This window comes from Erpetoichthys calabaricus, chromosome 12, assembly GCF_900747795.2.
Source record: "Erpetoichthys calabaricus chromosome 12, fErpCal1.3, whole genome shotgun sequence".
NCBI lineage: Eukaryota > Metazoa > Chordata > Cladistia > Polypteriformes > Polypteridae > Erpetoichthys > Erpetoichthys calabaricus.
The window spans coordinates 87,953,819-88,025,907 of NC_041405.2; positions in this window are offsets into that span (position 1 = coordinate 87,953,819).

A 72,089-nucleotide genomic window follows, 5' to 3' on the forward strand; every position below is an offset into this window, starting at 1 on the left:
ATGTTGTAGTTGAGTCCATTTTCAGCTGAATTAGCAAGTATTTCTCTTCTTATATAGAAATTTCTGGTTTTGATGCCTCAGTTACTAAAGAAATAACAAAAAAGTAGTAGCAGGAAGAAAGAAAATAGGGAACAGAAGCAACGGCTTGTTAGTGTCAACTCTTACAAATTAATTTGGGAGTGCAAAACTGAAAGTAAACCAAATCATTAGTAAGAATTGGGAAATGTACAGCATGAATACAATGGAATGTCATTTTTTTTGGGAATGTCTACTTGAATGATACAATATCTTTTAAATTCTTCCAGTTTTGTTTGATGTTGTGGTTGAAAAATCAACAAAGAACTCAATTTCTGTGTCATAGAACAATGCCTTCCATATTTCTTGTGTTTAATAGTCGGCATACTTTTTTGCACCAAGTGCTCTTCGTCAAGGACTTGACGCACAATGCTGGTGGGAGCACATTATTAAGGCCCCAGAATCCTTCCAGACATACCATAGGTGTTGTTGCCTTATTGTGTTCTGCAGTTTTGTTCTTAACATTGGACATCTTTCTTTAAAGAAGGTTTCTAACGAACCCTCCAACTCGGGTGGCCCTGACCTTGATGGGAGAGGAAAGGTTGTGCCACTGCTTGGCTTCGCAGCACTGATGCTAGCGGAAAGCTAGCCTGAATAGATGCGTCCAGGGGGAAGGCACAATAGCGGGGGCTCACTTGCTAAGCCTGAAAGGACTGTTTCAGCGGCTGCCCAGCAGGAAAGATCTGGTTTTGGAAGGCCTCTTTCAGGGCGCTCTGTTTGCCTGAAAGCTGTCACAGCAGACAAGTACTCTGCAAACAGCATGAACAAGGATTTGAACCAGAAAACCAACAGAGCCTTGACAATATTGTGATGGAGACTTGTCTTCTGCAAGCACTCTGAATAGTGAATAGGGCCTTGAAACAAGTGCAGATTCATAAAGGTCCAGATAGGGGGGTACAGAGGTGTCTCCAAAGAAACAGAGAGATGAGTGTGATAATTAAAGGGCCATATTGTGATTCTCATTATCTCTCTCTCTTTGTCATAGTCAGAATTGGCTGTACAAGGAAACTAGGAATTTTATGTGAAATAAATATATAAATAGTTTTAGGGACATATGGGCAAGACATAGAGTCAGTTCATAGGGAATAAAGTTATCATATATATTTTCCAATATCGTAGTTCCAGTCAGGTCCCAGTCACCTGTTGGTATAACTATTGTGGGAAAAAAGACACTTGTGCTTTCTTCACCATTCTCTGTGTTTTAGTCAAGCTGGACCCACACCTGCTCTGATTTAAGGCTAAAGTATACTCTGAATTGCAACCTATGATGCAATGCTGTCTGAATCAGTACCAGTAGACAAAGCCACTATCTTAGCATTGGACGGTAATAAAATTGTTCCCCGGTCAGCTCTATGGCAAAGGCCAACAGCTTGACCTCCAGGTGGCACTCAATAGGCTCAACATGCCACTATGATGCTGAATGCAGATGGCGGCTCCTTATAAAGAGGACATTGCTCACAGAAAACTTTGAAAAAAAAAAACGCTGAACAAGCTTAAGATTTAGTTTTCTACTGATGCTTTCCAGCCACAGATTCCTTTACACTCAAAGCAAAGGAAAGCTACTCTAGAACTGCAGCTAATCAGGGAAATCCTGAAATCTCCCTTTAACCCTGAAACACCTCATTTTCACCTGCAGTATAAATCGCATCTTGCTCGTTTCAATGTCCTGAGTTTTTGACTTTGCTTTTTTGGCTGTTGACTCCATTCTAGTAATTTTCAAGGCAATAGATGGTTCATTGGTGACATAGTGCAACAGTGGTTTGCACTTCATCCTCAAACTGGCCTCAAATCACTGCCTGAGCAGTGTCCATGAGGAATTTACATGTATGCCCATGTGAGTTTTCTCTTATACTGGAAAGATTGTGTAAATAGGCCTTATTAGAGACTTGTGCAAAAGTAGGAAAGTACCCAAAGAAAAAATTAATCGAGGGAGAACTTGCAAATTTAATTAAGCAAGTGATTGAGAGGGTAATTTAACTAACGTCTTTGGACTTGTGACATAAAAGCACTAACCTTTCTTTTTTATTCTCAAGTCTCATGAATGCCACATTAAATTCTCTGTGATTCAATTTTGAGATGATTTTTGTGCTCTTTTGAATTGCAATATTGTATGTTGTTTGGTGGTATTATAATAAGTGGGGTTGTTCTCATCCTCCAGAACTATCCCAAGAAGAATAAGAGGTACAAAAATGTTCTTTTATTGCTGAAGTAAACATGAGATGGAGAAACATGGCGAGAACAAAAATCAAAGTAAATGAGACAAACCCTGTAGCTATTTAGGATTTAACTAACAGGGGACTGTGCCTCTGTTTAATTACAGAGATGTCTTGTGCATTGGTTCACCTAACTAAAGAATTACTAAAGCATGCCCTTCTCTAACATATGAATTCTATCTTTCTCTTTTTAAACTCATATTCCTCATCTCTCTTCCTTCAAGCACTGTCTCCCTGTCTTACAAATTGGGGCTACCTAGCCCCATTTTTTCCAGTTAAGTGAAGTAACCATGCGATGCCACCTAATGGCCTAAAGGTCTTGCAGCTTCTTTCCAGTTTATTTGACAACTCTCTCTTAATTTCTTTTTCTTTCTAAGAAGTAATATGTATCCTGTGATAAGCTGCCCGGACACAGACAGACGGACACCATTGTACAGTCCACCACACGTTTATTATACATAATTTGTACAATTACTGTGCACAAACCCAGTGCCTCCAGCACCAATCTCCCCCAAAGTCCAGGCTCTCACTCTCTCTGCCTGCTCGTCAGGTCGCCTCCTCTCTCCTGCCTCCAAAACCTTGTCCACTCCTCACCCGACTCCAGTCCTTCTTTGCAGGGAGGCGGCCCCTTTTATAAGTGCCCGGATGGGCTCCAGGTGATCCCCGACACTTCCTAGACACTCCCCTGTGTGGCAGAAGTGCCGGCTGTGTTCCTGGAAGCACTCCGGGTGTTCCCAGTCTTCTTCCCCCCAGCACTTCCTGGTGTGGCGGAAGTGTTGGGGTTCCGGGTTCTTCAGGTATGGGGGTGTCCCCTGGCGGAGACCACAGGCCCCTACAGGGTGGGGCTTCCAAGCCCTGCACCCGTGGCCCCTAATGGAACCAGGGCGGTCGCCCTCTCGTGTTCTGGAGGAGGCATGAACCCTCCTCCTGTCTTCCTGGGCGTCCCGGCTGGGGGTGGCACCCAGCCGTCTGCCACAATCCTTACTGTGATGTCAGTTCTGGGGAATTTAGGATCCTCTGTTTTAAGATGCCTAATACATTGATATAGCTTAATACCCTCTAGTAGTGCCCTTTCTTTCACACTGGTAAGACAAAATGTCTTGCCAGTGCCAGTGTGTGTTTTCATTCCTTTCTAAGGACCTTTCAGGTCTGTCCCTTGTTTAATCCTTCCTACATTGCCCACCATCACACAACACATCCAGTCACTTTTGGGACCTGTTTTTTCTATTGACATTTTATGTTGTGCTGTAGCTATCATTTAGCTCTGAACATTATACCAGTTCAATACACACCATCACCCAGACAAAACCAAATCACAGTACCTAGTGAAAAATCACATGAAAAAGCGGGAATGTGCAAACGCCAAAGAAACAGCAGTCCTATGATAATATAATAGTATTGTAAAGGTTTGAGACAATGCTTTTAACGAATGGCTCCATTATAATAAAACTCATTTGAAGGTTGCAAATCTGCTGGTCAGCAATCACAAGGAGCTGCATTCGAACATTGTGTTTCACCTTCAAATAATTCTCTTGTTTGTTTCTATCTTTATTTTTACCTAAGGCTCACACTTGTAATGACTTCCAAACTTTAGTTTGGAGATGTCAAGCTATATGAATACACATACCTAAATGAACAGATGTAGTATGTCATTGTAGTATGACATCATATCCATTCTGTAGGTCAAGACCATGTCGGTTGAAGATCATGCAAAATGTCTCCAATGAAAGGAAGGTCATCAAAGAGTGGGTGGACCAAATGTTAGAAGAAGGTGGCCTAGTGCATTCTACCTTGATCTGAGTGTCACCCAATGTGTTAATCTCTAAAGCTGAGGAATATGATCAACAGGGTCGATATTTGTAAATTACAATGGAGAGCAGGGGTGGGAGGCCCTTGAAGGTATGAGCAGAAAGTGCCAGTATGCAACCATTTACTACCGAAAAGTAGAATAAAGGAGCTCTGATAATGTTGGAGGTAGCTGGTCCTTCAGAGCATTGAACCCACTATCTCCTTCTTCACCCTCTTTGCAGTGCCACTCTGATATTCTGCCATTCCATACACTGCTTGCTACATTTTTCCAACTAACAAAGAAGACTGCATGTTGGCCTTTACCCCTGCAGTTTAATTAAGCATATACAGTGGAACCTCGGTTCACTACCATAATTCGTTCCAAAACTCTGGTCGTAACCCGATTTGGTCATGAATCGAAGTAATTTCCCCCATAGGATTATATGTAAATACAATTAATCCGTTCCAGACCATACGAACTGTATATAAATATATGTATATATTTTTAAGTTTTTAAGCACAAATATAGTTAATAAAACCATAGAATGCACAGCCTAATAGTAAACTAAATGTAAAAACATTGAATAACACTGAGAAAACCTTGAACAACAGAGAAAACTAACACTGCAATAGTTCGCGCTACCAACCGCTGGCTAAAAACACTTTTTTTGAATGAGTTTTAAGCACAGGGAAAAAAAGAACATTTGAAAAAATCCGTAATTTAACAAACCACCAAGAAAAGTAACATTGCAACAATGCACGTTACGAACCGATCGCTGTAAACAGAAGTGAAAACAAAAACAAGCCCAGTGCATTCTTTAACTGCCTTCCTACCTTATGCGTCCAGCTCTCTCTCTCGCGCTGCCTGTGTGTGTGTGTCTTTCTCTCTCTCGCGCTGCCTGTGTGTGTGTGTGTCTCTCTCTCTCGCGCTGCCTGTGTGTGTGTGTGTGTCTCTCTCTCGCGCTGCCTGTGTGTGTGTCTCTCTCTCTCGCGCTGCCTGTGTGTGTGTCTCTCTCTCTCTCGCATGCCTGTGTGTGTGTGTGTCTCTCTCTCATGTGTGTGTCGCGCTCTCTCGCTCTCTGCACAGGAAATGCACAGGGAGAGACTGAACACGTACAAACCGAAAGGGAAACTGGCTTGTTTGTATACCGAGTGTGTGGTTGTGAACAGATGCAAAAGTTTGGCAAACTTTTTGGTCGTAAACCGATTTGTACGTGTTCCGAGACGTTCGTGAACCGAGGTTGTACATAGATTATTCATTATATCTTTTGTCATTTTGCTTATTTAATATTATTTTAATCTGCATTTTTATAACCTGCTTTTTGCAAATCATAAATGATTGAAAGTGTTAAATATTGACCTTAACATCCTTGATGTTTAAAGCGTCATTCATTTTCTTTTTCCTATCATTCAATTTTAGAGGAAAAGGAATATGTGACTTGGAATGATAATTGATAGGTGCATATCTCCTTTCTAATGGTTGGCCAGTAGTGAAAAATTTAGTTGGTTAACTGCCATCATTGTAAAAATGATGAAGCCACTTTTACAGGCAGCATATCAAATAGACACTCTTGAATCGCATGTGACTCTGCAAGTGTTTCACTTGTTGTCTGTTGAATGAGTAAAAGATGAAAATATATATAATATACAAGCTGAAGCAACCTCTCTAAAGATAAATTTAGTCAGACAGTCATTGTCTAATCCACTTTGTCCTGAATGGGGTTACGGGGGCGTGCTGGAGCCTATCAAAGCCAGCAAAGGGTGCAAGGCAGGAGCAAATTCTGGACAATGTACAAGTCCATTGCAGGGTGAACACACACACACCCACACCCCCCCCCCACACACAAACATACACACACCCTACACTCAGAAACAATTTAGTATCGCTAATTCACCTAACTTGCATGTCTTTGGACTGTGGGAGGATACCGGAACACCCAGAGGAAACCCATGCAGACACAAGGAAAACATTCAAACTCCAGGCCTGGGACACGAACCCTGGTCTCTTTACTGAGAGGCAACAGTGCTACCACTGAGTCAAGATAAATTTGATACAGTAAACTAATCTGTAATTTGAAGTCACACAAAATATTTTTTTGTTTAAAGACAGATGAATTTGAAAATTCACCAATGCTTTTGATTAGGAGTTTTTGAAATTTTGAAATTTTTCACAATGTGCTCTATTCAAGATATCACAATGAAAACTGACCTTTCTTAACCAAGTTTCTAAGTTTCAAAAGAACCAATTCCTTGGGAGCTGAGTTGGGACTGTTAGGAACCTTCAGTGCTGCATAGATTTTCTGTAGTCTTCCTTACATCTGTGCCTCGACTCAACTGTGTCTCTAAACTCTGCAAGCAATTTCTTTAACCTCATGGCTTGGTTTTTGCTCTCATACACATTGTCAAATGTGAAATCTACTTCAACTGTGTTTGCCTTTCAAAATCCATTTTGATTCAATCAGTTGAATTGACCATAGGTGGACTTGAATAACTGCATCAATGTGATAGTTTAGTTTTTTACTTAAAATAAATTTGTAAGAATTTCTAAAATTCTGTTTTTGATTTGCTATTCTGAGGTATTAGGCATGGTTTGATTATAAAATGAAGGAATTTAAACAATTTTGGCATAAGGCTTTAACCTAACAAAATGTGTAAAAATTAAAAGTGTCTATGTGGTAAAGCATGTTATAGGTCCGTGGCAGTGGAGAGATTTAAAATAAAAACACTGTGACTGAGGCTCTTGGTTGTGGGTGAGTGATGCTGAATGTGGTCATGGGGTGTTCAATGGGGAAACTAGTTGATTGCTTGTTAGCGTGCAGGTGTGATTGGCTCAGCTGTTTCTCGTCGACATTATGCAGGTTGTTAAGCAAAGTACCTGCACAAAGTATAAAGAGCCTAATTACGACAAAGAAGGGGGAGAATTGAAACTGGAAGAAAAGAAATGAATGAAGAATTAGAAATGAATAAGAGGTTGATAGGGTCTGTGTAGTTAAGTGTGATGACTTACCGGGAGAATAGAAAGGGTAGTTTTGGTCCTGCTGACTGTTGCAGGACCAACGGCTGGGATTGGGTTGCTGTAGGAACAAGGAAGTCACGTCTGCTACAAGCAGAACAAGATGAGGTGTAAGAAGGAGTGTGAAAGCCAGAAAGAGAGGGAAGTTGCTAGGATTTTTCCCTTGGAATGGCATTGTGGCAACGGGCCCCTGGCTGAGAAAGGTTGCTGAAAACCTTGCTGGCTTTCCCAATTGTGGTTCTTGTGTGGGTTTGTGTCAAGTTGTTTGCACAATTTTTGGATGGAGGATTGCTTTTAGATGATTTTTAAACCTATTTTATTTTTTGATATATATATATTTTTTGACTTGCATGAAGAGCACTTGTTTTCATGGCTTACTTCTTTAATTGAAGAACTGCACTGCACTGTTTATTTGGACACTACCTGTTTGGATAAAAGGCACAATGCACTTTTATTGCATTAATCTTGTTGTTTTATGCATCCTCATTGTAATAGTCTGTCTTGCTCATGACTCTCTAACCCAGATTCAAGAAGATGCCAAATCTGCAAGTCTGGATACTTTTTGAAGGCACTGTACAAATAGCTAAAACATTAACTTGGACAGTATGTCATTCATAAGCGTAAATTAAAATGACATACTAATTACTACTTTTATTAAACTACAGATATTGGGTAATATTTTATATCCTACTAAATACAGGTGTAGTTCAAAAACAAAAAATAATTCATTTGTGAATACAGAGAAGCTTAAGGAAAAATGTATGGCAATAGGAAAACCAGATAAACTGGCAAGGAGAAAGAGATTTGGAGAGTTAAATGAGCTTCATTAGGTGAGGGTGTCTTCAGTTGTTCCTTCAGAGCTTACTCGAATAATAAATGCTTTGTGCTTAAGTGCATGTGAGTCTAGAGCTGAGTTTTCAGTGCGCTCTTTGCACTTTTTGTGAGGCTAAAATGGTTTAATAGCTCAAATAATTATCATTCTAACAGCAGGCTCCTGTTTCAATCTAAAAGCTAGAAGCTAAGCAGGCTATTGGTAAAACTTTTCTGCATGTGAGCATGTTATAAATAAGGAGCTGTAATATAGTGGGTATAGTTATCCAGCAAAGTCACTTACTAAAGTACTTTACTAAAATAACATCTAGTGTCAGTCAGGTGATGCAAATTAACAAGATATATGAAAAAACACATATGAGTATATGGAGACAATGAAGTTTCAAACAAATGGAACAGAAAGGTATAGTAACTCTAGTTGCCTCACTCTTCCTGACTCTGTAAGGTCTGATTTCTGACAAACTGATGGGACTAACTCACTTTCTCGCTGTCCAAAACACCCAGGTGCCAAAATATTAATCTACTCACCCTTTCAATCTCTCTTCTTCTACTTTTTCCTTTTCCCCAACTCGCATGCCATTTCTGAGCTTTAAACCATACTCAAAGAGCAATGCATTAAACCACTTTTGAGTTCAATAGCACCCTTGTTAAGCCATTTCACCATCCAATTGCCAGTCCCGAGAATACAAAGGTTTCTGAATCCCTGTTTGTAACTAAAAAGCCAGGTATTCTTGATAGCTCTTAAAAAAAATGCAGCCTGATTTAAAAAAAATGCAGCATGTTCTAGCTCATACCATATACGCAGATATCTTTGCTGTCAGCTTTTGTTCTAAAGGAGTTTTCTGGCCTTCCTTCAGTCCCATGTGACCACTCTTATAATTTCCTGTGTAAGCAATAGCAACTTGTAGCAGCTTCTCTGTAGATAGTGGCACTATGGGGGTTTCTCCACTAAACAATGTGGGTTTCTGTTTAAATTCTGAACTTTTTAGGACTGTCATATATAGCTCATTAGAATTATTCTCCTTTGGTTCCTTGAAACCCTTTGTCTACCTAGTAAACCTATTAAAATATATTTAAATAATATGAAGAATTAGTGCAAAATTGGATAAAATGCACATTAAAACTATAATTAGATTTCACCAGACCTAATTGTTAATAGCCAAACAGTCTTTCATACTTGATCACCCATCTATTTGTCTTCCATAGTGACTTATACCATTGCTGAGGGGTGATGAGCCTAAGCAGATTTTGGTAGCAATGAGTGCAAGACAGATCTCTGTCCTGTACTGGGCACACACACATAGACACAAACAGGGTAGCTATTGTAAATGCTTTACCTTTGGAGCATCTGAAGAAAAGTCATATGAACACAGGGAAAACTTGTCAATTAAGCACAGGTATTGACTGGGCTAGAAATTTATTCCAGGTCCATGGAACTGGGTGGCAGTCCTTTTGGCTTCATCATACTGTGATCTCAGTAAACACCCAAACAGTTTCATTGCTGAGTGTAATGTGGCTGGGATGTGAAGCAGCACCTCCAAACCTGAGCTAATGATTAATTCCTAGAAAAGAATTGCTTGTTCTTTTCAGGTAAAAGTTGAGCAGTTTAACCAAGTGGCAGAGATTTAGTGTCTTAGTACATTGCTCACATGAATAAGGGAAGAGGTGGCCATGAGATTGACTAAAGAATGTGTGCAACTACAGCAGTTTTTCATATTTTGTACTGGGCTGTGGTTAAAGTTATGGATGAAGCTTTCAATTTATCAGTCAGTATACATCTCCATCCTCACCTATGGTCACTACCAATGAAAGAACAAAATAAGTACAAGCTGTTTCAGCACAGAGTTGCTGGGCTCACTATCCATGATAGCGTGAGAAGCTCCATAATGTGGGAGGACTTTTGAAAAGAAATGCTCTCTGGACTGAGAGGAGTTAAGATGGGGCGATGTTTACATGTATTTAGAACACATCTTTCCCAGCTTCTAAGAGAAGTGTACAAAGCTCAGCCCAATAGGAGAAAACCCAGGGGAATACCATGGATAGGCTAGAGGGATTATATCTCAGAGCTGGTGTGGGAGCATTGTAAAAATTCCTCAGGAGATGCTGGAAGAAGTTGCCGAGGATAGGGCATTCTGTTCAGCCCAGCTCAGCATGATGCTTTTGTGAACCTCATCAGATCCCAATCCGATGGCCCATGAGCACTGGTTGCCAGGCACCTCAAAGTCACAGAGAATGACATGACACCTCCACATGGAAGGCTCTACAGTAAAGTACTGAACTGAGGTCTGAGCACACTGAGGTCACAAATTCGACTCTGTTACCATCTGGAATGATGTTTCTTACAGAAAAAAGACTTAACACATTTTATGCAAATATATTTAGAAGTGTATCAGCATGGACAGCAGAGTTTAGAAGTTCAAAGTAAAAAGAAAATGTCTGCAAAATTAGATATGTGAATAAAGAAGTGACCCTGAAATCGTTTAAATAAAGCACAAAATGTTACTTAAAAGATGTTCACAAACTTGGCCAATTTACATATACAATTGAATGTGAATTTATATGGTTACCTCATTTAGTTTGCATTTACTTTTTTGGCTTATGTCTTTATCCAAGGAGATTTACAACATTTATGATACAATCGGTTACACTTTTTTGTTTTTCCAATTGGAGCACAGGCACATCAAGTGACTCGCTCATGGTCACACAGTGTCAGTAGTGTGATTTGAACCCACAACCAAAGGTTGTGAAGAGCGAGGCCTTAACCACTACACCACATTGGCTGAAGTTTAGTTTTTTCTAGTCTTGGAAAATACTTTGATTAATAATCTTGTATATGTACTTTTAAAAAGATATTTACTAAAGAAATGCAATATACTGGTCTCTAAAAGAACCTGTTCACTGTTGTTTTTGTTTGGAATGATCAGCCATATTATTATGAATATATACCTGGGAAAGATGAATACATACATATGCTAAAAGTTGGTAAGCCTTTATGCCCCCTGGTTTGGGAACAAGAAGAGGGTATTGGCTCCAAGTAAAGCAGGATGGTTAACCTTTAATGGTGAAGAAAGAAAGAAAGAAAGAAAGAAAGAAAGAAAGAAAGAAAGAAAGAAAGAAAAGTTTTGTCAGCCCACCAAGGGCTGCCCAGCTTTACGCATCAGGCACACTGTAAACAACACCTTCAAGGCAATCTGAGGGTGATAAAATTAATCCTTCATATTGTTTACAACTGACATTAGAATTGGGGCAAAACAGCATAATGTTTCTGAGCTGAGAAAGAATACAGATAGAAGCTGTACTCAGTGTGTGTGTGTGTGAAAGTGCAAAGGGCAAAGCATGTCTTTTCATGCATTAGGTAAATGAGTTATCTGTTACACATAGGGGAGACAATTCACTCTTTTGCTTTAAACTGGACTCTTGTTAATTTGATTTTTTGATGTTAGGCTTTAACAATGATTAAATCCTGATGTCAGCATTCTTCTGAAAGCATGATAAGAAGATGGCAGCTAATGTATATTAATTTTAGCTTAAATATATCAACTATACGCAATTTTAGTTCCTTTAACTGGACAATGTACCTTCATATTTATCCATTCAGGTCAGGAACAATGGGTCTTGGAGGCTTTTCCTACAAGAACATTAGCAGGACATTTCATAATACTTTGTCAATGCTGCAATCAACATCATAATTGTCAAAGTAACTCACATATACAGTTCTCTGTTGGTGATGAATAAGAAGATTATATTAGCAAACAGAAGTCGTGCATCAAACAATCAGAAGTAAGTAAGACAAGATCCTTCACAGTGTGCCATGGCTAGTTGACTTTCAGATAAAGCACATGAAATGATTTCTATCAATTGCGCTAATGGTATGTTTGATCAAAATGACAAACTTCTTGTCAGGCAGAAAGGTACTTTTTGATCCCTTTGATATTATTAAATTGGATGACATCCCATTTATATTAATGAATCTCCTAGATTTTCACTGTATCTTGCACATATATATGGTAGTGAATTATTGTATCTCTTATAGCACTCATTTTAGAGATATTTACCCATAAAGCATTGAGACACTCCAATGGGCTTTAAACCTGACTGCCAGAATACTTTCATCTAGTCCACTTAAAGACAAAGGTAGCATGTGCCAATTCTGAAAAGAATAATCTCTGGATGAAATGCCAGTTATTTGTCATGAAGATCATACATTTACATTTATATACTTGGTAGATGCTTTTATCGAAAGTGACTTACAACAGAGGTAAACATAATCGAGTAACATTAGGCGAGGGCCTGTTTGTTTATCAAGTGTAATTGGACAGGTAACAAAAGTTGATTGCCACAAATGAGAAGGTGTAATAACTAATAATTTACAATCTTATATTATAATAGATAAAGCAATTAAGATTAACAAATTAACCAACAACATAAAAGATCACATAGCATAGCTTATTTTTCTTATATCAATTAGACAGATATTCACAGAACAGATGGGTCTTCAATTGATTCTTAAATACACTGAGGGAGTCAGTAGTATGAATGGAGGTGGGTAGCCAGATCCACCAAATAGGACCTACAGAGGAAAAGAGTCAAGTAGTGGCTTGATAGCACATGCAGGTACTCCTGCCAGAAGCTAGTTGCAGAAGTCAAGATGTGACAAGACCAAAGCCTGGACCAGAAGTTGTGCAGCATACTCTGTCAGATAAGGTCTAATATTGCAGATGTTGCATGTTAAAGAAAGTAATAAACTGAGAGAAAGGAACTAGAGAAGTTGTCCTCTGCAGTTAAGCAAACGGCAAGAAAAGCTACTTTAATAAATTCAGACTTTTTAATTTTTTCCTTCAATTAAAAAGGATAATATTTGAGTTTTGACAGTAAAAAAAGCTATAGTGCAATTAATGATTAAAAATTATTAAAACCTATAAGTGCAATTACATGTATATTTAAGATGTATTTAATTGCCAATACAGTAATACCTTACTGTACATCAGTAATTGGTTCCAAAAGGCACAAGTCGAAAAAACCCCTAATAAATTATTTAGAGCCCTTATAAACACCTGATAAGCATTTCCCCTAAATGTATAAACTGTATTAATGCTAAATTAAAGAAAAAACAAAAAAAAAATTTATATGAGTGATGTCGATGTTGCTTGCAGGGGATGATGTTGAAGATGGAGGAGAAGGAGGTTACATTGAAGATGCTGAGGGTGCTGGAGATGTTGACGGCTGATTCTCATCAGTAGCAGATGACTGAGGTTGAATGTCAACGTACTGCAAACACGGATTACCAGCCACACAACTACTTCAAACTGTTTTTTCCAAAAAGTGCCTTTCAGCTTCTGAGTGATGAAACAAACAGATATGTAGAGGCTCATGGAACATAAAACAGAGTGACATTTATTATAAATACATATTTTATGTTGGTTTATATGTGAAATCGCTACTTTGTGTGCTTTTCAGAAAACTAAGTTTTTTTGGAAAAAATATTCAGTCTTGAGCCAAAACAGAAAAAAAAATTAGTCCTCAAAGAGTTAAAAACACATACCTACTAATTGTTGTGATTTGGATGGCGACTTAACTTTTTTCTGACTGTTCCTTAGCCTTTTAAATTTTTTCAAAAATTGTTTCCAGAGTTTTGAAGACCAAAATATCTTTTGATTACATTTAATTTTTATTGTTTTAATGGTGAATTATATTCCCGCAGGATGCCGTGTTTTCTTATGGATGATACCGTTTCTTTTGACAGTTCATATGCTGTTACTAGGCAAGATGAACTGGGAGCATTGGACATGTGAAATTATCAATGTGACTGTATAAAAGACTGCATTGTGCATTTTCTAATAATCTAATTCCTAATTCCTTCAAAGAAAAAACTTTAGGTATCATTCTTGCTAATATTTTCGGGTTATGAATATTTGTTTTGTCCCTTAACTACGATTAACATCTTTTCATTTTGCTCTAGTTAGGTGTTTCATTTTGGCTATGAAATTTGGAACTGTTTCCAAATTCAATTCTTGGTTCAAATCTTCAGCTTTATTTATTTAATGTCTTCACATTTATGACCTTTGGTTGGTTATTTTGACTTCACAACCTCTCTTGATTCACTTCTATTTAAAACTGCTGTTACCCAGTGCAGTCACTACCCTATAAACAAGATTCTCCCATGACTCCACTGATACAAACTAATTAAAACAGTGAAGCTAATGCTTATAGTTATATATGAATTCTATTAATTTTCTGTAATCTTTTCCTGGCTGGGGTCACTAGGATCTGGTATAAATCTCTGAGAAAGCAGACATAAAGTAGGAACCAGCACTGATGTGAATGCCAGTCCAAAACATGATGAAGTCATGCCAAATCAACTTAAAGTAACCATTTATTCTAACAACAAAAATATGGACTGTGGGAAAAACTACAGTGTGTGCTAAAGCTGGACTCACTCCCTGTACTCAAGCTGGGTCTCACTGCCTGTAAAAGTATTTATACCAATAGGCTGCTTGATGTGCACCATAGCATTAATCTAAAAGATAGTCTTATAGGTTAAAAGTCCATATTGTGGTGCAAATAGCATTAAACCCATTTGTTTCATAAATTGAACTGCTGTAAACATCTTCCCTTGTGTTGGTGATTTTCATAATTCTGTGAATTATTTTCTTTTTTTCGGCATGTAGCATTCAAATACTTTAAAATCCATTCATTCACATTTTTAAGAAATATGCATGCAGATATTCCATCACTTTCCAAGGCCACTCACTTTGGTCACAATAAAATGCCCATGTGTAAAGTAAGAGCATGGACATGCACAGGAGAAGAATATATAGTTAATAAAAATAAGTTTATGGTAAGAAATAAATGAACAGTTCAGTTCTCTAAGTTATCTATAGTGAGCAGAAAAAAATGGGGTAATTGAATGAATTTCTTTATCTTACTTTCTTATATGGCTTTTGGAATTTGATTGGATAATTCATTCTATTTTTTTGTTTCACTTAAGAGGATTTTTCATTGTTTTTCTTCTATAAATTTTGATTTCTAAATACCAAGCAAGTGGCTGACAATAAGAATATTGTTTCGTAAAAGTGTTCATCTAACTTTGAAGATTTTTAAATGCGGAGAATGTGATGGAATGGGCCGGGAAGCTCTGTGACTTTTCTATTGAAAGCGCAGGGGTATGCTGAATTAGGTTGATTTGCCTGTGAATGGAAGGTTTCCATTATTCATGTCGCAGAGCTGTCACATCGAATTGAGAAAGTGAAAACCTCCTTTTATCAACCTTTTCCAACTGAAGCAAGCCAGGCAATCAATAACTGAATTCAAAGTGAGGGAAAGTCAAGCAGAAGGAAACGGGGTGTAAAAAAAAAAGAGTGTGTGTGTGTGTGTGGGGGGGGGGGGAGTTGTCAAATTGTTGATGGGAAAAAATAGTAAAGAATTGATGTAATTCTGGGAGAACTTTGGCAGCTAGAATTAGAGGAAATTAAATATCAAGCAGAAATGAAGTCATTGGATGAAATCTAATTATAGCCCCTTAATTTACGATATTGCTGCATACAATTAAATGAATTCCCTTCTAGAATGAGAACTCACATTCTGTACAAATGGCTCATTTTTTATTTGAAAAACTGTAGAGAATCTAAAACAGAGCTTATACCAATGTGTTGATTAGCTAAAAAGGGTAGAATGTGATTAAAGAAAATTAAGAGAAAAAAGATGGTTTACAGTTTTCTGCAAGACAGACAACATCAATTCAGACTAAACATGCCAGAGAGATTTTTATGATAACAATAAAATTGTAAAATAAAGTAAATAAATAATTTCTTTGAAAATTATAGAAAAAAAAGTACATTTAGATTAATAAAGAGGTTATTGTCAAATTGTTGATTATGTTCAGCTACTGTACACTTTCTAAAGAGTAATACATTTTCCATTATAAATAATTAGTGAATAAATATAATTTTACACATTTTAATTTATCATTTTGAATCTGGTATGATTTTTAGCTTCCAACACCTTGTATTGGGAAAATCAGTTTCAGTGAATAAATGATTTCAGTATTAAACCTTTTACAGGTTTTTTGGACCAAAGAAGGTAATAAAATTAATGTTAATTTTCTTATGAACACTTTATTTTAACGCTGTGTGTGTGTATGTTTATCAGAGTTTAGCTTCTGATAATGTGACAATGTCCTGTAAACTCCTAGCAGAATTCAGTTCCTCCAGATTCAACCTCATCTCATAACACCACTTTCTTGTGATGTATTTGAATTGCTTTTGAATATGAAATACATTTTTTTCTGAAACTGACTATATTATATTTCACATATAATCTTGTTCACAGCTTTAAAAATATCAAGATGTTATGATAAAAGGACAATACAATACAATAAGACATGTTCCTGAACTTGTTTAATTCAATTGAGGGTTCCAGGAAGCCAGGACTGATCCTTGCAGCATCCAGGAGTGAAGCAGAAACCAACCCTGGATGGGGTACCATTCTATCAAAGGGCACACACATGCATACACTCACTCAAATTGGACTAATCAGCCAAACACAAATACACCTTTTGTACCAAGAGAAAAGCTAATGCTGGCATGAGGAGAGCATGAAAACTCAATGCAAACAGCATCTGGGCTGAATTCATACTTGGGCTTCCTAGAGCCATGGGGCAGCAGAATTAAATGTTGCACCACTGTGCTGCTCAAAAAACATGGTAGGTTAAATTTACATAGTAAGCAATACTCTGGCACAAATAAGAGTCAGATAAATACATACAAGCTGCAAATTTACAGTTATGGAAACTTCAAAAGAACACCCTGTAGACATCATACATTGGAACTAAAGTTTGGGTAGGTAAATCATTTGAATGTGTTTCATACAGTGATGTGTTTTATTCAGCACACAGGGTGTCAAGTGCTACTGCATACTCAAATTATATTATGAGTAACCTTCATATGTTGAAATACAGGCCAGCACCATGGCATACAAATTATTCTAGAAATGGTGAATATCCTCCTATTGAAAGTCAGACCACAACATTTTGACCTGGAATTGCAAATGGCTGAGGTTCATCACCTGTGGCTGAGTGTGGGAGAGATGCCATCCAATCCATTTCCATACGTTGCTTGACTGGGTAGAGGTCCAGTGAGTATGCTGGCCAGGAGAGTACATTGAACTGCATGGGTGAAATATGGGTAGGTGTGGTCTTGTTGAAAGTGCATGTCTCTTTTTTAATGCAAAACCAGTATCAAGACCAGCTGGACAATGTTCCTGAAATAGGGAAAGATGGTCAATGTGTCCTTCATAAAACACCAGCTGTGAAGGAGCAGAGCAGGTAATATTATGCCACACTATCATGCCTGGTGTCAGCCTTGTGTGTCGGAGGCATACACATTATAGACATAACAAGTAACCAGGACTACACTGGACATGTGAATGATTATTATTCCCAGGCAAAAATCTGATTTTATTACTAAAGAAATCAGGCTGCTATTCCTACTCTGCCGTCATGCCAGGGGAACACTTGACTTAAGTCCAATTTCTAGAAGATAATTGGAAATAATCCAGGTGGACACATCTGGTGCAACAATGGTTCTAAAGCATGCTACTATGACTTCTTAGTCTGTCACAGCCTTATTTCTTGCAAGCCAGCTGTGGAAATCCTCCTAATCCCATTGATGCAAACACTGATTCACTACAGACAGCTCCTGTCCAGTTCATTTTGCAATCTGATGATCCTGCATCATGAAGGCCCATCAAATGGCCTCAATCAAGCTCTTAATTGCATGAACAATGAATGGTGATGTGTGCCAGGCATGACGAATGATTCACAGACTATAGGACATACAGCCTGTGATAACTCAGACATATATTATTGTAGTGCTGTTAGCATTACTAATAGATGGGAGAGGTGTTCCCTTCACTGTATTCTGTATTGCCATGGAGCTCTCAAATAGCCTTGGAACTTTGATTACAACATTATCTTCACTCTATCTTTACCAAATTATATTTCAATATTCTAAAAATGACTCCTCATGGTGTTCTTTTTTACTTTACAATACAATATATTCATGCCTAAACTGTGATTAATTTCTGTGTTTATAGTGCTGCAAAGTTAGGGCCTTGCCTCCTGAAGACCTATAACTTGATTAAGTCTACACACTACAAATATAATAAATGCAACAAGCACAGAGATAAAGAGCATACTATGTAAGGATTCTTCCTGTTTAGTGGCCCTTGTTTTTAGTATAACATTTTTGCTTCAGGATCCTCTAAAAGGTGGTGTGGTGTTGTGGTTAAGACTTCTGACTTCAGTCCCTGAGTTTGTGGATTCAAATCCTGCTACTGACACAGTGAGACCATGAGCAGGTCACTAGACCTGCCTGTGCTCCAATTACAAAACCAAAAGAAATGTACCCAATTATATCATAAATGATGTAAGTTGCCTTGGATAAAAGTGTCAGCCAAATAAGAAAATGGAAACATAAACAAATATCACATCTGACTTTGAATTCATTATATAAAGTTTGATCTTACTTATATCAGATTTGATTTTATATATCCAAAATTAACTTAATAAACTGGAAATGGAATTGGTATTTACAGTATATATAAAATTGAACTAATATATATTATAGAACTTCCTCCATATATATTACATTTGTCTTTATATATTCTGAACCGACTACCTACAAATCTAACTTTTCTCCATTTACACCAAAATGAATTATACTTATTTCCCATTCTAAAATATGAACATGTTGTTGTTAATGTATGTTTATATTCCTATAATATATAAATGCATAAATGCAGATATACATATATAAGTTTAGTGCACAACATGGATAGCCATTCTCTAACTGCCATGAAGAATATACACATTAATATAATGTATAAATGTACATGTGCATATTTAGGTTTTAATAAAATTTAGTTTTTCTTTTATATTGATCATTACAAAAGTACTATACCTCAATGGCGCATGTTCACCCATTCAAATAAAGTAATTAAGACTAAATAAGTGAGGCGAGCCCCGTCCGGGACGCCCAGGAAGACAGGAAGAGGGCTCATTCCTCCTCCAGACCGCGAGGGGGCGTCCGCCCTGGTTTTATTGGGGGCCACGGGTACAGGGCTTGGAAGCCCAACACTGTAGGGGCCCGTGGTCACCGGCAGGGGGCGTCCCCCTGCCTGAAGGACCCTGGACCCCAGTACTTCCGCCACACCAGGAAGTGCTGGGGGGAAGAAGAGAGGGAACACCCGGAGTGCTTCCGGGAGGACAGCCGGCATTTCCGCCACACTGGGGCGTGTCTGCAGTATTGCCAGTGTACACCTGGAACATATCCGGGTACAGATAAAAGGGGCCACCTCCCTTCATTCGAGGCTGGAGTTGGGTGGAAGCAGGACAAGGTGATAGAAAGAGAGAAGGAGGCAGTCCGAAGAGGCAGAGTGGTTGGCCTGGACTTTGGGGAAGATTGGGGTTTGTGGCACCGTAATTGTAAAAAGTATTGTAAATAAACATGTGTTGGGTGACATGAGTGTGTCTGCCTGTCTGTGTCCGAGCCAGTCTCCACTTGAGTGAATCCCTAAATTCTTTAAAACACAAATTGAATGAATAATAGAGTGGCCATGGGCCCATTCTGAAGAGTCATGCTATATTAAGATTACCTTACTTTACCTCTGTGATCCTGTGGCAGACTGTACTAAGTGAAAGACTTGCCTTTCTAAATACTAAGGAACTGAAAAATGCAGTTGAGAAGGTGGTTGCCACAATACACATGTTGAATATGCAATATAAGAAAGGAAACTCTGAAATCAAATCCACGGTAGATAATGTGAACAACAATGTGAATGACGTGGGTTGAGAGAAAATGGCTAGTGCATAATGCAGGAGTTAAGGTCACAGCTAAAGCTTCATTTGAAGCAATTTACTATTAATACATTAAATTAATAATATATTTTTGTTTTTAGTTTTGAAAAAAACAGCTGTGAAAAAATTACAATATTTCTGAAAGGTTAAGAAGCTTGTCAGCTTTATTGTAACAATAATAACAAAGTACATAAGCCTGGTCTTAATAATGATAATTCTATTATGGTAAAAGGATTTATAAAGTCAAAAGATCTTCTGCTTTGGTCTAATGTTTATTTAGGGTGTTTATTATGTGCTTGTTTTGAGCGAAACAACGAGCTTCACTTGAAAATTGCTGCTGGGCATCCTCTCATATGGTACTTTACTAAAGACAACAGGATCAATTCTCTTGGAAATGAACTCAAGAGTAAAAGAAGAAAAACTGAAAAAGATTCCACTCCTTCCACATTGACAAATGCACTTTACAACAGAGCAGATAAGGAAGCATAAGGATGTCGAGCAGTTTTTCTGTTTTGTCAGCTTGTCTCTTGTCAGTCTGAAGTGCCCAGCTATAATGGAAAACTGCAGTTTTTGTGCAGAATGTATCTCTAGACACAGATTTGTATATAGCTGTTCAACTCACTCACCACAAAAAACAAACAATGAACTGAACATGCTTTCATGTACTTAGTTATCTTTCTCTTAAAAAAAAAACAAAAAACAAGTGTCGGGAAAAGCATTTTTGGGCTCCTGCCAGGCAAGAGTTATCTTAAGCAACTATCACATTTGATCTTAATGGTTTAAAATTCTCACCTTGGCGTCCACTTCTTGTGTGTTGACATTTCCCAATCCTTTTTGCTGGTGGAAGTATTCTGTAACACTCAGGGCAGGAGATGGATTAATTTTGAATTTTTTGAGCGGTTCTGGGCTCTGGTTATCCAAAAGAAATTTGCTTGAATCAAAACTATAAGGTGCTTTCCTAAACATCTGATAATGTTGTGCAACAGGCTACAGAATCTTAGACTCATTGATGGTTAGCAGAGGAAATGTCATACCTTTAAAGAATCTGAGGTATTCAGACTCTTCAAAGTGTAAGACAAATGGAAAGGGTAAAATCTACACCAAAGACACTGGTGTCTTCAAGATGCAAAAGATGAAACACTGCCTTTCAATGAACAAGCTGCTCAACCTTGGCAGAGGAAGAGGAAAACCAAATTACTGAATGACCTTCACCTATAAACCTCCTAACAAGGATGTGGAAATACATGTTTAGAGAAGTGGATAAAGTAGATATCCTGCCAGTACTGAAGAAAGACTTAGATAAAATACAAGCTCTACACCAAACAAGTGAAAGGACTACTTATGTAAGTTACAACAATTAATTTCAACTATCCACCTCTTTGCATAACTGGCTTGGTTCAATTTTAGAGCTACAGGAAGGCAGAGCTTATCCCAATATTATCAGGCACATTATTTCTGGACAAATGACTAATCAGTTATTATGTAAAATAGTAATACATATAGTCATTGACTTATAACCTATGCGTCTTATGACCATTTGACTTACGGCTGGTACTGTTTCTCATGGGCAAATGACAGGTTTTCGCCACGCCAGCTCAACATGTCGTGACTCATTCATCACAAACTCAGTTTATTATCTGTAGCAGTTTCAATTATGTTCAGTTACATTTGTCTTACAATTACAGGAAGAAAGGCAACTGATCTGGACACAAAAATGAAGGTGATCAAACAGTATGAGGGAGGAAAGAAAGCAAATGCAATTGCATGTTACTTTAAGTTATGTCATTGTAACTGGTGTTCACTGCAGCGCTGTACTGCTGCACTCTGGCTTTGAATCCGGTTAACCTCCAAAGTTTTTACGTTGTGACTCATAATGTGCTTGTTCATACAAACCACCATGAAGGGGTAATGCAACCACACTGAACTCCGTAATCTGATAATATTTATTATTAAAAGTCTGAAACATTAAAACAGAAAACATATGAGTGCTCAAACTCTTCCGGTACAACTCCTCTTAGCATTGGGAGAGGCTCACACTGATGACATAACATAACAATCATGCAAGCAACAGTAATAACAAAACAAAATAATAAAATTTTAAAAAATTACAAAAAAAATCTACACAATGTGCTAAGAATGATGATAAAATGGGATATAAAACAATATGACTTAAGGGACTTATTATACAGTACTATAAATATGGTCAGGTTTGAATACATATACCAGTCCATCTTACGTCCAGATCTACTTATGACCGGTTCGTCAGAATCAAATGTGATTTTAAGTTGACGACTACTTGTAATAAGAAAAGGAAAGTCTAGCATAATAGAAAATTCTATGGTCAGCTGGAGGAGAGGAAAGTAAAAACTGCCGCTGGCTAGATGCTGGAGAAAATAAACCTCCAGGGGTCGCAGTGCCAAAAGACCACCCAGCTCCCTATGGGAATTCACAGTATGTAAATATGTCACCATTAACAGGAAAGTCATGTGTAACTCTCTTCATCTTCCCTAAATACTTAGATTAGGGGGCAGTGGCACATAGTACCACCACTGAGTACCAGAAAAAAAGAAAACACGCAGTATTGATTAGTGGCCAGTCTATAAAACAGCAAATAAAGTTGCACTTTACAATAAAATCTAATTGCTACCTTTTCTGACTATGAGGGAATACTAGTAATGCTTGTAATTTCTTAAGAGATCAAGAAAAATCCTGATTAAAGGGCTGGGTTTGTATACAACTTCATCATCCCCACTATTTGTATTGGTAAATGTTGCATACAAAGCCTGCTTGCTCCACGTAGGAATCTCCCAGTGAGGACCTATAGAAGAAGCTTTATGGAGGGCAGCTTATTAAAGGATACAATTTGTGTTGTATTCCTGTGTACTTAATGAAATGTTTCACAATGATGCCTATTTACAAAGATACAATGTTATTTTAAAACCGACTTATATCAGGGTTAAAATTGTATGTCAGCAGCAGCACATAGCATGGAAGGCAAACGTCTTGATGAGAAAGACATTATTGGATATTTTACAGGAAGCCATATGTTAATATTTCAAATATACCCTAAATATGTTTGCTACCATTTAAAAATGCAGCCATCTATTGGAAAACATTGGCTTACAATAACATTCATTTATTCTTCAATTTGTTTCTCCAGGCTCTTTTATTCTTATCCATGGACATGGAGAACCTGGGTCTATAGAGCAGGAACTATTACTACACAGGCTGTCACAATGCCTTCTCAATCATTTGCAAACTAACACTAACAGTACAACAATTTACTGTCACAAATGAACCTAACATGTTTTTAGGGGGTAATTGGAATTATCTGGTGAAAATAAACAAGGAGTACTTACAAACTCAACACAAACAGTATCTAAAGTGGAGTCTGACCTTTCTTCTTCACTGCATTACTCTCTTGCAACATTAGTTTATGGTAAATCTCAAGCATCGAGCCCACTGATATGCTCTTCAGTTTCTAAAAATTATTATTCTCTTATATGCAGCAAGTAGTACTACACTGCTCAAAACTGAAAGACAATAATTTATAATGTTCTGAGCTAAAAGAAAATTAATGTAAAAGAAAATGATGGAACTAATTTAGTTCTGATTGTTTTAGCACAGTAACACAGCTGTATGTACTTCCATGTCATGGGTACTCAATTCATACTCATGCCCTGACTGTTGTTCATGTAAAGTTTTCACATTCTTTCTGTATCTGTAGGTGCTTTTCTGTGAACTCCCCAAAGAAGTGCAGATAAGTGAAATGGCACTTTTTAACTGACCCTGTATAGGGTTGCTTGCTGGCTTTTGCACAAGACTGCTGAGAAATGTATAAAAATGTATCTTGTCTACATAAACACCTAATATATTCAAAAGCAGACAAAGCATATACAGAATGTAAGGTATTTAAAAAAGATATTTTTTATACACCACGCTTTCAGCAGTTATAACATCTGGAAAGTCAAAATGTATCAAATATTAACTACAGAATATGCCAGACTTAACTTGATGTTTTTTTTTAAATAATGGAGGTCTTCTAGGAATTAAACATACCTATACAAAAATGTGAAAAGAAAGCAGAGCAAACAGTACATTTTACCAAGTGCTACAACTACACAGACTTTTTAAAACATTCATCAGCAGGTTTCCATCTTGAAGGCCCAATTGTTTTTCCGCTTTGTGGATAAATTGAATTGAATCATCTGGGCTCATCAATCAGTCTTCTAAATGATTACTTAACTGATGACGGTGTTATACAGTTAATTGAACATTTCCATTGTGAGCCGTCATTGTTCTAGGCGGGCAGATGTATTGCCCGGCAACAAATTGGGGGGGGTGGGGGTTGGGGGGGGGATTGGGGGTGTAGGTTGTGAGGCTGTGTTAATAGGAAAGATGTAACATTATAAACACAACAAAACATAAAAATAAAAACAATGTGTTTTATGAAATGAAGTATTTTGTGTACAGACAAGTTGGCCACTTAGGATGTGAGCATGTTGCCTTGTAGTAAGTGGTAGTAAGTAATAATACACAAAGATGGCTCTATAACCACAAAATTTAAAAATTGAGGACTTAAGAATCATATGAAAAAATAAATAAATGCATTTTATGTTATACAGCGCCTTGTATAGTGAATGCCATCCCAAGAAAAAGTGTGGATCAATAATGGCAATGTTTTTTCTTGTTTTTTTCATTTATTGCACAGGCAGATTAAGTGATTCTCTCAGGTTTACTCAGTAAGATGGAACGAGAGACTGAATCAGCAATTAACATGGGGCCTTTGCTTCTACACCATACTGCAGACCTCTATAAGTAAAAACCATATAGTATTGATTACAATTTAAAAGGCACATTATGGTATATTTCAATGGCAAATGTAAAAAAAATAAAATACTTCTTACAGAAAATGTCTTTGCATTGCAATTTAATTTTAGGTTTTAAGTCTATGCAACGCTATTTGGAAGGAGATGTTTCACAAAATGAAATGATGGACTGAATTGCCCTTCTTTGCTCAGTTCTGACACAGCATCTCTAACATCCATTTGTCCCTCCTTTTTCCAAGCCCACTTTATCTTGAGCAGGGTCTTGTGGAAGCTGGAGTCTATTCCAGCAAGCGTAGAATGCAAGACAGGAACTAACCCTGGACAAAGTGCACTTCTAACATGAAACACTTTTTCAAGATTTTAACTCCATTAAGTAAGATTTTAAGTCCATTAAGTAAGGACAAGTGCAGTATATTTCTTTCTTACATTTTTATATAGTACTACACCTTTCATAATGGCCATAACCACCAAACACTTTACTGGACAATCAACAATATTACAATTCAAACATATCCAACAGTGCACTGAATAGACAAAACACATTTCATACTAAAGACATCTCACTAAGGCAAACAAGAGACTCCTGCAAGCAAGCAAAGGAGACAATAAAAACATGAAGTGTCAAAAGACAGTGTGGTTTTGTAGTTAATTTAAAGCTATAAGAAAAGCATAGCCATATACCTTTACTGTTTATGAGAATTTGTTTTAGATAGATAGATAGATAGATAGATAGATAGATAGATAGATAGATAGATAGATAGATAGATAGATAGATAGATAGATAGATAGATAGATAGATAGATAGATAGATAGATACTTTATTAATCCCAAGGGGAAATTTATACTTTGATAATGGTGTTAAGGTTTGAATAAATGATGTTTTAGATATTTAAGACTGAAAATTACCCAGATTATTAGGTAAAAAAAAAATTGGGCAAATGAATTAATAGTAAACCAGACAGTCAAGAACAACGAGGCTGAACTTGTTTTGATACACATTACATACACACTAGTAACATATAGACAGAATGATAAATAGGTATTGAAGCATTCTCATACTTTGTTAATCCAATTCAGAGTCCTTTGGGTTCAGAGCCTGTCCTTACAGTGTAATGTCATCTTCTTCTGCTTCCATTTAGGGGTCACTATAGAGATTCATCCATCTCCATCTATCCCTGTTTTTACATTATTTTTCTGAAACATCTACTGCCTTCATGTCCTCCCTCACAACATCATTAAACCTCCTATTCGGGCCTTCTCTTTTCCTCTTGCCTGACGGTTCCATCCTCAACATTCTTTTTCCAATGTACCTCTCATCTCTCTACCCTCTGCACATATCCAAACCATCTCAATCTAGTCTAACCTATTCGGTCACCAAACTGTCGTACCTGTTTTGTCTCTCTGATATGCTCATTTCTAATTCTGCCTAACCTTGTTATTCTGAGCGAAAATCAAAACATCTTCAACTCTGCCACTTTCTTTTCTCATCAGTGCCAACATCTCCAAACCATACAACATAGCTGATCTCATTACCCTTTCACTCTTGCAGTTACTTTGCTCTCACGAATCACTCCTGTCACTCTTCTCCACCCTGTCCAACCTTCCTGCATAGTCTTTTTCACTTCTCTGCTGCAGTCTCCATTGCTTTGGACTGTTGTACCCAAGTATTTAATTTTGTCTACCTTCGTCACCTCTGCTCCTTGCAGTCGCACCCTTCCTCCACCTTCCCTCTCATTTGCACACATGTATTATCTTACTCCTATTGACCCTAAGTCCTCTTCTCTGTAGTGCGTACCTCTACCTCTCCAGGTTCACCTAATCTGCTGTCTATTCTCACCACAGATTACAATGTCATCCATGAACAGCATTCAGTACTCCACAGAGACTCCTGTCTTCTCATCTGTCAAGCTGTTCATCACCATTGCAAACAGGAACCAGGTTATCATTCCAACCACACACCTCACCACTCTAACCCTGAACCAGGTTATCATTCCAACCACACACCTCACCACAGTCACAATATCCTCATACATATCCTGTATCTCTCTCACATACTTTTCTGCTACTCCCGGGTTCCTTGTACTGTACCATTACTCCTCTCTTGGCGCCCTGTCATATGCTTTCTCTAACCAACCCCCCCAAACACAAACACACAATGCAATTCCTTCTGACCTTCTCTGTACTTCTCCAACACTCTTAAAGCAGACATCACATCTGTAGTACTCTTTCCCATAATTTCATGGTATGGCTGATCAACTTTATATCACTGTAGTTACTGCAGCTCTGCACATCTCCCTTATTCTTGAAAATTGGTAGTAATATACTTCTTCTCCAGTCCTCAGGCATCTGCTCGCTTTTCAAGATTTTGCTAAACAATCTAGTTAGAAAATCTATTGCCATCTCACCTAAACATCTCTATGCCTTCAAAGCTTCCCTCACTTTAGCCTTACTGATCCCTTGGTGATTTACTGTCTCCACTTCATCCAACCTACGTTCTCTCTCATTTTCTAAAATTCATAAGTCCTTCAAAGTACTTCTTTCACCTTTTCACCTTTTCAACACACTCCCCCAGCTTGTCAGCAAATTTCCATCTGCATCCTTTATCACCCTGACCTGCAGCACATTCTTCCATGCTCATTCCCTCTGTTTGGCCTGTAGGTACAAGTGCTTTTCTCCTTCTTTTGTGTCCAGCTTCTCATATAGCTCGGCATACACCTTTTCCTTAGCCTTCACCACCTCTCTCTTGACCTTATGCCACATCTCTTTGTATATCTGTTTGCTTTCCTCATCTCTCTGGTTATACCATTTCTTTTTGCTAACATCTTCCTCTTATGCTTTCCTGCACTTCCTCATTTCACCAATGAGTTTATTTGTCTTCCTTCCTCTTCCTTCCACTTCCTCCAGATTTTACACCAAACATCTTCCTAGCTGTGTCCCTTACCACTAAAGCTGTGGTGTTCCAATCATCTATTATGTCTTCACCACCACCCAGAGCCTGTCTAACTTTCTCTCTGAATTTCAAAAAATAGTCTTCCTCTTTCAGCTTTCACCAGCTAATTCTTCTTTACATTCTCACTCTCATCTTATTTTCACCTATAAAATTCAACATGCATGCCATCAATAGATGCTGTCTAGCTATTCTTTTACTTGCCACCACCTTACAGTCCCTAATATCTTTCACTTTACATTTAACATTACCCCTTTGATTTCCAACTTTATGATCATCACTCTGACAGACGTTACTTTAACTCTAAAACACTCTTAACATACTCTTCATTTACAATTACTGTCACTCTATTTCAATTCCCGTCCACAGCATGGAAGAACAGTTAGCACCCACCTCTGATGCTTCTGGCCTGACTTCCTTTCAACTTGGTCTCCTGTACACACAATACATCTACCTTTTTCCGCTGTACCATATCAAGTAGCTCTCTCCCTTTACAAGTCATAGTGCCAACATTCAACATTCCGACTCTGAACTCCACACTCTCTCTTCCTCCTCTCCCATTTTCTTTGAACCCACTTTCCCCTTCTTATTCTTCTTCACCTTCTTGGCCCAGCAGTAGCATAGTTTCCGCTGATACCCTGCTGGACAGAAGTAATTTGAAAGTCTGGAAACAGTGCTGGACAGGTGGCCAGTCCATCACAGGGCCCACTCACAGATATATCCCAAGAGAAAATAAACCTAACATGCAAATCTTTTGGGAGACGGAAAGAAAATCAAACTCTCTGGGGAAAAAAAGATGAAAACATGGAAAGAATGTTCAAACTTAGTTAATGCAATTTGATTCCAGGATATGATAGATGAGATGGCTGTGCTGATATAGATATCAATATAGATAAATACATAAATTTTTATTTTGTATTTTACTATTAACAATATACACCATTATAATCTATAAAATAGATAGATAGATAGATAGATAGATAGATAGATAGATAGATAGATAGATAGATAGATAGATAGATAGATAGATAGATAGATAGATAGATAGATAGTGTCACACCAGTATGATTAGGAGGAAGCTGAATGGACCAAGTGGAGGTAATTACCCTCCAGGCCAGAGGGTGGCGGGGTGTGCTAAACCTACTTCTGTTGTCTCTGCAGGCCAAATATGGGACAACCCGCCTGATTCAATATCAGCGAAGTCACTTCAGGCTCCGGCACCAAGACTGACGTCACTTCCGGTTTTGGCACACAGAACAACATCACTTCCAGTTCTGGCCCTAGATGACATTACTTCCGGTTTTGGTTTTTAAACCCGCCATCTTTTCACTACTCTAGCAGTTCAGTTTTGGAAGTCAAACAGATCACTTCATTGCTTATTTCAATACCCTTTTGCAGCCAGGGGCAATATAGGGGTGGCTGCCCCAAACCTTTTTTTGTGTGTTGAGACTGATTCTTTCACAATAGATAGATACATTATTGTGTATTTCAAATTTTGTTTTACTTTAATATAATTGCTATTGCTCTGTACAAGTGCTAACAAGCTAAAGTAAATGGGCATGAATAATGGCAAGATTTTTGAGGTGCCGACTCCATAATTTACAGCTTGTTATTGTTTTACTGATATTTCTCTAAGTACAGCTAAGTTTACTGTGATCAGATATTTAATTAATTTTCATTTATTATGCAGAGTTTTTTATTTTCAAAATGTTCATCTTTAATTACAGTCATTATAAAGAAATAAATTTGTTTTTTCTTACTTCTTGACTTAATGCCTATTGTTTTCAGAATGACATCTTGCGTAAAATAAATTGAAAACATTTTAATGTAAATATTGATTTTCTATATAATACACTTCTATAAGTATTCAAAGCTATAATGTGCTTCTTTCACCACTTCTTAACAAAACAAGCAGAGCCTAATAATTAATGCAGTATTCGGGAGGACTTTAATTTCAAATAAATTACATTCCATATAGATTTTTAATTTATTTAATTGTCAGCAGTTCTTTAGTTTAGTACTAGATGGTGAGTAAAAGAGACTGACAAAAAAATCAGTCTTTTAATGAATTTCTCACCTCACTGTGTATGAAAGGAAATAAGGAGGCTTAGTGCACCAGGCTCTGTAATTAAGTCCATTTCATCTACTTCCAGATACTTTTATCTCCTGTGTTCTCCCAAAAAAGATGGAGCAGTCAATGACTTCTATCAGCAGATTAAACATGTTAAACCATACATCAATTTGGCTCATGTTTTAAACGTGCTAACCAAGGTATTCAGACCTTTCTTTCTTTCTTTCTCTTTCTTTCTTTCTTTCTTTCTTTCTTTCTTTCTTTCTTTCTTTCTTTCTTTCTTTCTTTCTTTCTTTCTTTCTTTCTTTCTTTCTTTCTTTCTTTCTTTCTTTCAAAATGTTCCTCAGGCACTCAATTAAATTTAGTGAATGAAAACATCTTTGCTGACATTGCTCTGTTTTGGGTATCCAGAAACTGGAAACACATATTATTACAAAGTTAAGAAAAAAAAGTTGCCCCCTACTTGTCATTCTTACAGCCAGCCCTGAGATGGCACCACATAGATTAAAGCAGGCAAAGTCAGCGGTCTATGGATGAATGGTATCTGCAGACAGAAATAAAGCAGCAGTTCCTATATGGTTCAACAGAAATAATTATAATTTTATTATTAGAGTGACTAATGCTATTGGTTACTGTTTTTTTGTTTTATTTCAGAGTCAGACAACAACATAACTGAATTTGCATAAAAAACACAAGGACAGAGGAATAACATCTATCCATTTTCTGGAAACATGTATTTAAAATTATAACAATTTCATATAAAAATACAATCTACAGCATACCAATTTTCAATTTTCTCTCCTATAAATTCCATAAATGCCCTGCAATGGAATTCAAGCATGATCCATACTGCCCTCAATGCTCTACCAAATCCTTTGGCTCCTTGGCACAGGGATCAGGGGTTCTGGATTTCTTTGTATTTTTTTTTCTTTGTTCTTTCCTGCACTTTTAATATTTTTGCAGTCGCTTAATTGTTTTTAAGAAGATGGAATTTGTAGCTTCTTACGAATTTTACCTCCTCTTTATATTTTTTATGGCTACAATAAAAATGTAATAACAGAAAATAAAGAATATATCCATTTTCAAACATGGGATCACAGAAAGTCCTAGAAAGGAAGCCAGGGCACAATAAAACCCACACTTGCTCATTCATAGCCAATTTAGAATGGGCAGTCATGCTAGTCTGCTTGTGTTTCACATGTTAGTGAAACCACACATAAATGGGGTAGAACATTCATCTGACATTCAGATAGTTACAGAGTGAAAAATTAGCCTCAAGCACAGGTTTACAGTTTTTATTGTGGCTACATGAACAATTATTTGTGTAGTTTATGGAAGAAGTTTTTTTTCCTAGAGCTGAGACTAGAAAAGAAATTTGAGAATAAATATAACTAGCACTTACATAGGTATAGTATAGTTCTACTTCATATGCTAGCTTGCATTAAGAATGTGTTTTAAAGATTACTTATACTTTTACATTCAACAACTGATCTGTTTTGTTAACACAATTTGTCTAGTACAGGACTGCCAAAAGAAAGAATCTATTTAAGCAGGAATGCACCCAAGACTGGATGCCAGTAAGCCACCAGACACAACGATTTACATACCTTAATTAAATAATTTTAAAATGACATTAAATGACAATTTGACAATGTTTTGTTTTAGATAATGCATCAAATGCAGTTTGGATTAGGGAATCCACTCCCGGACGGGTTTATCCATTCCCGGGAGCTCAGGAATCCCGCATGTCATTCCCGGGAATCCCGGGCTCCCGGGGATGACACAGTGCATGGGCATCTCACATGTGAAGAGTTTTAGAATGACTGACACTTATTTTTAATAAAACTACTGCAATATATTGACACAAATAAAAGACTAACCTTATCTACAAGCAGTTCATGCTGTCATATACTGTAAGTACATGTATCTTTAGTTATGGTAATAAGAGCGTAGAAAGCACAACGTGTCCAGCGTGCAGTCATCCATGCGAGAGCGCACCTCCATGCAGAGTACACCAGCCGCTGAGAAAGCACGCTCTGCCTTCACTGAAGTAGGCGGCATAGTCAACAGATACTGATAGACTTGTTCTAAACAACGCCTGCACTTGCTGTTGCTCTGAAAACACCACCATTTCAGCTTTTACTGATGCATCCAGTTTCTTGTCATCATTCTGTGGTGGCAAGTTTCTTGGCACAGATAATGCGGATGCAACAAACTGACGCATTGCAATTTCAAGTTGCTGTTCAAAGCTGTTGCCCGATGAAGTGCAAGCTGCAGCAATGGCGCCACCTTAATTATTTTCAGCTATAACTCTGTTATTTCTTGATTAACTTTTTACACTTTTACATGCTATATATGCAAGCTTGGCCACTCCCGTTTTCCCGGGAAATACAGCAGTTTAATTCCCAGGAATGCGGGAATGAAAAATGTCCGGGAATCCCGGGCTCCGGGATGGATTTCTTAGTTTGGATTTTATTTGTTTGTCATTTCCTTCTGAAATGACCCTTTAAATGTTGATTGTGGGGTGTTTGGGGTATTTTCAAGATATGTACATTTTCATACAATATATTTTACACATTGAGAGTATAACATGTCTCAGAAACTACATCAGAACTATTACCAGCAATATACACCCTTCTTTAGCTTATTGTTCCCTGGACTCCTCAAGTACCCTTTGCTGTAGTTATTAACAAAACACACACATCTCTGTTACACCCATCACCTGCATGTCCTTTCTCACCGCATCCATAAACCTTCTCTTAGGCCTTCCTCTTTTCCTCTTGCCTAGCAGCTCCATCCTTAGCAAGCTGTTCCCAATATACCCAGCATCTCTCCTCTGCACATGTCCAAACAAATGCAATGTCGCCTCTCTGACTTTGTCTCCAAGATGTCCAACCTGAGCTGACCCTCTAAGGTACGCATTCTTAAAACCTATCCATCCTCGTCACACCCAATGCAAATCTTAGTATCCTTATCTCCGCCACCTCCAGCTCTGTCTCCTGTTCTTTGGTCAGTGCCACCGTCTCCAACCCATATAACATAGCTGGTCTCACTACCATTCTGTAGACCTTCCCTTTAATTCTTGCTGATACCTGTCTGTCACAAATTAGTTCTGACACTCTCCTCCATCCATTCCACCCTGCCTATACTCTCTTTTTCACCTCTCTTCCACAATCCCCATTACTCTGTACTATTGATCCTAATTATTTAAACTCATCCACCTTCGCCAACTCTATTCCCTGCATCCTCACCATTCCACTGACCTCCCTCTCATTTACACACATGTATTCTGTCTTGTTCCTACTGATCTTCATTCCTCTCCTCTCTAAAGCATATCTCCACCTCTTCAGGTTCTCCTCAACCTGCTCCCTATTATCGCTACAGACCACAATGTCATCTGCAAACATCATAGTCCATGGGGACTCCTGTCTAATCTCATCTGTCAACCTGTAACTAATGATTTAATATAAATTGCTTTAATGTTATTTGATTTCATGCAGTGTTTTCATTGCACCAACATACTCTACCTTTGGTTATAATGACAAAAAATACATATACATACAGATAAAGAAGCATAAATAATTATATTTTCTTCAGATAAAGTAGGGAATATAAATATGAACCAAAGTTTGCCAGCAGCTTTGAACAGGGGCCATGCAGCTTGGAAGCACAATTCAAAATATATTTAAAATGTAAAAGTAATTCATATGGAAACTAATAATATGTGACTATTATTTTGCTTTAAATTTTGCATTTCAAAGAGAAAAACAAACATGAATTGAACACTTAAAACCAATAATAAACAATTAATCTGCAAACTGTGCAATATTTTTCATTGCATCATGTATTCATCCATCAATTCTGAACATACTTATTCCATTATATTGTGGCAGCATGCTTGATCCTCTTCCATAAGTATCAAGCATTATGACAGAGAAGGTGGGGTTTTGGAGGGTAAAGATTTACTGGACCCTTCATCTTTAGGGGTTTTGGTTCAAGCAGACACAAGAACCAACTCTGAGCCAACTCCGTGTGAGATGCCAATCTATCCTGAGCTACACTCATGCACTCCCCCACACAGGTGATTTACAGTTCAAATTATTCTAATATACAAGTCTTTGTGTGTATGTCTTGGTGGAAGAAGCAGGGTGCTTTTTGATCAGACACTTTTTATTTATAAATCTTAAAATTTTACTTTCAAGTAATTTTCTAAAGACCATATAGTACTTTACTTATACAAATTGTAGTTATTATTCAGCCAGAACAATTCACAGGGCTTCAAAATTAATTAATTAAATTGTCCTAATTGTGAATACTTATTTTATTTGCATTCATGAATGCAATAAAAATTGTAGTAAGAATGATTCCATTATGTCAAATTAAATACAAATCTGAAAAGAAATTTACATAAAATTTAATAAATTAAACCATTTATTCGTGTATATCATATTCTGATCTTATTATCAAATAAAATAACTGTTTTGCTTTAAACATAGATTTTAATATTAGAAACTATAAAATTCATATTACCATTAAAGTAATACTGTATATTGATATTTAATTAATTATAGATTGAAAACAATACACAAACTGTATTTGACAGCTAACAAGTGTGGTTTGAGAAAAAATGTTACACGATGAAGAAAACTCTGTTTCATTTTTGAATTTATTATCCAAAAATATATAAAATTCACATGAAATAATTCAATTTTTTTTAGTGTATACCTGTGTAACGGGAGAAAAACTCTTGACACAAAATAGTTTTTGATATAAAAGTTGATAGTTTTGTTGAAATATTTGTGGATTTAAAGCATATTGACAAAATCATTTCAATCAGATAATATTTGTCATTCAGGTGCCTATTTGATTTTTTAACTTATTCTTCACAGGCAAATTTATACAACTCTGAACAAAATGCTTTCTTACTGGTTCTTGTGCAAGTCACCTTCTCCTTTAAAACCATTCAAGTAGTAGAATTTGACTGTGCATTAGAAGATGTCAGCTGAACAGAAATAAAAAATATATAAAGTTTACCTTTAAAAAAAAGTATATTTACTTTGCTTTAAGCTCAAAGAGGGCAAAAACTGTAAAAAATTTGTTTGGCAGAGCAAGTAGCACTGCTTCGTCATAGCTCAGAAATCTTAGATAAACATTTCTGCACAGACCTGGTCTGTGTGACATTTGTACAATTTCTCAGTTTCTCTGGCTATCTTTCCATATTCTAGAGATACGCCGATTATAGGTACATTGCTAAATCTAAAGTGACCCAATGTAAGTAACATGATTTCAGTTTTGGGGAAGCACTGAGCTCCATACCATAGCTCCTTACCTCCATAATGTAATTCAGGGTCATGGGACAGAGTGTACACTGGGCACAAGGCAGGAACCAATCCTGGACAGGGTATCAGTCTGTTACAGGGCCCATTCAAGCACACACCCATATTTGGACAATTTAGAGTTGGCAGTTAATCCAACCTGCATGGCTTTGGGTATGTGAGGGGAGTATCAACAATGACATGGGGAGAACATTCAAAATTCGCAAAAACTGAGCATAGGAGTTGAACACTGAACACTGGACACTGGATGCATGAAGGAAGCTGCACTAACCAATGTGCTAAAGTGCTGTCCATGCTAACACGTGTCACTTTTAAATTACTAAGCATTCAGTTTTGTTTCAGGTTTCTCACCAAAAATTTGAAGTGTAGTGTAACTGAAAAATTACTGTTATTGAGCACATCAACACAATTTAAAAGCTGTTAACCAGTTAACATCAAAAGTAACAAAACATATGTAAAGTAAATGAATGAACATTCTATCAAGTGAAAAAGGTTCTGAGCTAAAGAATGACTGTCCTTAATGATGACTAGACACATCATGCACATCTCATGACTGGTAACAACAACTGTGATTAAAGATGTGTGCACATATGACTCATATGATTAGCATGCACTTAATTAATTATTTATATTCCTTGCAGGCCATTACTTTTTGCATTGATGCATTGAAAAACTGTTTTGAGACTGTCAGGTTAGCAACAAAGTGCCTGGAACATGAAAGGGCATATGGCAAGTGTAGAATGGGAGATGAGTGAGGCAAGGTGTTCTTTAGATATTAGAAGTACAACCTGATGATGGGAGTTTCTCCAGTGCCAGTGCATGTAAACACGCTGAGGGGACAGTATTCCTTGCATGTGTGCAGGGTGCACTGAAAGAGGCAGCACTGTGGCCTAGGTAGAGTCAAGCAACGCTCCCAGGGATGCTAACAGGAAGGCAACCCAGAAGTTAATTGGGATACATAGCTCTCTGATCATACAGTTGGGAATAAAGACTGAGTCAATGAAGTGAATAATGGGGATGCAACCTCTTCATGACACATGGGCCAAGATGGAAAATATGGAATTATACAGTCCCTGTAAGAGAATCAGAAATTAGACAGCTGCTTTTCTGAATCTTTAAATAGGTATTGGGACCCAGGGTTGCAGGGATATCTGAGTTATCAAATGGAGGTCTGGGGAGATGGCATCAGGCCATTCTGAGGATAACCTAATCCCAGAAGCAGTTCTGAGGATTGCCCTAGATGGAGCCCTGGGATTGAATATAAAACTTCCTCAGTATATTTGGTCCTTTTAGTTTTGACAATGTATCTAGGCACCATTATTCAGCAGTGTGACCTTGGTGCTATAACCACAGGTTGTTCATGTTTGTAAACCACTAAACCTGAAGCAGTCTCTTTTCCCCATTGATGCTGACTGGAGTGTAACACATAGAAGCCTAAATTAGCACAGTGTCTGAACTGATGCTCACCAGGGTGAAACACATGGGAACCACCAATAGCCAATTCCTTCTTTCTTACTGATCCAGGTGGAATTCTTAATAATCTAAATTGCTAATAACAATGAATACTGATTGTGGCTAGCAACAGCATCATGTGATCCTGACAAGGGTAGTATCCATCCTGGAAGTCTCAACATTTAGAGATCTTTAACTGTATTCTACCTGAATATACAAACTCCTCAAATCCTGATTCTCTGCAATCATGTTCAGACAATCAAGAATGCTTATGACTGCATCAAACAGCAAAATGTTGCAGTCTTAAATTGGTATCGGCTTAGGTTTATAATTAAAAGGGCATATGTTTATAATAGTCTTCTTTTATTGATTAAAGTGTTATGAGTCTCATAACTTCTGTTTCAGACAACAGTTTACTGGAACAATTAAACCTTCCTGCTATTCCCCCTAGCTAAATGTGATACACTCAGGAAATCTTTGAATGGGGCATCCTTGGCAATAGCAAAGCTGAATGTTGTCTGATGGCATTGGTATGCCTATACTAGCATATGGAGTAGACCTACAATCACTACAGAGTTTTTTTTTTTCTACTATCTTGGTACCCCTCCAACCTCAAGGAACCCATTAAGGTATATACTTTAAATTTACATGTAAATGCTCCAGTTTATACAAAATAATAAAAATAGCAGAAGGATGCTTTTGAAGTTAAAATAATTTCAACAAACTTTATTAATCCAAAAAGTAGTAAAGTTTAATTGCTAAAAAATATTATTTGGAGGAATAAGTAAAACACAGATAAAGCTTTCAACTTCAAAGTCCTAGTGGAATCATTATCAACATCCAGATGGTGTACAGAAGCAATTAAAAGGTTAATAGGATGCTGGGTTGCATAGCATGCTGTGTGAAGTACAAGTCAACAAAGATAATAATTAAGCTATGTAATACAATTAAGCTATGTAATACATTTGTCAGGCCATGTATGGAATATCACAAGCCGTTCAAGTGTTCATATTACAAAAATAAAACAGCAGCATTATTGAAATCCCAGAACAAACATATTAGACTGATTGTAGTATATGACCTATTATGAAAGATTAAAAAAATTGATTTTCTTCATTTTATGCAAGCAGATATTAAGAGTTAATATAACAGAAGTATAGATTCTAGCTATTACTTTAAAATAATTTCTTTAACATGATCATAGGGACACAGATGTGGAAATTGAAGATAACATTTTATAAAGTGTTAATAATATTTTGGAAACATTTTTAAACAGGAAGTGATAATCTGTATTAAGATGCAATCTGTATTAAGACGATTAAACCAGTTAAACATCAGAATATATATCTTTTTACTTAATAATGTTAATATGGGCCATAATTTTTTTGATGTATAACTATCATAAAATGTCATATACCCATCTAAAGATTAAAACAAGAAAAAGAAAATTGTTACATATATTGCTTACAAGGTGTAGCTACACTAAACCCAAAGCTATGAGACATATAACTATTCATCAGAGAAAGTGAAGACCTGAAATTAAGGACATTATACAGTAAATTATAATATTAATAAGTAATATTAATATTAATTAATATTTATTGAAGTAATATTCAATAACAAAGGGGGGGAGGTTTGAAAATTAAGTAACATGATTTCAGATCATTATGATGATTAAAGAATATATTAGGGTGACTCAAACCTACTGCAGTGGCAGTAGATTTTATTCACGACACTTTCTAAATTAGTAACCAGTTACTGCCAGTAATTAAACATGCTACTTATGTTTTAATTTAATCAACATCCTTTATTAGATTCCGAACTATTGTTTCTTTTAATCCTTAACCAAGAGCCAAACAATAATAAGATACAAAATAGTCCAACAGGTGACCAGTTAACCCAGGAAGTCTCAGACACCATTCGTAAAGTGGAGCATTTTGTCTCTAAAAGTTTCTTGATTAAAAGTCCATTCTTGCTTTTAATGAAACACACAATTTAAGTTTTTTGATACTGTAGTTCCCTCATTCTGCCACACTGGACACTTCCAAAACTGTTGATATTCAAATATTCTTTTGAAACAGAACTTGCATGATAGACACATTCGTGCAATGGGATCAAGTTAGCTTGTCATCTGACTTTGTATTCTCATACTTATTAAATCAAATTCAGACTCTGCCATTATACTCAGACGCTAAATATGGTGTCCTGCAGAGCTCAGTATTTGGCAGTTCACTTTTTTCACTTTACATGCTTCCATAGGGAAATTTAATTAGAAAAATAACATTTATTTTCAGATCTAGATGACACCCAATTATACCTTGCTTTTAGAGAAAATGACATTTCTCCAATAGCATCCTTAAGTAATTGTGTCAGTGAGTTAAAGGAGTGAACAGATGAAAACTATTCTGAATACATAAGAAAACAAAATGTTATTTATTGGGGGGAATGATGCTGACTGCAACAGCATTCTGTCACTTTTTAACTCTGCTGGAATTACTGTTAGTTATAGTGAATCAGCACACAATTTAGGTATTATTTTTGATACTAGCATGCAGTTTGAAGCACACATTATAAAACTGTCCAAACCATGTTTTTTCATTTTAAATATGCTGGAATATTAAGACTTTTCTGAATATGCAGGATACTGAGAAATTAATTTGCGCATTTAATTTTAGTAGGATTGACTACAACAGTGCATTATTTACTGGCTGTTCAAATCACTCTTTATGTAACTTTTAGTTAATTCAAAATGCTGCTGTAAATCATTATAAGAACTACAAAATACAAACACATAACTTCAGTTCTCAAATCCTTACAGTGGTTTCCGGTTAAGTTCAGGTCTGAGTTCAAAATCTTCCAATTTACCATATAAAGCTTTAAATGGCCAAGGTCTTCTTTACTTATCTGAACTTATCATTACTTACAAACCAGAGTACACATTAAGATCTCAAGATGATGGCAACTTAAGATTTTAAGGATTAATTAAATAACAGTGGGAGGACAAGCTCTTAGTTACATGGCCTGAAAGCTGTAGAATAATCTGCCTACTTATGTAAGGCATCCCCCAGTCTCAGGTTTTAAATCCAAGCTGAAGACTCACTACTTTAGTAGACCATACCCTCACTTGGGCTGCTGATTAACTGTGCATATTGCATCTTTCCTTGTTAGTCATTTGTACAACAATATACAGTAAGTATTTCAATAACTATGAACTGTTAATGACCTACCTCTATTCTGTTTCTCTTCTTAGTATATTGATGTGTCGCTTGGTGCCACTTCTCTGCTGCCATACTGTTCTCTTGGCCATACTCATTCAGGTACTGGGAGCAATTAAATCAACGGATAGAAAGATTCTGTTGTCATATTGAATGTGCCCTGCACAAACTCTGCAGAATACCCTGGAGTGGTTGGACGGCTAGTTGGCGAAGGTCTCCAGCACTATGACTGTCTGACTTTGATTTGTTTTTTGTGTGTTATAATTGGACCATCCAGAGATATATTTTCTCCAGGGATGCTAATGACTGGAACTTTTGTTTTCCTCTCCTCCATTGTCAACTGGCTATGGTTCGATAATTAATTAATGTACAGATATTGTTGGTTTCCACTTGTTATTCAGTTTATATTTGTTTTCTGTATATTTAAACAAATCTTTGTCTTTAAGTGTACTAATTCTGTATTATGAAATTTATACTTACATTTTACCTGAGAACTTGTCATAGCACTCTGCACTCTGAATTAAATTAAATTACTGGCTGTTATGTCAGGAAAAAACAAAACAATTAAGGATCTGGAATAAGAAAATTATTTATAATTCAGACAAAAGAAGTATGTTGCATTAGCATCAATAATTGGATACAAATTAAGAAAGTAGCAGGAATGTTAGCCAATAGCCATTGTAAACTTCCAGGATTTGAGTTTGACAGTCCTTCTGTTCAAAGTTTAAGTAAATGATATCCTGTGCCAAGCAATGACATTTAGCTCCTTCCTCTGACACACATATACATATATATATATATATATATATATATATATATATATATATATATATATATATATAGTATTATATATATATATATATATATATATATATATATATATATATATATATATATATATATATATATATATAATTCATCCATCCATCCATTTTCCAACCTGCTGAATTCGAACACAGGGTCACGGGGGTCTGCTGGAGCCAATCCCAGCCAACACAGGGCACAAGGCAGGAAACAATCCTGGGCAGGGTGCCAACCCACCGCAGATATATATATATATATAATATATATATAGTATATATATATATATATATATACTATATATATATATATATATATATATATATATATATATATATATATATATATATATATATATATACATACATATATATATATATATATATAGACATATATACATATATATATATATATATATATATAAATACTGTATATATACAGTATATATATATATATATATATATATATATATATATATATATATAAATTTGCAGCTGGAGATCCACGAAGAGAGAAAAAAGAATCACGTATCATAAAATAGTTTTTATTCCTGAGTTTTCAACCCTTATCAGGGGTCTTTATCAGAGGATAATGCTTAGACTTACAAGAATCAAAGGCAATATATAGTAACACATTAAGGGGGGGGGGGGGAGGTGACTAAGTCCGTATGATCAAGGGGGGGGGGGGTTTGTATAGTTTACTTATTATGTACATGTTCTTCTTAAGTTGGCATATGCTGGATTTATGTCCAAGTGTCTGTTGATGGCGTTTTCATCTGATAGCCAAGACTCGGCCAACTTTCTGGCACTTTTAGTACTGGCCTTAAATTTTACTTTTACATTGTCCCAGTTGAATGTGTGTCCTGTCGATTTAGTATGTGCATAGATCAAAGATAGTGACTGTATCACAGACCTTCTCTTCCATATATATATATATATATATATATATATATATATATATATATATATATATATATATATATATATATATATTGTCACCTGTGTACATTTGAGAGACAGATTAAGGGCTCAGTTGATGGTAATTACCTGCTGAACCAGGGGTTGGCACTGTGTACTAATGCTTTCTCTCTTTCTTGAAGGTCATACCATCTCTGATATCACTTCTGGTTTCTGGCCTGCTGGACCCACCCTTTCCTGCCAGAAGGGCATAAGACCTGAACTTTGGCCATCTTAGGCAATTCATATGTGAACTAGAATCTGGAAAGGCTTTATTTAGCTACCTTTTTTTGAAATTCTATTTTTTTCAGAGTAAGTATATGGTAAAACAGAATAGTACACATGTAAAATTGGCATATATCCTTTGGAATAACACCTATACCCCCACTAGGGGATATGAATGAGAAATTAAATACTAAATGACATTGCAATAGCATGTTTAAATATTTGAACATTTTTAAAGATTTTTTTCCACATAAAAAAAACCTAAAATATGGATTCTCCATATTCTATATCCTTTTCAGAGACACAAAGAACATGAAATAAACACTAAATTAATTTATAAAAAATTAAAAGATGTAATACTGGAATCAGCACTAAAGACAACACTAGTCAATGACAGGGCTTAACCACAACGTGTCAATGTACACTCATCAGGGAACTTCATTGACCAAATCTGAACTGTAGGGGGGGAAACAGAAAGAAAAAAAGTATTGGCCAATGATAGAAAAACCAAACACTTTCACTTAAAATTCTAAGAAATGCTATGAATTCTAGAAGAGGGGCAAAACCAAAGACCATTAATCTTGATTGTAAACTGTCACATCTCATTGCTTTAAGAATTTGTGGAGCTATCTTTTTTCTTTTACTACTGTTATAGAAAAATATTATTCTGTTTTGTTGTTGTTTATTTGATGGAATTACACAATATTTATCTGTTGTTTTCATGAATGAATGATTTGGTTTCAGATCAAAGTAAGAGTGAGTGACTCATCTTGAGCTTTTAGAAATGGCAAGTAACCTGATATCACATAATCAAAATCCCTTTAAGCATTATAGGAAAAAACAAGGTAAAAGATCATGACCGATGTAGAATCCGCAAGCTAGTAGGGGCTTATTTAAAAAGCAGAACTATGCTCACAAATCCACGCTTTAATTTTTAAAAGGAGGCCGAGAAGAAGCATAGGGATGAATCATGCCTCCTGAAATGTGTTTGGACAAGTCACTGTTGAGCTGGCTTTGGGATTCTTTGAGTGAATGATCTATCTGCAGAAAGAAATAATGTTGCCAAAAGTCAAGGAGCTCATCCAGAGAAAAGGTTCATTTTGGAATCATGGATAAAAGGCTGTGCAGAACAAACTGCCCAAGGTTAGATTTTGAAATACAATATTGAGTTTATCAGGTCTCACACCACACCTCACGCCACACCTCACAACACATCCTGCCAATACTAGTCAGATGAGCATGTGTCTAACTCAAGTTATTGTCTTCAACTTGCTCACTTTCAGCCCATTGCTTGATCAGGTAAAGCTTTGTAGTTGCTTCTAAAACCTGCAGCTGGACCTTATTAGCCTGGAGGATAGAAAAGATAAAGGGGCACAATTTAGGCCTTCAAGGCAGTACAATGCATATTGAGGTGTGTTGGCAAGCACGAAAAAAAGATTAAAGAAGGGAGGCATATCATTATGCTAAATGCTCAGATCAAGTTGATAATGCTTTTCTTAGAGATGAGTCTGACATGACAATACCAAGAAACCCTCCATAATAATATGATCTCTGATTATAGCTGCAGACATTTTTCAGTAGTGTGCAGCAAAATACTATTTCCTAATTTCCTGTCCCCATTCCACCTATAGTCATTATTCGCAGTAGTGTCTAAATGTGAGATTCTTTCAGTCTTGTGTTTCAACTTATGTAAAAATATGTGGTTCTGTTGCCTGATTTTTTTACAGCATGCCTGAAGTTGTTGGACATTTTTAAATTTGGAGTAACAAAAAAAGGTACTGCATAAAAAATTAAAGTTGCCAATAATGAAGAATCATTAGTAAAGCACTGTTCACTAAAAAAGCACTTAGGAGTAGTCATAAACATTCTCATTGACTATACATATGGTAATTTTTCATGCCAGCATATTACCACAAACAATATTGCTTTTATTGACTTTGTAGAATACAAAAACTCTATGAAGTTTAAAACTCTTTACTCATTCTTGCCTTAAATGACTCCTTTGGACAAATAAAGCACCTGTTAGACACTTGTGAATAATTCAATATGTAAATGGAACAATGGTCTAGAAGTATGGCACCTCTGTATTACTTGAACACTCAGCCTCTGCAAAATGCATAACACATACTCTATGCTGTTTAAGTAGGGCATACTGCATGTAGCCTTTTATAAGGGGTGTCTTGAGCTAAAATATAAAGGCAGTGCCACTGTTTCTGCTACCCTTTCTCTGTTGATCTAAGAAAAGTAAGAATAATAGTTTACCTCCCCCACTCCCTTCTCTTCTCTTCACACACACCCACTCACACCCCCACACATAAACACACATCCCATACACTCATCTTTTGCTTGGCTGTTTTCTACCATCCAGTGTGACCCCAGCAGGAGCTCAGTGCTGCTGTGGTATGTCCTTCTCCTGCTGATCTCCATAGAACAAGGCCAGGAATTCTAGAGAACACAATGGCTTGGTCTGTGGAGAGCACAGCTTGGAGGGCAGGCAAGTTTGATAACCACATTAAAGCCCCACCAACATCTGTTCAGGCTAAAGAAAGCACTATCTGCAGGAATTAACCTCCTGAACTCCTAATCATTAACCTCAGCCCAAGAGAAAGTACGACAACAAGGGCCTATTTGTCAGTCATCCCGCTGAGAGATTGAGGGCTAATATTTTACTGCAAACAGCGTGAGAAGGGTGGCTTACCAAGCTTTCAAAATTCTAAACAGAGAATATATTTGTGTGGGAAACAGTACAACAAAAGCAGTTTACCAACTCTCATTTATGTGCTGTCCCTACAAAGTGTGGCTGACATCAAGCCCACATAGCAACTTTAGTATTAGTTTGTTTCCAACATAACTCTATAATACCTTTCAAACATCATTGTGACTTCATCTTAGACTTAGCATCACATTATTTGACTTTTTTGATTGAATCAGTATTTTACAAAAAAGATGCACCGAATCAAATATCTGCATACCACAAAGGCTAATTGCACTTCTCTTGCACATTATGTCCCATTGGAACAGATAATTTGTTATGGAATAAAATTTGCATGATTGTTTTGGTTTCCCAAACTGCAATATTTGTATTCTACAAGAGGAATATGTACATTAATGACAATCACTTATTCTTATTAAACCATAAATCTTAAGGAGCATTAATGTTGTCTAATACTTGTTTCCATCATATTAGCTTTGTAAAGTGCATAAATATTTTTATTGTCCAGTATCCCTAGTATGTGGCATCTATATTATTTACTCAGCCAATCACTGCTAAATTCATATCATATATTAAAGGTTATAATTTATAAGAACGGCTTTATTTTTATTTGGAGTTGTTCATTTCCAATTTGCAAGTTTTAATTATCAGCTTCATTACCTTTAAATTAAAACACAACAATTATTCCTACAAAAGAAATTGATGGTGTGTGGATTGACATTGCAAACTGAATCAAAGTAGCCACATTCAATACTGTAGTGTTTATTTAAACTATGGTAAATGTATTTTTATTCAGCATAATAAGAACTATTATTTAGTGAAAATGGGCGGCACGGTGGCACAGTGGGTAGCGCTGCTACCTCGCAGTTAGGACTCCTCCCTGCGTGGAGTTTGCATGTTCTCCCAGTGTCTACGTGGGTTTCCTCCCACAGTCCAAAGACATGCAGGTTAGGTGGATTGGCGATTCTAAACTGGCCCTATTGTGTGCTTGGTGTGTGGGTGTGTTTGTGTGTGTCCTGTGGTGGGTTGGCACCCTGCCCGGGATTGGTTCCTGCCTTGTGCCCTGTGTTGGCTGGGATTGGCTCCAGCAGACCCCCATGACCCTGTGTTCGGATTCAGTAGGTTGGAAAATGGATGGATGGATAATAAGAACTATTATTTAGTGAAAATGGGTGGCATGGTGGCACAGCGGGTAGTGCTGCTGCCTCACAGTTAGGACTCCTCCCTGCATGGAGTTTGCATGTTCTCCCAGTGTCTGTGTGGGTTTCCTCCCACAGTCCAAAGACATGCAGGTTAGGTGCATTGGCGATTGTAAATTGTCCCTAGTGTGTGGTTGGTGTGTGGGTGTGTGTGTGTGCGTGCCCTGCGGTGGGCTGGTGCCCTGCCCAGGGTTTGTTTCCTGCCTTGCGCCCTGTGTTGGCTGGGATTGGCTCCAGCAGACCTCCGTGACCCTGTAGTTAGGATATAGCGGGTTGGATAATGGATGGATGGAAGTAGTGAAAATAAAGTTTAAATTCAACCAAAACAACTCAAAATCTGTGTTTCTTTGCACATATAATAGATGTGAAACATTTATACTGCATAAAAAGGTTTGTAGGATTTCTCTTCATACTACTGTACAACATGTGGTTCCAGCAGTGTAGACTTGTAGCTGTGGAACAAGCTGTGTGTAATCTTGGTAATGCAAATTCCATCTTCACTTTTGAGTACTATGTAATTTTGAGTAACTCACTTAATTTATAATATAATATTTAAAGAAATAACTGCACTGTAATCTGTAACTCAATTTGCATTAAAATACCCAGAATTAGTTATATTACACAACAGTCTTAAAAAAAATAAGGTCGAAGACTGCGTTTATGAAGAAGAAGACAACAAAATCATTCTGAAGAAGTGACATTTTTATAAAGAGCTGTCTTGAAGGTTTATTTAGTTTATTTTCTTCTTATATAATATGCTACCGTGGCTGTCTGTTTGTCTGTCCAGGATTTTAAATCACCTGTGGCTCGCAAACTGTTTGAACTATTGACCTGAAATTTGGTATACATATACTACATGACGTCTACTATCTGCTTTCGGGGTTATGATTGACCTCCAAGGTTATTCCTCTTTTTATTTTTATTTTATTTTATTTTATTGTAGAATCAACTCTCAGCAGCGGCCAGCAGAGCGGCCGTGCAGAGCATGCGTACGGGCGCCGTTCTCATGCGAAAAGATGCTGATGAAAGAAGAGAAGAAGCGGGCCACTAGGGTAGAGAAAATAAGAAAAGCTCAGGAAGCAGCAAGCACATCAGCCTCTGAGCAAACGAATGCTAAACGTACAGAGGAAGAGTATGAAAACTATGAATGCTCAAGCCAAGTGTATTCACTACACGATAACGTTACTGGTATAAGGATAAATATGAAAAGTGGACCAGTCCTGCCTTCGTCTCTATCTTGCAAAAATCAGGATAAGAAATATAGGGATGAATGCAATAGATTTATTGTAGAACTACATTTAAAAAAATCTCATATGTGGACCTATACTATACATATGCAATAGTGTACATGCTATAATAACTGGAATTTCTAAATTGTCTCTGCGTGGATGCGTGTTTCAGTGAGGCCTACAATTAACTGGTGTTTCATATTGCCCTAATGTCTGCCTTACCCCTAATTACTGTTAAAATAGGCTCTAGCTATCTATGGCCCAGTCATGGAATATTTGAATTTAGAAAGTAGGAGGACAGGTGAAAGAAAAGGGAAAGAGGGAAAGCTTCGCATATATAAAATTTAAGGGATTGTCCACATGGCATACATGAGACAAATGAGACATCAGATTGGAATTAGGCAGGGTAACAAAGACAAGAGAAAGAAAAACTTATCTGCATAGAATTGTGGATGGAGAGGGTCCATTGGGGGCAGTATGCTTTGTCATTGCAAATGTTGGGAGGAAAAGAGAAATATCATAAAGACAGTCAGAAAGCAACTAACTACTAGTGATGAACAAAACAAGCAAGTTTCGATTTGCTTACAGCTCTGAGAAACTGACAGAAAAAATTTGTTTTTCAGGTGACTTTGCAATTATGAAACACACTAAGGAGTTTGGGGGTTTTAAAGTTTCTGTGGGGGTGGAAAACAAGGAATTCTATACATGAAAGTATTGTTCACACCTCTGTTTTTACCTGCTTACTTTTCTGAAAGTGTGTAAAATTTTATCATTATGTAAAATCAATTCTCTTCATGCTGCGGTGGGCTGGCGCCCTGCCCGGGGTTTGTTTCCTGCCTTGCGCCCTGTGTTGGCTGGGATTGGCTCCAGCAGACCCCTGTGACCCTGTAGTTAGGATATAGCGGGTTGGATAATGGATGGATGGATGAAATTCTCTTCATGCCTCTCATTCATACCTCATACACTTATGGTGACTTTTTTTTCAACTAGAAGTCTTTATTTAAAAATTAAGTGACAGGCAGATATGTGCAGAATTAATGCATGAAAAAACTCCCAGACAGGAAGTAAATACCAGTCCTTTTGTATGAATGACATGAATTTCCATGGAAAATGAAAGCAATTTATTTTATTCATTTTGTTCTGTAGCGAAACACTTCAGTTTCATTGCAAACACAATTTTGTGAAAGTCACCACTGGCTACTAAATAATAGTAAAAAATATGTTGTTCAAATAAAATAGATCTTGTTGCCCACTACATGGCCAAAAGTAAGTGGACACCCCTCCAAATAATTGAATTTAGGTGTTTTAGCCGCACCTATTGTTAACAGGTGCATATAATCAAGCACATAACCATGTAATTTCCATTGACAAACGCTGGCAGTAGAATGGGTCATATTAAAGAGCTCAGGAACTTTAAATGTAGGACTTTTCATAGGATTCCACTTTTGCCAAAAGTCAGTACATTTTTACTCTGTTGGATATGCGCTTACCTTGTGCCCTGTGTTGGCTGGTATAGGCTCCAGCAGACCCCCGTGACCCTGTGTTCAGATTCAGCGGGTTGGATAATGGATGGATGGATGGACATGCACTTGTCAACTGTAAGTTCTATTATCATGAAATGGAAGCACCTGGGTAACAAGAACAGATTAGCAACAAAGTGGTAGAGTACACAAACACAAAGACCACCAAGCACCGAAACGCATAGCACAGAAATATTGCCTATCCTTTGTTGTATCACTAACCAAAGAGTTCCAAAGTGCATCTGGAACCAACATCAGCACCAGAACCATTAATCTGGAGTTTAACGAAATGGGCTTCCCTGGCTGAGCAGCTACTCAACAGGCTAAGATCACCTATTCACAATGTCAGACATTCACTGGAGTGGTGTAAGACATGCCATAACTGGTCTCAGGAGCAAAGGAAACATGTTCTATGAAGTGATAAATCACACTTCACTACCTAGCAGTCTGATGGACAAATTAGGCATGGTGGATGTAACGAAAACAGTAACTGCATAATGTCTACTGTAAAGTTTGGTAGAGGAAAGACAATACTCTATCCAAGGGTACTGTTAATGTTACAGCACACTAGGACATTTTATTCAATTCCAAATTTGTGGCAACAGTTTGCGAAAGGCTCTTTTCTGTTCTGGCATAGGTGTTCTCCTGTGTACAAAACCAGCTCTGTAAAGACAAGGCTTGACAAGTGTGGTATGAAAGAACTTGAGAGTCCTCATCTCAACCTTATTTCATATATTTGGGATGAATAATAATACCAATTATGAGTCAGGTGTTCTTGTCCAACATCAGCAACTGACCTCACAAATTCTCCTTTGGCTGAATGGGCGGACATTCCCATAGAAACACTGCAAAGTCCTATGGAAAGCCTTCCCAGAAGAGTGGAGGGTATTATAGACACAAAGGTGGAGGGGGTGTTTGCAATTCTGTTGACGATGGTTTTGGAATGGGATTTCTAAGAAGCTAATATAGTTGTGATGGTCAAATGTCCAAAAACTTTTGGCTATATAGTGTAGATGTCAGAATGCCTGAGTGTGCTAGCAAAAATGTGTCTAGAACCGTTAAAATCCTGCAACCTTGCTTGGCCTTTCTGAAGACACAGGGCTGTCAGAGATTGTTCTGACCTGGCTGTCCCATTACTTTGGAGGGTCATTCTGGTCCCCTAAAGTGATTCTGTGGCTTGGTCCAAAAAGTAAACTCGGGATGAAGATTAAAGACCACCCTCCTGTCAGTTGAGACATTGAGTTTAGATCTGAAATATGGGCTGGGGAAGAAGAGGAAGACAGGCCAGCATTTTGAGAGACAGAAAGATAGATAGGCAGGGGAGGCAACTTAATTTTGATTTGTCACTCTCTTAGAGTGAGTTATTACAATAATAAAAGTAGTTCTGTGATCAAGGAGTATACATGTAAATGTATATATGTGTTGTCACATCCAAGAGCTTGGATAATTACGTTACTCTCCCGGAACACACAAGAGTGCTAAGCAATAATGATTTCTTTCCTCCTTTCCCCTCTGCAGAAACAAAAACTGACGTGCCCTCAACCATGACGTCACTTCTGGGTTTACTCCACCTGGATCTGCCTCTTCCTCCCAGAAACCATCAAAAACAGAAACATAGCAATCTTAACATGCGTTTTTTGCATCATTTGTGTCTTTCAATATATGGGGTTTGCCTTCAAAGTGCTCCAGACCCTTAATGATTGTCTGTCTTGTCTTTACAGTGGTGTGGTTGGCAGGATTCATCATGGAAATGATGGAACTCCAGGACATCACCAATTTGCTGCAGAGGATGGCGGCAGAAGTCCAGTCGCTAAAAGTCCAGGTGGGTCAACAACAAACCCAACTAGCCAAGGCGGAGGTACATAGCCAAGCCCGGGTCACTCTCTAGAAAGACCTACAGATGGACTCATCATCTTATTTTCATATTTTTGAGAGAACCACTACCCATCCCCATTGGGATCACGCTGAGTGGGCACACATACAGACACCACTCTTATGAGGTCTGCAACAACAGGCTTACTATGACCGTGAGGATACCAATACGGGTGACTAAGATAAATTAAAATTCAAGGTGCTACTCAGGTATGGGATCACTCTGGACCAATAGGCAAGGGCCAGCCATGACTGGGCTTTCGACCCCAACACATCAGCTAGGTGTCAAGATTACGAGAGCTGGGGAGGCTAAAACCAGAAACCAGCTACTCCAAACAAATTATGGAGTTGGTTGCCTGCAACTTTTTGGTGCAGGTCCTTCCTAAACACCTGGCACGTCCAGTCTGGAGACAGGAATATAAGAGCTCTGACAGCCTGATCGCGGCCATCTAACATTACCACATCATCCCCCAAGTAGAGAGGGCTAATAGGCATATGGAAAGTCACAAGCCTCATCAGGGCCATGCCGGCCATTCGGAGCCCACTCGATGAGATACAGAACGTGTGGCGTGACCCAAAGAGAGGCCCTTGACACCACCCTGCTGCTACAAATGCAGGGAATTTAGCAATATCTTCCCTAACTGTCCCCATTTCGGTGAACCTATTGGCTGCAGTTGGGCGAAGGGAGCGAGGTATTTTTTTTCCTTATCATTATCTCTGCCTTGGGATGAGGTGGTTGTAGTTAACAGTTACAAGGTCTCAGGTTTAATTGATTCCTTGAACAACATATCCATTATATACTTTTGCGACATTGAGAGAGTGGGACATGTTTAACCTGTATTCATGGGCAAACCCATTTGTATATGTCCACCTGATGTATTTTCACTTATAAAAGAAACTCCTGGTGTGATGCACAGCCCACCTTACCTTGGGCGGGACTGGTCGAATAGTATAAGTGAAAGTATGACCATCAACATGAGGAAGAAGCTGGACCTAGATATTGATGGAGAGAACTCATCACAAGTTGTTCCCATGCCGGGGGTAATCGCATCTACGTCGCAGTCTGATGACATAAGTGAGGCAGGGACACAACAGCACAGGACTGCATTTAACACGCTTTTTTTTTGTGCCTTTTGCTCCTTCAAGGTGCTCCAGACTGTTTATGATTGTGTTTTGTCTTTACAGTGTGTAATGAATCTTTTCATTTGAGCCATATGGGTAGCAGCTGAGAAGAAAACTTTTACAAGGAAGTTGAACAATAGAATGCACATAAAAACAGTCTTTTCATGGTCAACATGGCAAAAATCACAGTAAGTAATAGGGAAAACATCAAAAAAGTAATACCAAGCTTGACCTACAAATGAAAAGAATGCCAGAAAATTTGAAACAAAATCCAAAACACATTGATCAAAATTTGAAAAATACTGTATTAAAATTGAAAGGTTTTCTCATATTCTTGAAACACAGTACTGGAATATCCTAAAGTGGCTATGCTCCTTGTTTAATCATCCACCTATTTAATCATGTGAATGCCTTACAACTGATATAACTAAGCATCATCAGGAGGTTGTAAGTATCAAAGTTGGACAGCATGTAACAGGAGGGCTCATTGGGCAAATTAAGAAAAATGATTAAAAGGAACCTTATTCCAGGTCTGAGAAACACTATCAGGGTACCCCATTTGGAATGAAAGATTTTATAGAATGTACAAAGCGTAGGGAAAATAGATAGTATGATGTAGCATCCTAAAGGATAAACCAGACCACTGTCCCTGTGTTTGCTCCTCTGCTCTCTACCAGTATGATATAACTATGTTAAATTGGGATCTAGGATCAGCTGGTAGTGGGAGCCAGAGATCAGAGTGCGGACTCCTCTTTTGGTAGTCTGTCAGTACTTTGCTCTTTCTAGGCTGGATTATAAGAAATCCAAACTGAAACAAAACAGTCAGCCATTTCCCTGTGAGATAATCTTAAATTAATAAATAACTGTCACTTGCATTCTTGAATGAACTGGTCTGGCTTTATTTGCATTAATTCAGTTTAGTGAAATGCACAGATGGTATAAAAGTATGAAAAAAATCAAGAGACCTACTATTATCATTTGGTTGATTTTTTGTTCATTATGATAGCAGCAGAAGAAGTGGTAGAATATTTCAGCTTGAAGGTTTCTAATGACATAAAGGAGTATTCATTGAATGATGCAAAAGAACATTAAAAATGGTCAACAACTAACAGTAGAAGAAAGGAATTAAAGTATACTGCTTTTGGTGATAAACAATAATAAGTGAGACATAGTTTGGTAAACATGTAGGTTCTCATGCTTAGTGGAACAGCTGGATGCCCAGACCTACTGCTCTTAATTATTGCCCCATTGCAGGCAGCTGCCATGGCCCCATACTGTTATGGTGGTAACCATCTGCCACTAGTCTGATGTCACATTAAGCTGTTTAAGCAACAGTATATTTTATGAGGCTTCCACAGGAAAGAATAAAGTTTTCACATAGTTTTCTCTTTAATGATTTTTAATTCTACAAGTTGTTTATGTTCTTCTTTTCAGCTTTTCAGTACTGACGGACAAAATGCCAAGTTAGTGATAAAATGCTCTGGTCACCTGTCTTATTTCCATTTCCCAGCATTATATTTCTCATTCTTATATGATAAATTTACGGCTGTTACTTTTATCTGAAGTGTGGCTCCATAGTTAATGTGAGATTATTAGGAATGCTAGCTCTTCTTAGCTTCTACACTCACTGCATAATTTAAAATAAGCAAAAGTTGAGACTGGGTGTGCTCTGTAATGGACTGTTTTTTTTTTTTTTGCTTTTTTTTTTGTTCAGGGTCAGATCCTGATTTCAGCTGATCCTGTCAGGCCTTGTTCTGGTACCCTACGATACTTAGTTGGAATAGATGGTCTCAGGAAATAGATAGATGAATTGATGGATGGATGGAGGGATAAAGGCTCCATCTTTACACGCTTAGAAGCAAACTCCTGTATGTAGAAAATAAATCCATGTAGGCCCTATATAGGTTAGGAAACAAACTTAAAGTGGTCTTAGAAATTGAGTGTTGAACAATCAAAAATTTTGAAGTATATTTTGTATAAAAATAAAGCATCACAGGGTGATTCATGAACAACTGGGAATTCATATGAGAAATTAGGTGTTGCCAACATTGGTGCAGGTCAGTGATTCCCAAACTCAGTTCTGGTAAATTTGTATTAGAATATACAAAGCATTTATGTTTGTTACATGGGTTACATCAGTGTTTTATTAACTTGGTTTGTCACATGTTTATCATTACCATGATTTTCATCCTGTTTTTACTGGTGTTCTGCTTATTTAAGTCATTATTTAGTAATGAGCGTATTGGTAGATTTGATGCTAAAGTATTTGATACCTTTCAGCAATCTGTGTTGTTTTCCAGGGTGTCTGGTCTGCTTGCTATTGTAATTATTAGGGTACAATTAAGGGAAGAAGCTACAAAAAATGGGAAATTTAATAGGAAATCTTTAGAAGACAATTGAGTATTTAAAGCTATAGCAAAAATACAAATATTTCTAAAAGTCTTAAAAATGTAAAAATCACACTGCCACTGCTGTGCATTTCTGAATGCAGAATAACAGAAGTGAAAAAAACAGATAATTAAATGAGATTGATTAAAGTTAAAATGACTTAATAATTGTTAAACTGGTTGTAACAAAAACCTGCAGAACTGAGTTTGGGAACCATTGATTACAGCTGATGGTGAAAGAAAGAAAAAAATATAGAAATATGCTTATGTTGAAAAATTGGCTTTAGTGTTTGTTTTTTCCTTGTGTGCAGATATTATCTACAGTAAAAATTCTGTACATACTAAAAATACTCTTACTAAAATGTAAAGAAATATTTCATTTGTAACAGGTACGCAGTGAAGTGGACCTACTCTATCTTGTGATCTTTTACAGTCATACATGAACAAACCATTTTATGAATTCATTTTTCTGTATGTTGTGTGGAGCTGGTGCCTATTCTAACATATTTGGATGGTTTTCTCTCTCATATCCAAAAGATGTGCATGTTAGCAGTAAGTAGCAACTCTAAGCTGGTCTCTGCCTGACCACTTCTTTAATCTTCTTATCATTTCAGGGCTTACAATGATCTCTGGGTATTTTAATGTGTCCATATATATCTGGTATGGAGCATAAAAGCCAGGCTAAACAAGACAGAGGACATGTCTAGAGTTTAGTCATGATTTGGGATAAAGTCTCACTGACAGAAGAAATAGAGACTGTGATCAAGAGATAAAAGTCAGACAGAAGATAGAGAAAAACAGAAGATGGGGAGGGAAGGCGTAAAGATGAGGCAAACATTGATGGCAAAAGAGCAAATACCAGTTCAGTTTTTTTTTTTAAGTACTATTGCCTTTTTTGTGTTGCTGATATTATACACACCATGCTTAATATCTTTTTGCATTATGCTATATTAAGAAAGTCATGGGGGGGGGGGGGGGGGGGGTACCTTCTTATAATAATAAATTAATTAACTTTACATTGGAAATCTTCAGTGAATAATAATTACTAAAACCATAATGGATCAATTTCCTTACAAAATATTATAACAAAACCTGAAGTTTTTTGATTAATTTGATTTCAGATGACAAATATTTTGCAACATTACCAAATCATTTCTCTTTAAAAGCATTATTCTAGCAACTCAGGCCATGCAATAAACACACAGCACCTTCATTATGTTCCCATGGGATTAAAAAAGGAGACATTTCCTAATTACAAGTGCCTTCATAGAGGTAAATCCATTCAGAGACAGCTCATTACTTAGCCAATTAAAGGGACGAGGGCTTAAAGAGTACATAGCACCCATGTGGAGGCAGACAGATAGCCTCATAGCTCTATGGCTGGTATCGGGCTCTTTCACCTGGGCCAACTCCATGGACACCTGCCTCTCATAATGAAGACACACAGCCTCATTTCCATTTCTGGAGTTTTATCAGAGGCCTGTCTGGCGAAGTGGAGAGCCGGATAGAATGGCATCCCTAAGTGCTCTCATGAAACCGGCAGCTGTGGGCTCTGCAATGGGATTTTGACTTGAAGTAGTGTTGCATTTCCTTTTTTCCCTGAATGGGAGTTGCGTCTGGGTTGGGCACAAAGGCGGGCGTGTGGTGCAGCACTGGATCTTAGGCCTAATAAGATAAAGGTTGCCTCTTAGAATAAACAAATTCAGTAGCACACAGAATCAAGCAACTGCTGTCTCTTTTTTTCTTGAACATTTAGTTATACATTTGCTAATCCTAGACTGGTTACGACTATTATGTTCAGTTTGATTAAAGCAAAACGCACATACTGTATTTACAGCTTTTGTCACTTATACATTAGACAATTAGCCCCTGCATGTCATCTTTATTTGGTCTGATAATACATAAAATTATTTTAATTGCTCTGTCTGGTTTTTAAAGTATTTTTAAAGTAAATTTATTTTAGGCACCTTTATGCCTGTCAAAATTTGAGAAACAGCAAAGTGATAACAATATTAAAATATGTACACATGGTAATGCAAATCAAAAGTCTACAGCATGTTTATGAATAGACTACAGCATAAACAAATATTTCTGTATATACTACTTTCCCTAGCTTTGAGACTAAAATGGTTCCCATATTTTATTTTTGACCAAAAATGCCATATATTTTGGGGAACAGCTAGTATCCATCCCAAGTTAACAATTACAGGCCTGTCTTGCTCCTTTCCAAAACACTTGAACATGCTGTTTCTAACCAGGTCTTTTCCTCCCTTGTACAGAGTAGATTGCTCGATACCAACTAGTCTGGCTTCAAGTGGAACCACTCAGTTGACATGGCTCTATTGAATATGGTCGACCAGCTATGACTTGCTAGAGCTAATTACATATTATTGGTGCTGATCCTGCTAGATCTCTCCTCTGCCTTTGACACAGACAACCATGACATCCTTCTTGCCACCCTCTCTGACTTTGACATCATTGGGACTGCTCTCAAATGGTTCGAGTCCTACATCTCAGACAGATTCTACAGTGTATCCTGGCATGGATAGTGTGACAGATAGGGGGCGCTGTCATCCCCTTGAACCCTTACGACCACTCATCAGACACCAGATAAAAGTCCAATAATTGAATTTATTTTTATAAATAAGTGCACAAAGCACCCTCCACTCCACAATACTTAATAAACAATCAATAATCAATACTACAATACTCAATCCTCCACTCCCAGCAACTCAGTCACCCTTCCTCCCAACTCGGCTCGCTGTTGGGATTTCCCAGAGTCCTTTTATATATCTTAACCCGGAAGTGCTTCTGATTCCCCAGTCCATGTGATTCCCCAGCAATTCTGGGTCAGGTGAAACTCCTCTTTTTCTTCAGCCCGGAAGTACGTCATTTCCTCTGTCCCTGTGACTAGGACGTACTTCCAGGTTATAATGCAAATATAAATCCTTATGCCTCCCTGCAGCATCCTCTAGCGGCCCCCATGGTATCCAGCAGGGCTGTGTAGGAAAACTCCAAGGTCCATGATGCCCTGCTGGAATTCGGGGCCCCTCCATGTTGCAGGGAGGGCTCCATCTGGCTGCTTGGGGGTATTGGCTTGGTATAAGCTGCCGGCCATATTCCACAATAGTTCTCAAGGGCGCACCAGACAGGAACAGGTGTACCCCAGGGATCAGTGCTGGATCCTCTAATTTTCCCTCTATACACAATCTCTCTGGGATTCATCCCATGGGTTCTCTTATCAGTGCTATGATGATACACAGCTGTACCTGTCGTTCCCTCTGAAAGACAATATGGCATCAGTTAGAGTCTATGCAAGTCTTACTGATATCTAAACCTGCATGAAGGACCACCATCTACAGGTCAACCTGGAAAAAACTTTGCTTCTTATGATCCTGGACAGCCAGCCAGTTCAACACCCCATCTCCGCACAGCTCACTGTTGCTAACACCTACCAAGCTATTCCATAACCTTGGGGTGGGGACTGATGAGCAGCTGTCTTTTTCTGACCACATTTCTAGTGTTTCTCGTTCAAGCAGGTCCATGCTGTACAACATCCATAAGATCAGACCTTATCTGACAGAGTATGCCACACAACTTCTAGTCCAGGCTTTGATTTTGTTGCGTCTGGATTACTGCAAATCACTTCTGGCAGGATACCCACATGTGTTATTAAGCCACTGCAAATGGTCCAGAATGCAGTGGCCCACCTTGTATTTAACCAGCTGAGACGGGCACATGCCACTCTTCTCTTCAGATCGTACATTGACTCCCTGTAGCAACACGCATTAAGTTCAAATCCCTGATGCTTGCCTACAGAGAAATCAGAGGGTCAGCACCTCAGTATATGGAGGCACTGATCAAGTCCTATACTCCTTCTCTCCTGCTCTGTCTGGTAAAGCCGCCTCAGTGTGGTATCAATTCTTAAACCAGACTCTTTTCCTGTGTAGTTCCTAGTTGGTGGGACAGGCTACCCACACCTCCATCCATACTGCTGACTTCTTCATTGTATTCAAGAAATAACTGAAAACCCATCTATTCTATAAATATCAGTCCAAATGATAGAAGAAGAAAAAAAAGCCTTTGCGTTTGTGATATTTTATTTTGTTGGTTAATTTGTTGTTAGATTAAGTTTAATTGCTTTATCGATTATAATCTATGATTGTAAATTTGTTAGTTACTACTTCTTTTTACTTGTGTCAATCAACTTTTGTTGCCTGTTCTACAACACTTACTGAACACACAGGTCCAAGCCTAATGTTACTTGATTATGTTTGCCTGTTTTGTAAGTTGCCTTGGATAAAAGCATCTGCCAAGAAAATAAACATAAATGTACTGTGGTACTTGCCGCAACAACACAAACAGTACTGTTCTGAAGCAATATTTAGACAGCAGAAATAGAAACTGTAAGAAAATACTTTCAGTCTATATTGGAAATGTTGCATAACAGTTGGGACTGTACAGATGACCTCCAAAAACAACATTAGTGAAGAGAGTCCATTTTTAAAAATTGAACATATAAAATACAATGAACGCAGAATTTTTTCAGAAGAATGGGATGGGCAGGTGATTGTTCTGCCAATGGAAATGGCTTTGCAATCCTGTGCAGGGACCCAGTCCACCACAGGGTCTACTCACACACCTAATCATTTTGGATCAACTTGGTATTGCAATTCAAACTAACCTGCACATCTTTAGGGATGAGGAAGGAAAAACTCACACAGAATTTGGGAAAATGTACAATCTAACATGGACAACATCCATGCATGGGATTTGAACACAGGATGATATACAGTATCTGTGCTACCATGCTTTCAGGCTACAGCAAGAAACAATCAATGTTATTCAAAACACATTTATAATAACAAGAAATAGTTTAAGATAATTCATTATAGGCGTGTGAAGAATATAATATACTATTAATATGTCAATGATTTGTACATACAGTGCAATCAGCTAAGGTATCAAAGAGCAAATACAGGGGAGTTACCAATATTGCCTAAACATAACAGGTAATTAGAAGGAATATGGCAGAAATAAAGATAAAATAAAGAAAGTACTAAAGTAAAATGTACACAAGAGAACAAACCAATAAGAAATAAAAATAAGAATAGCTAAATTAATTACAAAGATCAGTGAATCTCTCTTCACCACCAGATTCACCACAGCTGCTAGACACCACGACCCTGCCCAACACCCAGTCCATTCAAGTATTTAACAGAGTAGGAGCAAGAAAACACCCCTGATGAACCCCAGAATCAACTGGGAAAAATGCAGAGGTTCTGCTTCCACTCTGCACAGTACCAGTGTACAGGCCAGCCATGATATCCAGCAATTTTGAGGAGATCCCATGAAGTCTCAGGATGTCCCACAGGTCAGCTCGATCAACTGAGTTGAACGCTTTACGAAAATCGACAAAGGCTGCAAAGAAACTCTGTTACTATTCACACTTGCACTCCATGAGAACCTTCAGTGCCAGGATATGTTCGATGGTGGACTTCTTAGGCATAAAACAAGACTGCTCCTGTTACTGGTAGGTGAGCAAGTGATTACGGATCCTATTGAGGATGACCCTAGCAAGGACCATACCTGGCACAGAGAGCAGTGTTATCCCCATTTAGTTGCTGCAATACAGGTGATCACCCTTCCCTTTCCAGATAGGGATGACAAGTCCCTTTTTCCAGTTAATTGGGATGATGCCAGTCTCACAAATGGAAGCAAAGATTGCTTGCAATGTCAGGAGGACAGCCTTACCACCAGCCTGGAGAAGTTCACCTTGGATACCACAAATCCCTGCAGCCTTCCCTACCCTCAACTGGTTCACCACTTGTGTAATCTCAGAGAGACTGAGTGGTTCACAGCTAATTGGGGGATCAGCCTCAAGAACTGTTGACCCAGAGATATCCAATGTCTTAGCTGAAGGATCAGCTTTAAATTCAAAGTAGCCAGCCCAATGGGTCACAATTGCAGCGTAAGCCATAATGGCCGTTCCATCATCTGCCCTGACTGTGACTCTCCGAGGAACAAATTCAGATGTGAGTAATGCTTCAATTCCTCTGTAAGCAGGACGTGGGTTACTAGACCATAGATGGATGTCACCTGCTCACAGATTCCTCTAACAAATGCCTCCCTATCTTCCCTCAGAGCCCATGCAACCATTCTTCACAGTTCCTGGTACAGACCGGAGTTGCCATCAACTCGTGCACTGCGACTCCACTCGATGATATGCAGGGTACCCACCAAACCATAACCTTTTGCAAAGTTAAAAAATATGGAGTCACTTTCACCAAATTTGCCAGAACCATGAATAACAACACAATCCTCATAGCTAGCCCTGTCAGTGCCAGTGGTTGCATTGAAATCATCCATAACCAGAGGAATGTCACCTTGCAGGCACCCATCAACCACCAAGTGAAGTTGCGAATAAAATATCTCCCTCACCGAGACATCACTCACCGCAGTTGGAGCATACACTGAGACAACAGACAAGACACCCAGAGAGTTCCTTAATCTGAGTCTCATAATACACTTGTTGAAAAAAGTGACATTGGACACCATTGGAAGGAGCCAATCTGCCACAGCAATAACTACTCCCTGAGTATGACAGCCATCAGAGTGATTAGACCAATAAAAGGTGAACCCACCTACAGAGATAAGTCCCAGGTCTGCACACCACAGAGAGTGCCTCCACTGAAACGTCCAGTTTACAAAGCTCCTCTGACAGCAGAGGAAGATCCATCCATCCATCCATTTTCCAACCCGCTGAATCCGAACACAGGGTCACGGGGGTCTGCTGGAGCCAATCCCAGCCAACACAGGGCACAAGGCAGGAAACAATCCTGGGCAGGGTGCCAACCCACCGCAGGACACACACAAACACACCCACACACCATGCACACACTAGGGCCAATTTAGAATCTCCAATCCACCTAACCAGCATGTCTTTGGACTGTGGGAGGAAACCGGAGCGCCCGGAGGAAACCCACGCAGACACGGGGAGAACATGCAAACTCCACGCAGGGAGGACCCGGGAAGCAGAGGAAGATGATCAAGCAAAAATAGATTATATATTTATTTTTTTCAAAGAGTGTGGAAGAGCATATTAAACATGTAGGTGAAGTATTGACTAGGTTTAGTCTCAATGAGCGTTGGACAAAGTTAGAGAAATGTGAATTTTGTAAAACCTCTGTTCTTTTTTTTGGGTATGAAATTTCAATTTCAGATATCAGTATGGATCTTACTCAGGTCTCTGCAGTCTAGGAATGGAAAATTCCAGAGAACTTGAAGCAAGTACAAAGATTTGTGGGGTTTCCTAATATTTATCATTGTTTTATTAGGAAGTTTAGTAAAATTATCTCTCCTATTACATCTGTGATTCAGAAATCTAATAAGACACTTAAATGGACACCAGTGACTCAGTTAGCCTTTGACCAACTTAATAGGATATATACACAAGTTCCCATTTTGCATTATCCATATACCAGTTTTTAGTGGTAATGTTGTGATGGATGCTATCCTTTCTGAAGAATTTCCAGACACAAAAATTGATCTCAGGGGAAGAAAATTATGACATTGGTAATTGAGAATTGCTTGCTATTAAACTCACATTGGAGATATGGTGTCACTGGATGGAAAGTTTAAAATTCCCATTTACTCTTTTTAATGACCATATTAAAACTTTTGTGTATTTGAAGACGCCTGAAAGATTGAATGCAAGGCAAACTCACTGGTCCTTATTTTTTTACCCACTTTGACTTTGTGATTTCATATTATTGTTCAATTGTTGCTGTAAATTGTTTTTGATGTTGACCAGGGAACAAGAATGGTAAAGCAGATAGATGCTCTTTCTTATATTTCTGAAAAGAGGAAGATACTAATACACCTAAGCTTATTAATATATAAACCTTATTATAGGCAGTATATATCAGTACCTTTTCATAGTGTTGTTCTTTGGTGGGTACATGATTCTAAAATCTTTGGTCACCCAGGTATGTTACATAGAACAGACTTAATTAATAGATATTTTTGGTACAGTAATAAGTCTTGAGACATTCTTGATTTTATTTTAGTGTGTCCTGTGTGTGCACATGCCAAAGCCCCATAAGATTCATTAATGGTGTGGTTAAGGAATATTGTTAGGAATCTATATATATAGATTTTATTACTGATCTCCTCCTTCCTCAAGATCATACTGTTTCTTAAAAAGATTCCCACTGCTTGCAGTATGGCAGAAGATTTTATCCCAAAAATATATCCCTTACATGGATTTCCATAATCCATTGTATCAGACGGGGTCCAAGACTTATTTCTAGGTTGTGGCAATATTTTTGTGCCACAATAGGGTGTTCTCTTCTTCTCTCATCTGGCTACCACCCCAAGACTAACAGATAGACAGAGTGTACCAATCAGGACCTGGAGAAGTTATTATGTTGCTCTATTAATTTGTTATAAGACAACTCGAAATTGTTACTACATTTAGCAGTTGTTTATGAAGTTCACCTATAATGATATAAATTATTAGAATGAATGTTTGTATGGGTATAAACCTGTTCTGTTCAATATTTCTTTTCCCAATTCAGCAATTCCTAGTCTGTCAGAGTACCTTGCTGGGGTTTGAAAAGGGTATCATAAGAATTTACATAAGGTACATAAGAATTTTCACAGTGCAGGAGTTTCTGCAGCATGGTTTGCTAACCTTAAGTGGAAGAAGCACCCTGAACTTAGAGCTGGGCACAAGTGTGACTAGCTGTGAGAGATATACAATTAAAAGTCCCTTTAAGAAAATTGGTGCTAAGGTCTACTGACCCTTATTCAATTGCTAAAACAACTGGTCCTCTGGTTCATTCATTGACCCTGCCTAGTCATTTTTAAATTCACCTATTTGTCCATGTGCCCTTTTTTAACTGGTATATTCTTATCCACTTCAACAGACTGCGATCAAATCAGTACCCCTACAGGTAGATGAAGATGTGAAATTTGAAGTGTATCATGTCTTAAATTTCTACTATAAGGGGTCCAAAGTGGAGTACATTGGCTAGGGTATGGACCTGAAGAGAGATCTTGGGTTTCATTTCAGTAACTTCAAGCTATTCAATTGCTCCGCTCTTATAACAAGGTTCCCAGGAAAGCTTGATGGGTTCATTCAGAACCCACACCCTAGGAGGACCATCATATTATGTATCCAGAAGTTAATTTTTTTTTAAAAGTTATACTTTTTTCTAGCAATTTATTAGACTTTCTACGGAAAACATTGAGAACATAACAGAGTGCTATATTCATGCCTATGAAGTTATGTTTAAAAGGTAATAGATTCATTAAATTACAATTATAATTTAACACAATGCCATCTTTGTTTCTGATGGACATTGTCAGACTTCATTGCTACCTGCAAGCTCTAGTTTGCTAGGGGCCTCAATCTGGAAGTTGCTATTGTTGTAAATTCCATGATACTGTAAGTAATCACTGTTTTGAATGTGATGCTATCCAAATTTGTGGATAGAGAAAAGAATTTCTAGTGTGTTTTGTTGTTGAATTTCCTCGCTAAAGACTACTGCAAGTTTCTTGACTGCAAGTTGCCTTTTCCCTTTATCTTTGTTAGCTTATTAAAATTTCCCCTATAATCAATGTTGTGAGTGTGACTTGTGGAAATTTGTACCATGATTATATACCTGAGCCTACATGTGTTTTCCCAATAGAGGCTGCGATTGTTCAAAACAGACGTGTTGACCTAGGTGACCGTTTGTTTGTGAGCCGGACTGTATCTTACGTCCTTCTTTGTCAGCCAAGACTAGAATATATTTGTGATCTCATGCAAACAAATTGGTTCCACAATATCCGCACTAACACACTTGAAGGGTATGCTTCTCATTTCTTTGCCTATAACTGTGCCAAAAAACTTTAGTTTTAGTTGCTCCAGTGTTTCGTCAGCTCCTGAATGTCCACCCAAGCATGTGAGCATGTGACAAGTTGCAAATCTTATGACAGTATTGACTGGGAAATTGTGACCCAATATAGAAAATTATTTTCTAGCACAAAGTGAGACCCTTATGTAATGGATGGATTTATTATATCTTTTTTGAGATTTGTCATTCCATTTTTCCCATTTAAATAAAGTCATGAGGAATTTTTATTAAAAAAACAAGTTCTGTGAAGGCTTGTGAGTTTTGCTGTGTTCAAGTTAATTTTTCTCCACCAGAGGTCCAGTCTCCCTTGCTAACTTGGATCAAGGAGTGTCAGCTAACATGCTGTCACACTTAGTAGCCATGCCTTTCATGGCATGTCTAGCCATGCAACATATCAAAAACAGGCTACAAGTATCTTGTATGTGCCCTGCAGAACAACTACTGAGAATATTGGTGATGTATTCATCCTACACTTGATGTCAGACAAACTGCAAGCAATTATTATACCATTATTATACCAATATTACCACTACTCCATTACTTGTATGACTGTATTCAGAAACAATGCCACCTGTAATAAATGGGTTGCACTGAAAATGCTCCTGTAGAAGTGCCTATGAAATATTTGTGACTAATATGCCTGTTCACACTGTAGTTTGAAGTTTTCATTTATCCAATTCACATCTGCTCACTTACTTAAATTACCATTTAAAATCAAAAATATAAATATATGCATTCTTGTAGTGAATTGCTTCAGCCAAAAATGATCAATTTATTTATTCTAAATGACTTTGGATTCTGTTGAGATGTATAAATAAAATGTATTATTATTTTACTATTAATGTTACTCCTTCATTGAGAAGTGGCCCTGTTAGCTTGATCTCTTTAATATTCATAAGTTTGTCCTCATTTAATAGATTCATGCTTCCTACATTGCACCTTTGGGTAGCCCTCTTTCATTGCTCATTTTCATAGCAGGCATGATAACCGTTTTTTTTTCACAACTGTACCTGTACGTTCCTCAGATCTTCTAATCTTATCAGACATAATATTTTTTTTTATAATTTTATTGTAATCATTCATACAAATCGATCAATTTTTACAAAAAATAGGATTGAAAAACAAGTCGACCCCCACCCCTGAGAGAGACAGCATGGCCAACGGGGTAAAACTTAAGACTTATAAACATACCTAAATTGATGAATTTAATAGGCAAGTAGAGATGAATGGAGAAGAAAAAGAAATGTGGAGATAATTGCTTCCTCGGTGCTTTAAGAGCTTATTCTAAAATTTTATTGATTATATCCTGCCAGGTTTTAAAAAAAATTTGTACAGATCCTCTAACTGAATATTTGATTTTTTCCAATTTCAAATAATATAAAACATTGGTTACCCACTGACTTAAAAGAGGAGAGTTAGGATTCTTCCAGTTTAGCAAAATAAGTCAGTGTGCCAAAAGTGTAGCAAATGCAATCACAGTTTGTTTGTCCTTCTCCACTTTAAGCCCATCTGGAAGTGCACCAAACACAGCTGTTAATGGGTTAGAAGGGATTGTGACACCAAGGCTGTCTGAAAGGCACTTAAAAATTTTGGTCCAAAATGATGTTAATTTGGAGCAGGCCCAAAACATGTGACCCAGTGAGGCTGGGACTTGATTGCAGCGTTTGCAGGTTGGATCTTGTCCTGGAAACTTTTTGGGCAGTTTTAGGCGAGACAGATGTGCTCGATATATAATTTTGAGTTGAATAACTGTATGCATTGCACATATGGAGCTCGAGTGAAGTCTCTGCATTGCTACTTTCTACTCCCTTTCTGATATATTGATTAAGAGATCTTTTTTCCCATTGTCCTCTTGGATCTTTGAAAGGGAGGGACTGTAAAATAATTTTATATATTGCAGAGGTGGTGTCTAAGTCCTTGAAATTGAGCAATATTTTTTCCAGCATGGATGAGGGTACAAGATGAGGAAAATCGGGCAGGTTCTGTTTAACAAAGTTCCTAATTTGAAGATAGTGAAAGAAATGTGTAGCTGGAAAGTTAAATTTGGAATGTAATTGTTCGTAGGATGCAAAGATGTTGTCTATACAAAGATCTCTGAGCAATTTAATCCCAAATTTTTTCCAGATATTAAAAACTGCATATGTTTGCGAGGGTTGAAAGAGTTGGTTCTCTTGCAGAGGTGCCACAGATAAAAGCTTCTCCATCTTAAAATGCTTTCTACATTGGTTCCATATTCTGAGTGAGTGAAGCACAATTGGGTTATTAGTATATTGCCGATACCTTGCATTTATTGGGGCACAAAGCAGGGAATATAAAGAAGTACTGCAGGATTTTACTTCTATTGCGGACCAGGCCTGTGTATGTTCATCTATTTGTGTCCAGGTTTTTATAGCTTGTATGTTTGCTGCCCAGTAATAAAACTGAAAGTTAGGTAGAGCCATGCCACCTTCTGCCTTAGGTCTTTGTAGGGTCGCTCTTTGGATATGTGGATGTTTTGAGTTCCAAATAAATGAGGTTATTGTTGAATCTAATTGCTTAAAAAATTATTTATTGATGTATATTGGAATGTTTTGAAATAAAAAAGAAGCTTAGGAAGAATATTCATCTTAACAACGTTAATTCTTCCAGCTAGAGTGAGATGAAGGGTTGACCATCTATGCAAGTCTTGCTTAATTTTTTCCATACAGACGTCAAAATTTTGTTGATAAAGAGCTTTGTGTTTACTTGTGATGTTTACCCCTTGGTATTTAAACTGATCTGCAATGATAAAAGGTAGGGTGTCTAATCTAATATTACAAGTAAGCCCGCGATTCGCTAGCGAATCGGATATCCAAGAATGACAATCAGTTTCTCTTCCGTCCGATATCTGGATGGATGACATATCATGGAGGGTGGGTGCGTCTGGGGAAATGTCATTTAATTACATACGCATATCTGTAGTAAAGCGGTCTCGTTCTGTGGAGACGTGATTCCATTGCTTTTGCTGACACCAACTGCTGGCAGAGTGGAGCACAGCAAGTTCAGCCCTGCGTCCATATCCGGTTTACGCCGTGTAATTTGGACGTCTGGGGATTCCGTACTGTAATACTGTAATGTGATTCACATATGCGCTGAATCCTCTTGTTTTTGTTTTCTCTGTGGTGGGCTCATGCAGTGCGGCGGAGCGCGTCCGCCTCGATGCGCCCTGCACCCAGCGCCCTGCGTCCATATCCGATTTACAACCTTTTTTGTTTTCTCTGTGGCGGGCTCATTGCAGTGTGGCAGTGCGCGTGCATCTCGATGCGCTGCAGTGCACGTGCGCCTTGATGCGCCCTGCACCCAGCGCCCTGCGTCCATATCCGGTTTACAACCTTCGGTTAGTAATATGGATATGCTTGAGAATTCACTGGAAAGAGTACACTTTTATTCAGATTAATTCTGAGACCAGAGATCTTTTGAAATTCTGTAAGTGCTGTTAAAACTGCAGGCACAGAATTTTGTGGGTCTGATATAAAGAGTACCATATCATCTGCATATAGAGAAATTTTCTGTTCCAGAAGGACAGACATAATTTTTTGACATAATGACAGGTACTTATATCTATTTTTTGCACTTTCCTATGATTGTGCTTTTGCATGTTGTTTTGCCATTGATGGATACATTCATTGTGCTTTTTTTCTTTGAATATTTTTAGCCCTGAAATGACTGTAGCCATTAGTGAATAGTTAAAATAGTAAGGTGAGTGAGTCAGTCTTTTGTGAGCTCTACCTGGGACTTCCTTTATGCTCAATTTTAGGCTAATGTTAGAGCCTGTTTGATTTTCTACCACTCTGTGCCATTTTTCTGTTTTTGTTTCTCTGTGGATGCCTAAATGAGCTGAACTGACAGCACATTTTCTAACATAAAATATTATTTTCTCAGATCCACTTAATTTCAATCTGGGTTAAAGATGAACAAGAGTCTACCCCAAAAACACTGTGCATAATGCAGAAAATAATCCTGCACCAAGATATGACACGGACTATTCATGTACACACCCAAATTCGGACAATTGGGATCACTAACACATACAGTACAGCTATGATAGGAATACCCACACAGACACAGGGAAAATAGGCAAACTCCACACATACAATTACAAAGCACAAGATTTGATCCTAGGTCACTGGATCTGCAAGACATCAGTATTACTACTATGTTATCAGCTACATTTTTTGCACAAATTAAATTTATTTTTGTGCCTGGTGGTTGTGACATATTATTCTGTGAAGCTCATTTTCATTTCATTTAACTACTCACTCTGGTGTATTTTGTACACCAATTTCATTTATTTTTTTTCCAACATCCTTTTAGTTGAACCTACCGCTAGCATCCACCATCTATCCTCAGCTTGATTCAATACAAGTACAGTGTCACAATGGTTTTCCTCCAGTGTTTCCCCAGCCGGTTTTATGAATGGATGCTAAGTCACAGGTTCCATATGATGCATTTGGTACAACGTGCGAGTACTTACATATGTATGACAACGATGAGATGTTCTTTTTGCAATTACTTTGTCTGCAAAGAACATTCAACAACTGAAGTGAAATGTGATACATGTGCAAATCATGCAGTGGAGCACTGGGGAAGTGGATCAGGTTTATTTCCAGATAGTCCCAGACTGTGTCATAATATTTAGTAATATGGTATTAAATTACATTAAAAACATGTACAATTTAAAATTATTGCAATGTTTTATTACAACCTCACAGCGTGCATATAGATAGCCATTTTAACACTGGTGCATAAAGTTCACCGTATGAGTAAATATGAGATGAAAAATGGTGCGAGTAGTTAAAGGTTAAGTGTTTCAGCCTGGTGACTGGTGATGATCTTCAGTGTGTTAAAATACCTGAGCCTGAAGGTGTTGTGCTGTGAGATGCATATAATGCAAGTTGGTGACACTCAGAAACTTGACTTTAGGTCTCCCAGATCTCTTCCTATCAGAGTTTCTTCCAGTTTCCAATTGCCTTTGGATTGTGTAGGACACCGTAATCACTGGCACTTTAATTTTTTTAGCAGTTTCTCTAAATGAAAGGCTTACACTTCTAAGGATCATAATGCTCTCTCTCATTTAATTTGTTAATTGCCATTTTCTTGCCATTATCAATGGAAAACTGTTGAAGTAGTACTTCAGAGGGTGTAGTAACACAGCCTGTTCCAACTTTGCATTTCCATCAAACAATGTGGCATCCTTTCATTCCTAACACATTACCCAGTCCATATCAGTATAGATATTCAGCATGAATTCATATAATATATATTGTGATATGTGGCCGGCCTTTCATCCCGGCCAATATCCCCAGGCCGCCAGGTGGAGCCCTTCCTGCAGCATGGAGGTGCCCCCAATGCCAGCAGGGAATACTGGACAATGTAGTTTTTATTCTCAGCCCTGTTGGATACCTTGGGGCCCGCTAGAGGATGCTGCAGGGAGGCACAGAGACTATTTGCCTTACGCCCAGGAAGTACGTCAGAGTCACGTGGACAAAGGGAATGATGTGCTTCCTGGGTGAAGAAATGAAGGATTTTTTTATCTGACCCGGAAGTGTTCCAGGTCACATGGACAGAGAGGGTGAAATGCTTCCGGGTCAAGGACTATAAAAAGGACAATGAAACACCAGAGCGTTGAGCTGAGCTGGGTGGAAGGGTGGCAACGCGTCTGGGATTGGAAGATTGTTTATTGTATTATTGATTATTGATTTATTATATGAGTATTGTGGAGTGTAGGTGCTTTGTGCATTTTAATATCGTCCAAATAAATAAAAATTGGACTTTTACCTAGTGTCTGAAGAGTGGTCAGAGGGTTCAAGGGGTCGAGAGGACCTCAAACTGTCACAATATATATATATATATATATATATATATATATATATATATATATATATATATATATATAAAATCCTAAGCCTAAAAGTGCAGCGATTTTGTGCAACGATTTTATGTGACTTTTTATGTCATGTTTTTTGTCACGCTTTAAATTGGGCTTATTTTAAAACCTACATATACAGTATATGTTTGGTATCATTCTTTTCACAATTTATCAAACTTTAATATGATGTTGTTTGATTTTCAGATTCTTATTGCGTTTTTAAATTATAAACTAAAAAATATCAAGAACTTACGTTCCACAAGACGAGACTTAACCAAGAGATTTAACCACGCCCAGGGCCGGAAATAAAAGAAAAAGAGTAGGACAGCAGTTGTACAGTCTTTTAAATGTTCGAAGCACCACGCAAGATGCAGATCATGCGGCATGGCAGCAACAGCAAGACAGCAGCTTATCGAGCAAAGACAAGGTAAAAAAAACACTGTATTTGTTTAGCATTGTATCACCGTTTAAGAGGGGGTTTCGGAGGAGCGACCGCATCTCCTTGAGGTGCGTTCAGCCTCCCCAGCCCCCCTCTTCATAACGCGAGTGGCAGACTGGCCACATCTGGGGGTAGGGCGCCAAAGGCACCAGGGGGGCTTGCCTCCCTAGTATATATTGTCACAAACTCCACAAAGAGCCATAGCAAGGTTTGGGGCAGCCACCCATATATTTGGTTTCCTGGCTGCAAATTGAGGTTTAAATGATAGCACTGCTGTGCACAAAACCAAGTCCAAATCAGAACTGAGGGAATAGGGAAAAGGTGGAGGCCTTTAAAGGGGAAGACAGGAAGTGAGGTCAAAGTGGTCGGGCTCATGAGGGTCTTCAACCATAGGCTCAAGCCTGGACATGACATCACAGGGGCCGGAGCCAACAAAGTCTTCTTCCATAGGCTCGGACCCAGAAGTGATGTCAAGAGGTACAAGGTGGAATCTCTCGTGAATGGTCTGCAGGAAAGGGAGAAAAAAAATCAGTGCACTCTGCCACATCCTGGTCTGATTCGGAATTGCCCTTACTCAAGCCCTTTAGCTGCCTCCCATGCACACGTGTGTGACAATTATATATATATATATATACACACATATATATATATATATATATATATATATATATATATACATACATACATATATATATATATATATATATATATATATATATATATATATATATATATATATATATATATATACATATATATATATATATATACATATACAGTCATATGAAAAAGTTTTGGAACCCCTCTTAATTCTTTGGATTTTTGTTTATCATTCGCTGAGCTTTCAAAGTAGCAACTTCCTTTTAATATATGACATGCCTTATGGAAACAGTAGTATTTCAGCAGTGACATTAAGTTTTTTGGATTAACAAAAAATATGCAATATGCATCATAACAAAATTAGACAGGTGCATAAATTTGGGCACCCCAACATAGATACCCCAACATCAATACTTAGGTGAGCCACCTTTTGCAAATATAACAGCCTCTAGACGCCTCCTACAGACTTTGATGAGTTTCTGAATTCTGGATGGAGGTATTTTTGACCATTCTTCCATACAACATCTCTCCAGTTCAGTTAAATTTGATGGCTGCCGAGCATGGACAGCCTGCTTCAAATCATCCCATAGATTTTCAATGATATTCAAGTCAGGGGATTGTGACAGCCATTCCAGAACATTGTACTTCTCCCTCTGCATGAATGCCTTTGTAGATTTCAAACTGTGTTTTGGGTCATTGTCTTGTTGGAATATCCAACTCCTGCGTAACTTCAACTTTGTGACTGATGCTTAAACATTATCCTGAAGAATTTGTTGATATTGGGTTGAATTCATCTGACCCTCAACTTTAACAAGGGCCCCAGTCCCTGAACTAGCCACACAGCCCCACAGCATGATGGAACCTCCACCAAATTTGACAGTAGGTAGTAGGTGTTTTTCTTGGAATGCGGTATTCTTCTTCCACCATGCAAAGCGATTTTTGTTATGACCAAATAACTCAATTTTTGTCTCATCAGTCCAAAGCACTTTGTTCCAAAATGAATCTGGCTTGTCTAAATGAGCATTTGCATACAACAAGTGACTCTGTTTGTGGCGTGAGTGCAGAAAGGGCTTCTCTCTCATCACCCTGCCATACAGATGTTCTTTGTGCAAATTGCGCTGAATTGTAGAATGATGTACTGATACACCATCTGCATAAAGATGATCTTGCAGGTCTTTGGAGATGATCTGTGGGTTGTCTGTAACCATTCTCACAATCCTGTGCATATGCTGTTCCTGTATTTTTCTTGGCTTGCCAGACTTGGGTTTAACAGCAACTGTGCCTGTGGCCTTCCATTTCCTGATTAAATTCCTTACAGTTGAAACTGACACTTTAAACCTCTGAGATAGCTTTTTGTAGCCTTCCCCTAAACCATGATACAGTAATCCCTCCTCCATCGCGGGGGTTGCGTTCCAGAGCCACCCGCGAAATAAGAAAATCCGCGAAGTAGAAACCATATGTTTATATGGTTATTTTTATATTGTCATGCTTGGGTCACAGATTTGCGCAGAAACACAGGAGGTTGTAGAGAGACAGGAACATTATTCAAACACTGCAAACAAACATTTGTCTCTTTTTCAAAAGTTTAAACTGTGCTCCATGACAAGACAGAG